Source organism: Coregonus clupeaformis, unplaced genomic scaffold, assembly GCF_020615455.1.
Source record: "Coregonus clupeaformis isolate EN_2021a unplaced genomic scaffold, ASM2061545v1 scaf0707, whole genome shotgun sequence".
NCBI classification, from domain to species: Eukaryota; Metazoa; Chordata; class Actinopteri; order Salmoniformes; family Salmonidae; genus Coregonus; species Coregonus clupeaformis.
The window spans coordinates 55,210-115,243 of NW_025534162.1; the positions used below are offsets into that span (position 1 = coordinate 55,210).

General features: G+C 43.3%; 3 protein-coding genes across 5 annotated transcripts in view; all 3 read left to right on the top strand.

Annotated features, from left to right (window-relative positions):
- Positions 1-9,504: 9,504 nt before the first annotated feature.
- Positions 9,505-14,299, top strand: LOC121558831 (persulfide dioxygenase ETHE1, mitochondrial). The gene is made up of 7 exons (XM_041872191.2): positions 9,505-10,062; positions 11,262-11,406; positions 11,621-11,769; positions 12,250-12,379; positions 12,959-13,048; positions 13,442-13,558; positions 13,893-14,299. Exons 1-7 carry the CDS (start codon positions 9,871-9,873, stop codon positions 13,937-13,939), a joined length of 870 nt encoding a protein of 289 aa, XP_041728125.2. The 5' UTR covers positions 9,505-9,870; the 3' UTR covers positions 13,940-14,299.
- A 1,441-nt stretch (positions 14,300-15,740) lies between these two features.
- On the top strand, positions 15,741-43,313 carry LOC121558827 (pleckstrin homology-like domain family B member 3). 2 transcript variants are annotated; one of them, XM_041872185.2, is made up of 15 exons: positions 15,748-16,464; positions 24,903-25,051; positions 25,308-25,418; positions 25,765-25,911; positions 26,216-26,344; positions 27,701-27,883; positions 29,104-29,214; positions 30,753-30,854; positions 30,989-31,076; positions 31,750-31,915; positions 32,278-32,365; positions 35,018-35,167; positions 37,219-37,426; positions 42,054-42,139; positions 42,380-43,313. In XM_041872185.2, the coding sequence occupies exons 2-15, from the start codon at positions 24,905-24,907 to the stop codon at positions 42,512-42,514; spliced, it is 1,851 nt and encodes a 616-aa protein (XP_041728119.2). In that variant the 5' UTR covers positions 15,748-16,464; positions 24,903-24,904; the 3' UTR covers positions 42,515-43,313. The 2 variants fall into 2 exon arrangements, with proteins under 2 accessions (XP_041728120.2, XP_041728119.2); XM_041872186.2 differs by lacking the exon at positions 29,104-29,214 and having other exon boundaries at positions 15,741-16,464.
- Positions 43,314-48,551: 5,238 nt separating this feature from the next.
- Positions 48,552-60,034, top strand: part of LOC121558838 (B-cell receptor CD22) — an 11,694-nt gene continuing 211 nt past the window's right edge. Inside the window, exons 1-12 of one of the 2 annotated variants that reach the window (XM_041872198.2) lie at positions 48,552-48,629; positions 51,191-51,332; positions 55,088-55,417; positions 55,701-56,012; positions 56,100-56,363; positions 56,497-56,760; positions 56,871-57,134; positions 57,270-57,554; positions 57,785-57,866; positions 59,246-59,264; positions 59,513-59,578; positions 59,690-60,034. The exon at positions 59,690-60,034 is cut by the window's right edge and continues 211 nt beyond it. In XM_041872198.2, coding sequence (XP_041728132.1) covers positions 51,281-51,332; positions 55,088-55,417; positions 55,701-56,012; positions 56,100-56,363; positions 56,497-56,760; positions 56,871-57,134; positions 57,270-57,554; positions 57,785-57,866; positions 59,246-59,264; positions 59,513-59,578; positions 59,690-59,746 — 1,995 coding nt within the window. In that variant the 5' untranslated portion in view covers positions 48,552-48,629; positions 51,191-51,280 and the 3' untranslated portion in view covers positions 59,747-60,034. The remainder of the gene's footprint in view (positions 48,630-51,190; positions 51,333-55,087; positions 55,418-55,700; positions 56,013-56,099; positions 56,364-56,496; positions 56,761-56,870; positions 57,135-57,269; positions 57,555-57,784; positions 57,867-59,245; positions 59,265-59,512; positions 59,579-59,689) is intronic. The other variant, XM_041872199.2, reaches the window with a different exon arrangement.

The window sequence follows — 60,034 nt, forward strand, 5'->3', positions numbered from 1 at the left end:
AATCTCCACCATCAAGCACGATTTTTCTCCAATAGCAGTCTTGTTGTGTCGTCCCAATGTAAACAAGCCTATAAGAGATGTATTATATTATGAACATGATGATGTTGGTGAAGATATGATGCCATAATAACATGGATGATATGATGCAATATGATGAGCGACTAATCAAGGTTTGTTCATAGAGTATATGTATATATTATTGCTTAGAGTTTGTTCATGTGAGCTCTGCTGTAAATAGCTGTATTACTATTATCGTACAGATAAATGTAATAAATTATATTCTACTCATGTTGTTGCTAGTCTATTTCAAGTTTGCTGTACTGCAGGGTTGGGGCCAATTCGAATTGAAGTCAGTCAATTCTGGAAGTAAAGATATTTTCCAATTGAATAATACTGTAGAAAAAAGTGCTATTTTCAATGACGGCTTAATCAGCTGAGAAGGAGAAGCTATTTCAAAAGTCTTCCCGTTTTGGGATTTTAAATTCAAATCACTTCCTGAATTGACTGACTTCAATTCAAATTGACCCCAACCCTGATGTACTGTACTGGTCAAACAATAGACAGAAATTGATTAATTGACTAATTTGTTTTCAAAACTGTTTAAATACATTTGCTCTCTACATTGATCTTTGGCTCTTCTCTCTCCGCTTCTTTAACCCCTCTAGTGGTGAAGCAGTGTGGCTGCTCCCCATGCTTGTCTGCCAACACCCAACACCCAACACCCAACACCCAACACCCAACACCTAACACCCAACACCCAACACCCAACACCCAACACCTAACACCTAACACCTAACACCTAACACCTAACACCTAACACCTAACACCTAACTGTCTGCTGCAGTAACGTGAGAGGCCAAACAAATGCTGCTGATGTGAAACCGAACACACACACACACACACAGGGTAAGTCATGGTTAGGTCACTATGACCGTGCGCTTGTGCGTGCCCCCCATTGATAACTGTCCCGTCGATAAACATACACAAACTGTCCCACACACCATTCTGTGTTATTGTCATACTGTATGCATACCAACCTAGTAGAATATTTAAAATGAGAAGCCCTTCAAATACGAATTGATTTATTTTATATTTAAAACATAAGTATGTTTGTTTTCATTCAGTATACTGTGTATGTGTCTGTGCACCTGTGTAACTGAGTACCTGTGAGTGTGAATGACTTGGAGGTACAGTATTCATTACCCTCTGTTGTTAAACTCTGACCCTGGCTCACAATATTCCATATGCATATTTCATGATCTCCGATGACAAGAGCACACATATATGTTACAGCCCAACTTTGTCCTGTCCTGATCGCACCTACCTACCCCCCTTCAGAGGAGAAGAGAAAGAACAAGGAGAGGTAAAATAGTGGAACTCATGAGAGGAGAAAGAGAGGGATGATGGGGGAGGGGGGGAGATAATGAAAAGATTAGGAAAGGAACTAGGTTGGGTACGGAAGGAGGAGTGCAGGTAGAAGAAGAGTTAAAAGAGGAGTCATCTGGTGAAAATAAACTGAAAAAGACCAAGGCTTGGATTGAAGATGCATTTGACAGAATTGTTGCCACTTTCGCAAGGATGTTTTTATTGTGACATTGGAATTCCAACTTTGAGTGAAGGAATAATAGATTCAGTTGAATAATCCCTGATGAAGTAGACACACAGCTCTCTATGGCTTACATTCAGGTAAGATCAATTTAGTATCTATCTACACTTGTTTTCTTAACAAAATGTCCTTGCCTAATCTACAATGGGTGGTATTCGATTGATTTCCCAGCAAGCTTCTCATTTTTATTCAAATTCCTTATAGCTCTATTTTAGCAATTATTACTTTTATTATTTTTTCTCTAACTCTCATGCACACAATTCTGTTGATTCAGAATCGACAGCACAAAACTTGTGGAGGACTTAATGTGTATACAGATATGTTAATAAATCCTGTGTGTGCTTGTTTGTTAGAACAGAGATTGTATGAAGATGTAAACATTCACACTTAAAACACATTGTACAGGTTCTTAAAAGCTTTTCTATATCTCTGCTAAAGGGCACCTGTGGTCCCTCGGGTACCAGTTAATCTGGGATAGGCCCAGAGCTCCCCTCTCTGGTCTGCTCTCCTGCCCAGCCTCAGACCCTCTCTGCTGGATCCCACCCAGGGCAGACTCCCCGTGGTCAGATCCATCCTCCACCACCTATCACACGCCTCCAACCCCTACAGCATCGGTCTACTATCACTCCCCTCGCTCAAACACTCCTCACACCACCCCCCCAGAACCTTCTATACCCAGACCTCACAAGTATAGATATGAAGGCCTCCATTTTCCTTCCACGTGCACAACGTCCACGCAATGAACCCCTCACCCCATCCCTCAGAACCTGCCCCTCGGTTTCCCTCCAAGTTGCCACTGGGGGTGTACCAGTGGGGGTATTCCAGTTATCATCCTCTACACTCTTTGCACTCATGGGAATTCCTACTTACCACTTGGGAATGGGCATACCACCACCACCACCCATTGCCCATCAGACAGACTCAACCCCAACAACTCTCCCCTCTGAGGTGAATCTAAAGGCCCAACAGCCCCGAACAGAAGCACGATTTGATCCCCTTACGTCCTCGTCTGAGTTACCCATGGAGGCCCAACCCCCAAAGGCAGTCCCCTCGCCCCCCCAACCCCCTGACATGGCCTGCTCAGAGGGCCCAAATTCAGAGACCTCCTTGCCCCTCCCTCCCTGTGATGGCCCTTTGGAGGTTCCACAGAGGAAGACATCTGAAGTGGATGAAGGATCTGTTGGGTTAACACTCCCCAAAGACTGCCCTGATGAAGAGCCAGGTAGGCTACTGTACAATATTGGAGAGAGAGACTTGAATACAGGGGTGTATTCATTACGGAAATGGTTTACTGTTTAAGAACCAAACGGAAGCAAACCGAGCAAAACAAGAGTTTCTATTGGACAAATTCAGGTAGGTCCCTCCCCGTTTTGTTCCGTTTGCTTCCATTTAATAAACATTTTGCAATGTTTTGCAACAGAATTGGAGTAATGAATATGCCCCAAGTCTTACTGGGCTTTTGGTTGATTAGATTGTGTTCATGTCAAGTTGTGATTTATCTATGCTTTGCTTCCATAGGCACTACCATTCCTGTAGTTTTTTCACTCAGTGACACTAATGCTAGCTGTAGCAGTGGCTCTAGTTAAGAAAACAACCCAAATGGAGGGCTGCTGACTGTGCTGGCACCTAAACAACTTTCACTGTAACTAGAATAATATATCTTTTTTTTATGTAGGTGAATGTACCCTTTAAGTGTCTGTCCTTGAGCACCACAGTCCTCCTGGCTGTACCATTAACCTTTCCGTGGTTGTATAATACACATTGTTGATTGCATAAATGTTCAAACCTATTCCTGGGCAGACATGTCAACCACACAGGGCCAGATATTATACGTCTCGAAACTTGATAATGTACATTTCTATGAAGGTTATACACGTACTTGTTAAAAGCACTTGAATGTTCAAGGTATCTGTAGAACGCAGCAGTTTATTCAAAACAATGGATATTTTATTCTGTTCCCCTCTTACTGTAGATCTTGAGCCCCCGCGGTGCACGTGCCCCTCACGTCTCACACTGCTGGCGACCTTCATCGCCGTCTTCATCATTCTTTTCATCTGCTTCGCCATTTTAGGTAACCTCACTGACAGTAGCGTGCTTAGCATTGTAGACCCGGGCTGTGTCTGAAAACGTTCCTAGCCTTTTTCACTCAACTCCTCTCAAAGCTCATTGGGGGAGGAGGTCCCTTGCATCCTCTCCTCCAATACGCTTTGAGGAAGCAAAGACAGAGGAAGCAAAGATTGTATGGCTAGTAACATTTTCAGACACAGCCCTGGTTACAATGTCATATCTTATTACATTTACAGTCATTTAGCAGACACTCTTATCCAGAGTGACTTACAGGTGCAATTAAGGTTACAGATTTTACAGGCACCATGAGGGCACATTGACATATTTTTCACCTAGTCAGCTCAGGGATTCAAATCAGCAACCTTTCAGTTACTGGTCCAGCGCTCTAAAACGCTATGCTACCTGCTGCCCAAGAAAAGACAAGACAAGATGCATTTGACAGTAAAAACAAAAATGCAAGCGTTCAACATTTTACCTCCTCGCTCACTCTCCTTTGATTCTTGTTTGTCTCCTCCTCAGTCAAGTTCCTGTGTTTCCCGTCCAACCTGACAGATATTGTGCAGCCATGTGGCATTAAAGGGAACTGCAGTGTCCCAATGCTAGTTCTGCTGCCCAAGCAACCCATCAACCAGACAGGAAACGTCAGTGTAGGTAATGCCATCCGATCCACTGATACATCAGAATTGTATAGGTCTTCTTGGTACATTCAAATGCACAAGCAATCTGTAGACAACTGACCAAATGACTGGCTACCACACAATGACAAGTAACTGATCCCACAAGTCATTATTGTACAAACTGAATAATGTCTTGCATAACCGAATAACGTGTTTAGGTAATGTCTGTGTTGACAGTGCATTTGTTGAAGCACCCCTCCCCCATCCCACTCTCCCTCAGGTTGCCCAGGTCCAGTTGGTACTGGTCGGAAGGCTTGGAGGATTGTCGGGGGGATGTTGGCAGAGGACAAGTGGGGCTGGCAGAGCAGTTTACACTGGAGAGGGAAACATGTGTGCGGGGGAGCCATCATCACCCCACGATGGATCATTACTGCAGCCCACTGCTTCATCCAGTAAGGGGCGGAGGGAGAGAGGGGGGAGGAGGGGCAAGGAGAGCGAGAGAATAAATGCTTTATTTTTTTTTACGGTATCCATATTCGGACAGCCTCAACAACTCCTTGTGACTCTGAGGCTGTCCTAATATGGAAACTGTAGTTATTACATTAGATAATATGTGCCTTCTATTTCCCTTCATTCTCCATACCCCAGGTACAACATGTTGCAGGAGTCAGAGTGGCAGGTGGTTGTGGACACGCTCAGTTTGACGGACACATCAGCGGGCCAACGCTACAGAGCACTACAGATCCTCTATCACCCAAGCTTCTCCATAAACAACAATGACTATGACCTGGGGCTATTGCGCACCGTGGCTGACATAAACATGGGAGGTGAGAGGAAGGAATGATGTTCAGGGGAGGTTATATGGCTATATGTATGGTTGCTCCTATTCTGATTTCACCTGTTCCTGTTTCGCATTTGTCATGTTCATGGTTTCTCTCAGGCATGAAATCTAACTGACAACTTAACACTATATCAACACAAAAAGTATCTCAGTTGGTAGAGCATGGTGTTTGCAACGCCAGGATGGCAGGTTAGATTTTTTATATTAAAAGTAGAATGTGAAAATACTACCTCACAGGACCGCATTTGATTTAACCAGTGATTCATTGGAGCTTATCGTCAGTCAGTATAGTCAATGCGCTGCACGAAACAGAAGAAAACTGTCAGAAACTGAGTGGAATGGGGAGGTACTATTTGAACTTGTCTAATAAGAAACTCTTGTTTTCGTTTTTCATTGCAGGTGATGTCCTAATGAACATGACCCTGGTGTTGTGTTATGTGTTGTTTTAGGTAGGGTTCGACCAGTGTGTATGCCGAGTCCTAGAGAGTCCTTCCTTCCTGGTGCCCCCTGTTGGGTCACTGGCTGGGGCGACACTAAAGAGTATTCCCACACCACTTTCTTATGATTTTCTCTTCAACTGATTGGATGATCACTCTAATTTATTCCGCCTTACTAGTCTTTATCCTCTCCACTTTTCCCATAATCACATCAAACTGCCTGACATTTGTTGCAGAATGAAGACAATGTTCCCTTCCATCCCATAATCTCATTCAATAACCTGACAATTGTCTCTTCATTCTCTTCACATTATAACACTCCTTCTATTTGTATAATCTCTCCTTCTCTCCTTCATCTCTCTCTATACCACTCCTATCTTCATCTGTCTTTACCCATCCTTTCTCTACTCCGCCTCTGTCTGTCGGTCTGTCTCTCTCTTTCGCCGTCTTTCTCTCTCTCAGGCTCTGTATCGTCTGAGCTGCGACAGGCTCAAGTCCAGGTGATAGCCCAGTCCACGTGTTCCCGCCCAAATGTCTACGGCTCCTACCTCACTCCCAGGATGCTTTGCGCTGGCACCATGGAGGGAGGGGTGGACTCATGCCAGGTACACACACACACGCACACCAAGAACTGCAAAACAAAATACTCCAAATACTGAGGAATCTGTTTATTCCAATGGAAAAGAAAGGACTCTCTGTTACTCCAGATGTTAACGGCTATACTTAGCTGGCCTATGCTCTCCACATATCAAAATGGTTCCCTGTCGAGTAAGTAGGTCTACTTAGCTTGCACCAAATAGGCCTATACCGTATATGGAATTACACACATCTTTCAAGAAAACTAACATCAACAGTGCATGCAGTGCACCAATATGCATAGACAAAATATAATATTGATTGATTGATTGATTCATGCATGTACACTGAGTGTACAAAACATTAGGAACACCTGCTCTTGCCATGACATAGACTGACCAGGTGAATCCAGATGAAAGCTATGATCCTGTATTGATGTCACTTGTTAAATCGACTTCAATCAGTGTATATGAAGGGGAGGAGACAGGTTAAAGAAGGATTTTTAAGCCTTGAGACAATTGAGACATTGATTGTGTATGTGTGACATTCAGAGGGTGAATGGGCAAGACAAAAGATTGAATTGCCTTTGAACAGGGTATGGTAGTAGGTGCCAGGCACACCGGTTTGAGTGTGAAGAACTGCACCGCTGCTGGGTTTTTCACACTCAACAGTTTCCCCTGTGTATCAAGAATGGTCCACCACCCAAAGGACATCCAGCCAACTTGACACAACTGTGGGAAGCATTGAAGTCAACATGGGCCAGCATCCCTGTGGAACGATTTCGACACCTTGTAGAGTCCATGCCCCGACGAATTGAGGCTGTTCTGAGGGCAAAGGCAGGGGGTGTATGCATGCATGCATTAATTCATATGTGGTCTTCTCTGGTTGTAAGGGAGACAGTGGAGGCCCGCTGGTGTGTGAGACAGGGGAGGGGGACTGGAGGCTGGCTGGGATAGTGAGCTGGGGAGATGGCTGTGGTCGGCCCAACAAACCAGGAGTCTACACCAGGGTCGCCCAGCTGCTCCCCTGGATCTACAAATACGTAGATGTACATACAGTGAGGGAAAAAAATATTTGATCCCCTGCTGATTTTGTAAGTTTGCCCACTGACAAAGACATGATCAGTCTATAATTTTAATGGTAGGTTTATTTGAACAGTAAAAGACAGAATAACAACAACAAAAATTCAGAAAATGTTATTAATTAATTTGCATTTTAATGAGGGAAATAAGTATTTGACCCCTCTACAAAACATGACTTAGTACTTGGTGGCAAAACCCTTGTTGGCAATCACAGAGGTCAGACGTTTTTTGTAGTTGGCCACCAGGTTTGCACACATCTCAGGAGGGATTTTGTTCCACTCCTCTTTGCAGATCTTCTCCAAGTCATTAAGGTTTCGAGGCTGACGTTTGGCAACTCAAACCTTCAGCTCCCTCCACAGATTTTCTATGGGATTAAGGTCTGGAGACTGGCTAAGCCACTCCAGGACCTTAATGTGCTTCTTCTTGAGCCACTCCTTTGTTGCCTTGGCCGTGTGTTTGGGGTCATTGTAATGCTGGAATACCCATCCACGACCCATTTTCAATGCCCTGGCTGAGGGAAGGAGGTTCTCACACAAGATTTGACGGTACATGGCCCAGTCCATCGTCCCTTTGATGCGGTGAAGTTGTCCTGTCCCCTTAGCAGAAAAACACCCCCAAAGCATAATGTTTCCACCTCCATGTTTGACGGTGGGGATGGTGTTCTTGGGGTCATAGGCAGCATTCCTCCTCCACCAAACACGGCGAGTTGAGTTGATGCCAAAGAGCTCGATTTTGGTCTCATCTGACCACAACACTTTCACCCAGTTCTCCTCTGAATCATTCAGATGTTCATTGGCAAACTTCAGACGGCCCTGTATATGTGCTTTCTTGAGCAGGGGGACCTTGCGGGCGCTGCAGGATTTCAGTCCTTCACGGCGTAGTGTGTTACCAATTGTTTTCTTGGTGACTATGGTCCCAGCTGCCTTGAGATCATTGACAAGATCCTCCCGTGTAGTTCTGGGCTGATTCTTCCATTTGTGAATAATCGCACCAACTGTTGTCACCTTCTCACCAAGCTGCTTGGCAATGGTCTTGTAGCCCATTCCATTCTTGTGTAGGACTACAATCTTATCCCTGACATCCTTGGAGAGCTCTTTGGTCATGGCCATAGTGGAGAGTTTGGAATCTGATCGATTGATTGCTTCTGTGGACAGGTGTCTTTTATACAGGTAACAAGCTGAGATTAGGAGCACTCCCTTTAAGAGTGTGCTCCTAATCTCAGCTCGTTACCTGTATAAAAGACACCTGGGAGCCAGAAATCTTTCTGATTGAGAGGGGGTCAAATACTTATTTCCCTCATTAAAATGTAAATCAATTTATAACATTTTTGACATGTGTTTTTCTGGATTTTTTGTTGTTATTCTGTCTCTCACTGTTCAAATAAACCTACCATTAAAATTATAGACTGATAATTTCTTTGTCAGTGGGCAAACGTACAAAATCAGCAGGGGATCAAATACTTTTTTCCCTCACTGTAGCTACAGTAGATGTACCAATCACACAGAACTGGGTCAGTGTTTCTCTGAATGTGCAAATGCACCACTCCATGTCATGATTTTGACTCTTTTACAGATGGACACATTTGAAGAATCTGGAACCCCAACAACAGTTAATTATACCTCTGACAGCTAGATTTTATTAGCAGCAATATGACTACTTACATTTCTGCTAAATATTAAAGTATTATGCATTTTTGCTTGGCATTCAATTTTTGTATTACATTTCATTTTCCTGACAATAATTTTATTGAAAGCACATTCTCATTCAAACCATTATATATGGTTAATTATCCATACTAATGCATGGATTGTTGGATTCAACTGGGACTGGATTTGTTTCCTATCTGGAGTTGCTGACAATAGTCACGTAGGGCAAAAAGCAGTGCCAAGTATCTTGTTATATAATCACACCTATGTGCATGGTCATGGTGACACACCTAACTCTGACTAACCCTGACCCTCTATTTCTGTGTATGTGTGCGTGGACGTGTTTAACTATACTTGTGGGGACCAGAAGTCCCCACAAGAATAGTAAATGAACAAAAATTTGACCAACTGGGGACATTTTGTTGGTCCCCACAAGGGGTTTATGCTATTTCTAGGGGATTTAGGGTTAAGGTTAGAACTAGTGTTAGGGTTAGAATTAGGTTTAGGAGCTAGGGTTTGTTTTAGGGTTAGGGTTAGGAGCTAGGTTTAGGGTTAGGGTTAAGGTTAGGTTTTTGGGTTAAGGTTAGGGAAAATAGGATTTTGAATGGGACTGAATTAAATATCCCCACAAGGTTAGCTGCGCAAGACTGTGTTCATGTATCGGTGCGTGCGTTGAAGTGTTGACAGCTTGCACATGTCCACTGCTCTTGTGTTTAGTGCTTGGAGGATCGCCAGGAGTAGTCTCCCTTATCAGATTTTTTGAACTTCCTGGATACACTAGACTACATGCACAATTTATTGCACATTAAGTAATATAGCTACAACATTTGTGGCTACCATGCTAATGAGGTGTAGGCTATAGCTAAATATACTGCAACGGACTGCTACAACGGATTGGGACACAACAAACTCGTCTGCTCAGTTTTGGGATTTTTACCCCTGCCCGTCACCCAGTAGGAAGCCGAAAGCATAGTGTCAGTTAAATAACTGGAGAAAAAATGTGTTCAGTTGTAAACCGACTGAAACCTGCTCTGGCCTACACGCTGTGCCTCCAAACAACCCGGCACTCGCGTAAAGTTCCAGCCCACATCGGCCCGGGTGTACGCACCAGCAAGCAGCCTTTGGAATCGGTCATCATACGACCTTACTGCTCCAGGATGGAGTTGGGAAAAGGACCTTTCTTCAGGCAGGTGAGTTAGCCACTGCAATAATTGATAATTTTTTTTGCTTTGGGCAAAAGTGGGCTCCGGACTTTTTGGAAGCACAGTGAAAATAGGAATAATCTTTTTTTCAGTGCATGTAAACAAGTATTTTGCAATTGGTCAACATGATAATTCATTAAAATGAGTATTTGTTCACAAAATTAGGGGGAACGTATTTTCCAGGCGTCCTTAGTTGTTTCATTGTTTTCAAACCAAATTGTTTGCGCAACAATGTAGCAAGCTAGCGGAGCTGTAGCAGAAGAGGGGGCGTGTTAAAACCGCCACTCGCACAGAGGGCAATGTTTACACACTTTCTGACAAAAAATCACCTAGATTTGTGATAACTCAAATCTCAACAAACTATAATAAACTAAACTAAACTAGATAACTAGGTGAAACCAAGAAAAACATCGTGTAACTAGTTACATTTTAATAACACAAGCACGCCATCTTCATGCTTGGGTGACACTTGATATTCTGGATTTCCCCAGATTGTCTATGCGATTGAAATGTGGGTCAAAAGGGAAATAAAAGTAATATCTGAGTTTTTTCGGGGTCGAATGACACTGTCTACCGCTGTTTTAGCTAACTTAGCTAGCTACCGGTGTCGCCCCCGCCTGCAGTGTACCAGAGTCCAAGCTAACTACGGTAGCTAGTGCACAGTGTCTTTAACTCCCGCTTGCCGAACACCTGCCCTCGCCGTCGTTAGCAGAACTGCGGGAAAACAGTGCCCGACAGGCGGGGGCGAAGTACACGGTCTACCGTTGTCCTAGCTAGCTACCGTTCCATTGTTGCCCCCGCCTCTTCTTCTGTGGGATTTTATAGACGATTGGCATCCAGCGTTATGGTGCATTACTGCCACCTACTGTACTGGAGCACCTCCGCCTCTCGCCTGTGAAAGGGAGTCCTAGCTTAAAAATTGACCAATAGAAAAGTATAAAGGGAGGTAACTGCAGATGCAGGAATGTCTCGAATTTCGGGCCGCAATTGCACCCTTCTCAAAGTATGAAAATCCACCTTGACTGTGACACTTTATCACTATAAAAGACTACACACCCATATATTATCATCCATAACTAATACACAGGCAGGATGTGTGTTATATAATAGCATACTGTACTTCCCCCTCACCTTTTATAACCTATGGTTACTAACTCACCTGTCCTTGCTTGTTCCAACCTATACAGCTGTTTGAGTCAGTGAGCAGCACCTACACCTATCTACTGGCTGATACAGAGAGCATGGAGGCGGTCCTCATTGATCCAGTACTGGAGACAGTGGACAGGGATCTGAAACTCATAGAGGAACTGGGTTTCAACCTGAAAGTGGCAGGTAACTTGGATGTCTCTAAAACATGGACACACACACAAGCATGCGCTCGCTAGCACGAGCATGTCCACCACACATAGACATGCACTGACTCACTCACCCACCCACTCACACACACACTAATCCTACATCCATTTTGGTCTACTTGTTTATTGTGTCTTTGTTTATTGTAAGATGACATACGACGCACACTGTGCCCTGTTTTTTCCCCCATTAGTGAACACTCACTGCCATGCAGACCACATCACAGGCACGGGACTGCTGAAGAACAGGCAGTTTGGGATGAAGAGTGCCATCTCCAAGCACAGTGGGGCCAGTGCAGACATCCTGCTATCAGAGGGAGACAAGATCAGCTTTGGCAAACATGTGAGGAATGCCCATGTGGCTCGGTTGGTAGAGCATGGCGCTTGCAACGCCAGGGTTGTGGGTTGGATTCCCACGGGTGACCAGTACAAAAATGTATGCACTCACTACTGTCATTCGCTCTGGATAAGAGCGTCTGCTAAATGACAAATGTAAAAATGTAAATGTGAAGACAGACCTACCTACAGCCAAATAGCTATAGAGAATATAGTCTGGGCCGACCCCAATTCGTGGTCACCCAACATCCCTGGTCCGGGAGAGTCATAGGTTTACAGGATTTTGTTTCAACTGAGTACGAGTGCTGGGCTGAAACAAAAGCCTACACATCATGTACTGTTGCTCTCCAGGACCAGGTTGTTGACCACTGCTCTAAATGCTGCTGCTGTATTCACCTTCTTCATCTCTCCTTTACACTCCCTTTCTCTCTTTACTTCCCCTCACTTGTTTTCTGTAATCCCTCTTCCTGCCTCTCTCGTCCCTCAGTATCTGACGGTGAGGGAGACTCCAGGACACACAGACGGCTGTGTGACGTTGGTGACCGGGGACCAGAGCATGGCTTTCACTGGGGACACACTGCTAATCAGGGGCTGTGGAAGGACAGACTTCCAGCAGGGTAACGTTAACCTTTTCCACACTACTAAGCTAAACCAAGCAGAGCCAAGCCCAAATGTACTGTAATGCACTGGCCTGGTTGGGCATCCACCAGGCTGAATCCATGCTGGACAGGACAATGTGAAAATAAAGTATCTAAGCCAACACAGTACTATAGTGTGACAGGCATATTCTCTCAGATTTTTGGCCTCTGTAGTGATATATCTAGCCATGGAGATATTATCAGGTTATATCACACACTTTCATCCCTATACACTAATGTTTCCCAATTCTTTGGTCAGGACTGATTTTAAACAATGCATGAAAAGTTTGTGGATCATTGCCTCACCTACACTTGTTGCATTGTTTTTGTAGTTATGCTTAGTGGACAAAAGGAGGCACTATTGTAGCCTGATCACAAACAGTCACTGTATCGTAGCCTGGGTTATGTTCAATAGGCCATGCAACAAATGTTTTGGAACGTAAAAACGTAAATGAGTGTTTCTTATCGGACAAGTCCAGGTAGTCCCTCCTTGTTTCAGTCTGTTTGTTTGTGGTCCAATGGAAACAACCCTGATCTGTTTGTTTCTACACTAACCAGGCTGCTCTAGGAGGCTCTATGAATCAGTCTACCAGAAGATCTTCACATTACCTCCTCAGTGCCTCGTCTTTCCTGCACATGACTACAAAGGTTGCCAAGACATCCTCTTTATGCAATAATGTGTTTGTATTCCACTGTATTGTGTATATCTTTGTATATCCCCTGACCCCTTTCCTTGCAAGCTTTCCTTTTTTAGATGTATGCTCTTGGGGATAGCCTCACCAACTATTTCGTACAAGCATACCCAGAAGGCTTGTATACTCTCACAATGCTATAACTATCCTTTCTATAGACTTTACGAAGTTAACTTGTCCAGTGTACTGTACCACCACTCTTCACCATTTGTCTACTTTCATTTTCAACTCGGGGTTCTCTTCTGAGTCATTCCTAAGCCAGATCAGACTGTGTGTTCTACAGTTGAGTGTAGTCATTGAATCATCATTGTGTTGTATTGCTAACAGGTCTGTTAACCTTGTGCTGCAGGTCAGACAGCCTCCACAGTGGGTGAGGAGAGGAGGTTTAACCCCCGCCTAACCAAGAGCTTGGAGGAGTTTGTGGACATCATGACCAACCTGAACCTCCCCAATCCTGCTAAGATAGGTATCTCAGACAGTCCACCCTCTGCAGCGATTCTATTACAATAGAAACTGTTGTTGTGTATGATATAATACTATTCTATTACAATAGGGCCTATTATTATCTAGATGATATGTAACTATTCTATTACAATAAAGTTATTATCAGTGGTCTTTCACCTCACTTAAACCTTATCACGGGAATGAGCATGACAAAGCTATCCGTGACGAGATTGCAATATGTTACATATACTGTACTCTTTCTAACTGTCCTTTGCGCATCGATTTGATTACTTGTTAGCTGTTCTTAACTCACTGATAGAAACAAGGTGTTGATTTGTTATTTCTCTCTCTGCCAGATATTGCCGTGCCTGCAAACCTGGTGTGTGGACTCCATGAGGTTTGAATGTCAAATCAATTTTAGGATTTCACTTTAAGCACTATTGGGAGGAAGAGGGAAATTATTTTCACCCAGCCACAACTTAATGTTTTAAATGCAATATTTTGTATCTAATAAGTAACCAAAACTAAAGCTTGTCAAAAATTAAGAACATACATTTCTCCATGTTTGCCTATGTAAAAAGCAGTGGTCATGATTTGGTGGGTGTACAGATACTGAAATTGTATAGTAAAAGATGCATTAAGATACATGATCATAAAACATTGCCATGTACATTGTAACCTTTATAATACAATCTCCTGGAAAAATTTGAACATTAATAAGATGACCTAGTTTTATATTAAATCAAGATTGTTCAAATGTAAATGTCTGAATTAACTCTTTCTTTGACTACACCTGTATAAATTGCAGAGTTGCAGTGTAACTCATAGAAAAGTGCTGTGATAGAAGGTTCCATTCATGGTTTAGTATTCATGAATGCTGGACTGACACAATTGAGCTCTTCCACATGGCCTTTCCAGCATCCCCTAGCCAAGGCAACACACACACACACACACACACACATACTGTACACACACACAGTACTCTGACTGTTGCCAGCCAGGGCCTTTTTGCATACCAGGAAAACCTAACTCCTCTATTTGCATTTGAAATCACTGTGGGCCAAGTTTCCATTGCGAGAGTCCAAAACTCATCATGGCTGTGCCTTTGTGTGCTTGTTTCTCTGTCTTCTATCTACCGCTTTATTTATCCGGTATCATCCTGTTATTTTCTCACCCTCTTTATTTAGTACCATATTGTAATGTCCTGAAAACATCAACATAATCGGCTTAGCCTTAGGATTCCTCTTAGATGTGTAGCTAGCATAGTAGCCTACTACATTTGTTTTTGTCCCACAGCCCATTGACTCTAGTCTCTACCTGGTAGACAGGTTTGGGGAGATAGGAGTGTCTGGCTCTGACTCAACCATGTCTCTTTCTCTCTGAAACTGCCTGATCATTTCATAATAATGGTGTACTGTGAGCTCATACTTCTCAGATACATCTCAAAGGTACTGTACCCTTCCTTCTGTATCTAAATATTTGAGTATAGTTACCTGAGCAGGTCATGCCTTTGATGCTGTGACAAAAGTGACAGCTTGGTTTTGACTGCATTGAAAGACACCCGACACACCATGTGTGAAATGACTGAACTTTTAGGTTTCTACTGTAACCTTCGGATGGAAATCGAGAAGATGCATTCAAAGTGAAAGAAGAAAGAAATAGAAGTCTGAAGAAAAGATTGCATTGTGTTGTTGTCACATACGAGTTCACACCACTTCATCTGCCAGCTGTCCCTGTCACCAGTAGAGACAAACAGAACATCCACATTAGGCAACTCTTCTCTCACCTACTTACTGACAGACACACCTGCATTCATTGTTTTGAAATGCACAGGGTGTAACCAGTGTTGCCATCACGCCTAAGGTATGTTTTAATTGTTTTATTTAAAACATATTTGTATTTTTAAAGCAAAAACATAGATAGACAAAAACAATAGGCAACTTAACATGTTGTTGTGGCACAGTGTTTTGCCTGTGAAAAAAGGCCCCATTCTTTGACATTGTTGTGCTTTTTTACAAGTCACCAGCTGTTCTTTCACCCAGTCTGTACCCTGCCCCTTCCATCTGCTCTCTCTTTTACCCCTTTCACTCTTTCTTTGCCCACTCACGCTCTGCTACCTAACCTGACTCCATGCATTCTCACTCACCCTGTCCACATGCCCTTGTTTAGGGGAGACTGAGGGAATAATCTATGATTACGATATCAGCTCATTGAGACAGAACTGTTAAGGGGGCAGGGGCCGATAAAGACCATTGGATATAGTAAAGAGAGTGGAGAGATTTACGTGGCAGCTAATGACGCTTTCCAAGGGCCCTTGGCATTGACAGCGACACAAGACCCGCGAGGTGTGTTGGCAGGGTGCCAAGCCAAACTGCTTTTGCGTTAGCCTATAGCGAGCCAATAACGAGGGCATTACAATGACAAAGCCATGTCGTCGTGGGAAATCCCAGAATAGAGTTCTCATTTCGGTGCGGAGCCCCCTCAGAAATAGACCACAGAAACTGTATAGTCAGTTAGTGACGCGCTCTCGAGTTCACACAGTTGCGTTTTCACACGAACTTTGTGTGGGTCAGTGTGCCCGCCTCTAACATGCATTCCATTTCACCTGTTGACGCCGACAGCACACTGCGATCTGTCATTTTCACTGGGAGTTATTTGAAAGGATTGAATCAAACCAGAGACAAGAGAGAGAGGAGAATATAGACATCAAAGCTCTTCAGACGGGATACGACAGCAAACAGAACCTCTGAAAGTTCTCTGGATATAGTTTGTATGATTGAAAGCGAAAGCGTGCGCCGGTCCAAACCCATCACTTCTTTATTTAGTCACTCTGTTTTTATGAGCGTCTATTTTCTTCAAATTCAGGAACAACACTACACATTTCCCCCCAACAAGAACGCTTTTGAAGAGAGGACGGCATATTCTCAGGTAAGGCATGAGTTCTTTGTTTCTGTTCTGTGTCGCTGTCGTTTGATACATTGTATCTGGTGAATGATCGCGATTTGATAATAAGACTAGGATTATTTTTATTACACAGTAGCTACCTACAGTGTCTACTTAAAGTGGTCGTCTGTTTATTAATGGTCTTCATTGGTGTCATGGGAAGGGATGATGTCGAATTGAACTTGACCGAGCATGTAAATAAATGGAACACAATCTCTATTATTATATTTACAGAATGCCAGTAGACTACTGTAGCCTACTTTCTAAACTATTTATATAAATAAACTATAGGTCTATGCCATTCATAAAAATGGACTATATTAAATAATACATCTATCATTAGGCTATTAGTTCACACTAAGCCAAAGAGCCTACTTAAAAAACTATTCATGCAAATTGTGTACATGCCATAACTTAAATAACAACTTTTTTGGGGGGGGGTTTAGTAGTTTTTAAATGTCGGAATGCTTTGTTGTATGATGATGAACATCCAGATACTCAAGATTCTATGACTACATGCTCAACATTCTATTTGATTACCCAATATTTGGGACTTTTTGCATGAGTGCATAAGTAGCTAGATGGGCTAAAATTGTCCTCAGGCCTGTAGCTTTTCAATGTGTAATTTTCACATTGAAACAATGAGGACCATATCTGGTTCAAATCCAAATATGTTATTTCTTAATGTCCCAAACCTCCTGTCCCAGGGCAGTGTTCTCCTCAGTTTATGTAAACTCACATTTGTTTACCAGACTCTTCTGATATCTGTTGTTTATCACTTCCATCAGCACATAGTGTAAACAAAGGAGAGGGGGAGTATAGGATGATGCTGATGGAGGTGGAGAGAAAAGATTGCATGGGAAGGGTAGCCGTCAGGGGAGTCCAGAGCACATATCTCTCTCCTGTGTTCAATCTCTCCTTCTTTCTTTTTCTCTCACGCCCCTTTTTTTGGCTGCACTTGTACAGCTCTATATCTGAGACCTAGCCTGTCATTAATGGGTCGTGATTTCGCTGACCTCAGAACGGAGAGATTTGCTCAGCCCACTGGAATCTCTGCTAATGTTGTTCAACTAGCAAATATTCAAAGTCTGTGTAATTAGTGGTGTCTTCGGACCATTCCAGTCAGTTACGTTTGCGTGAATTATTCTATTAATGCAGTGGTATCATAGTGTGATAATCTACTTTATTGGAGAAACAATTAGGCTTATAGGGTAACTTACTTGGTAATTAACTTACAGGAAATACAACTAATCATCTTCCCTAACAATCAATGATCCTAGCTTGTATTTTAATCTTCAACCTTTTGGTCCCCTAAAAACAACAACAAATGTATTCCCCAACAGTAACTAGTTGGCTCAGCTACAGTATCATTCTAGGAGTCTAACAATAGGCCTATCCTCCCTCACACCTAGATGACAGTCAGTCATGATATCTCACCTCTCATCTGACAGACAGACGCCACACAGAGCTGTCCAGCCTTGGTTGTATTCATTAGTTACCAAATGGAAAAAAACTGACTGAAATGGGGAGGACTTATCCAATAAGAAACGCTCATGTTTGTTTTTAAAACGTGTTTGGGTGCCTTAATGAATACGACCCTGGTTCCTCTCACATGCTCTTCCTGCTCAGGCCCCAGTGTGGTGATGACAGTTTCCTCTCTCAGCCCGTAGCCCTCCATAGGCTATGGTGGTATACAGGGGGACTATCTCAGTGGGCTCTGTCATAGCTCTGAGGTCATACAGCTGAGGCTGGTCACCAGGCATTCCTGGGAACCTGATGTGTCAGGACACAGTGTGGTGATGACAGCTTCTTGATAGACCACCGTAGCCCTCCATATGCCACCATAGCCTTGCTATGTGGGCTCTGAGGTCACACAGCTGATACTGGTATGGTCACTACCCACTGGGCATACACTGGTTGAATCAACGTTGTTTCCACATTTAATTGAAATTACGTTCAACCAACGTGGAATAGATGTTGAATTGATGTCTGTGCCCAGTGGGTAGGGTCCAAAAGGGCACCATATTCCCTATATGATACACTACTTTTGACCAGGTCAAAGGTGACCATAGGGAATAGGATGTCATTTCTGACATGCCTATTATATAGTGCACTACTTTTGACCTGGGCCATGATCGAAAGTAGTACACAATATAGGAAATAGGGTGCCATTTTGGACACAGCCTGGGTATTCCGGGGCACCTGATCTGTCAGATGTCACAATGTGCTTGTGGCTAACAGGTCAGGTGGGAGTTGGATAGGTCAGTTGTAATCCTCTGGAGAGTACTAGAGAGCTGAGCGATACAGTAACTGTATTCTATGGAAATGTCCTTTATTGTTACAGTTGACCGCTATTGACATTGTGTGCAAGCCCATTGTGAGGCTGGCAGACGGGACAGACTAGTGGGTTTGAATGGAGCACAAACTCATCCTAATCAGGATGTTGATTACATACTTCTCCCTCAATATGCAGAATGGCATACATGGATGACAGTAAGTTTCCTTTTTTAAGTCTTCAGGACTCAACGAAGAGAGACACTTTAGCTAGTTGAACTGCTAGTGGGTTATGTATGTGACATTGTAACACCTGATGCCTTTTCTGAGGATAGTGCAGCAAAGGGCTCACCAATGCAGAAAAGACAGGTGTTTTTATGTTTCTCAGGTGAGAGCAGCTCTTGCTCAATATCAGCCAGACAAAGGTTAAAGGTACAGTCCATACATTTGATTTTCATCCCAAAATGCTCTGGAGGACTGATGGGGGTTTTGTTTGCTAGTGTACCCTTCTTAAAAAACAAAGAATAAGACAAATATGACCAAACGTACAAAGAATATACTTCTTGGTGTAAATGTTTGTGTTTATACTTGGTCTGGCCACCAGGGACAGAGCTAGTGTGGACTGTCCCTTTGATTGAATGGCAGGACCAGGTCAACCCCTAGATGGGCAGTTGTGTTGTGTGTATAACATGTTTCCCTGGTGTCCTTGCATTGAGCACATAGTGAAAACAAACCCTCTGCATTCAGGCACGCATACGGCATGCCAAAGTTAAGTATTTTGTTACATATGTTTGACGCGCAAAATAGCCTAGCTCTTGTCAGTTGTTTTGATTGTAAATGTACATATGGTTTTGAATAGGCTACAAAGTGCTTATCCTGCTATTTCTTTGTAATTTCTCCATAAAATTCAATTGGGGAACTCTGGTCACAGTCAGTGTGACTCTGTGAGAGACCGGCACATGCCCCTTTGCCCTTCCAGTCTTAAAAGTGGCCGGTTGTTTTGGGTAAAACATTTTTTGTCGCTGTTGTTCTGAACCCACTGCCTGCAAGTCGTCGTTAAATTCGCGTTAAATATGTGTCATTTAATTAGCCACTAAGATGTTGCCATCTATTGCTTTTATGTAACTAAATCATCCAAGTCATAATTGCCCTTTTTTTAGTTTGTGCACCAGCCCCCGAAAAGGTTTGTGCACGGCCCTGGTGAGAGATTATGTTATTGTAGCAGTACTGCTGTATTCTGCTGTCACTGAGTTTGACAAATGATCCACAATGTTCCATGAACATTCCAACAACATTCCAACACAAGACAATTATCTTGGATATTATGGTACCAAAATGGCCACCATCAAATGATCAAACAGAGTTTGTTGAACTGTATATCTATGACTGTGGCTGCAGCCTGTCCTCTTCAGATAGATAAGGCTGATAGGCCAACCCAGTAAGGGGGTTGATGATGATTCCATCAGCTGAAGTTTAACTGGATCCAAACCTGACCTCAAGTGGTCAAAGGAGATAGAGGAAGAACATTGGCTCGTACACACACACACACACACACACACACACACACACACACACACACACACACACACCAATCAGTATCCTATGGCTGCTAGCAATAATTGCCCCTCAGGGATGAATAAAGTAGATTGTATTTAATTGAATCACAGTCCTGTAATCCTGTCAACACAGGTGGGTAAAGAGTGAACAGACTTCCACTTCTTTAGATATGGATGCATATTACTAACTGCAATGAATGAACTCCAATTCTGTACTTTCTCTTTCTCTCAATTTTTCTGTGTGTTGGTAGTAAGGATTGTGGAATCTAAATATTGTGGAATCTAAATATTGTGGAATCCTTGCTTCTGTTCATGTACGATCGATAACTGTTGAGAGAGCGTGTTTTTTTAAATTTATTTTTATTTCACCTTTATTTAACCAGGTAAGCCAGTTGAGAACAAGTTCTCATTTACAACTGCGACCTGGCCAAGATAAAGCAAAGCAGTGCGATAAAAACAACAACACAGAGTTACATATGGGGTAAAAAAAGTCAAAAAAATACAACAGAAAATATATATACAGTGTGTGCAAATGTAGCAAGTTATGGAGGTAAGGCAATAAATAGGCTATAGTGCAAAATAATTACAATTAGTATTAACACTGGAATGCTAGATGTGCAAGAGATTATGTGCAAATAGAGATACTGGGGTGCAAAAGAGCAAAATAAATAACAATATAGGGATGAGGTAGTTGGGTGGGCTAATTTCAGATGGGCTGTGTACAGGTGCAGTGATCGGTAAGGTGCTCTGACAACTGATGCTTAAAGTTAGTGAGGGAGATAAGAGTCTCCAGCTTCAGAGATTTTTGCAACTCGTTCCAGTCATTGGCAGCAGAGAACTGGAAGGAATGGCGGCCAAAGGAGGTGTTGGCTTTGGGAATGACCAGTGAGATATACCTGCTGGAGCGCAGACTACGGGTGGGTGCTGCTATGGTGACCAATGAGCTAAGATAAGGCGGGGATTTGCCTAGCAGTGATTTATAGATGGCCTGGAGCCAGTGGGTTTGACGACGAACATTTAGTGAGGACCAGCCAACAAGAGCGTACAGGTCACAGTGGTGGGTAGTGTATGGGGCTTTGGAGACAAAACGGATGGCACTGTGATAGACTACATCCAATTTGCTGAGTAGAGTATTGGAGGCTATTTTGTAAATGACATCGCCGAAGTCAAGGATCGGTAGGATAGTCCGTTTTACGAGGGCATGTTTGGCAGCATGAGTGAAGGAGGCTTTGTTGCGAAATAGGACGCCGATTCTAGATTTAACTTTGGATTGGAGATGCTTAATGTGAGTCTGGAAGGAGAGTTTACAGTCTAACCAGACACCTAGGTATTTGTAGTTGTCCACATACTCTAGGTCAGACCCGTCGAGAGTGGTGATTCTAGTCGGGTGGGCGGGTGCCAGCAGCGTTCGATTGAAGAGCATGCATTTAGTTTTACTAGTGTTTAAGAGCAGTTGGAGGCTACTGAAGGAGTGTTGTATGGCATTGAAGCTCGTTTGGAGGTTTGTTAACACAGTGTCCAATGAAGGGCCAGATGTATACAAAATGGTGTCGTCTGCGTAGAGGTGGATCTGAGAGTCACCAGCAGCAAGAGCGACATCATTGATATACACGGAGAAAAGAGTCGGCCCAAGAATTGAACCCTGTGGCACCCCCATAGACACTGCCATAGGTCCAGACAACAGGCCCTCCGATTTGACACACTGAACTCTATCTGAGAAGTAGTTGGTGAACCAGGCGAGGCAGTCATTTGAGAAACCAAGGCTATTTAGTCTGCCAATAAGAATGCGGTGGTTGACAGAGTCGAAAGCCTTGGCCAGGTCGATGAAGACGGCTGCACAGTACTGTCTATTATCAATCGCGGTTATAATATCGTTTAGGACCTTCAGCGTGGCTGAAGTGCACCCATTGTTCTTGTGTGTGTATAATGAATGTGTGTGTACTAGGGGTATGACACTTCAACTGTTGCTGATTATTGCTGAGTCGAGGGGAAAGATTAGCACTGCAGTGTGAGAGGGTGAGTGTGTCTTCTGGCCTCGGACTTGAGAGTTATGCATTGTGTCACCTCCGGATAGGACAGTAGTTGGATAACTCACACTAGAGCTGGGTCGATAAACTGAAAATGATCGACACGACCATACCGACCATGCTGATATTGTTCATTACGTTAAGTAGCCTATACTAGAGAAATTTGAAGTTTTGAAATTAAATACGCTTTGTTAATATGGGTGATTGTTAATGGGACAAGTGATGGCTACAACAATGAAACTAGTAGTAGTAGTTTAAAGGGTAATAAAACAAAACGTGGTGCACATTAATGTTAGAAACGTATCGTTCTATTTATCATTATCGCATCAATTCAAGTAATTTAGCGCAGCTGGATCGCCCAGCTCTAACTAACACACCCACACACTCCTTGGGACTGCCTCTGTTTATTCCTCTCGATTATCTCTCCTGCCACTCCTCTGCAATCAAGACCTATTAGCAGCACATTAGAAAAAAAATATCAGCTTAATCTTCCTCTCTATAATACCTTATCCCTTTCCTCTTAATTCTGTCCCTTTTCTACTCACTTTCTTTTCTATAGTGAGTCTCTTTGTGTTCCCTCCCTCTCTTTTCTCTGTATTCTCTCCCTCTCTTTTCTCTGTATTCTCTCCCTCTCTTTTCTCTGTATTCTTGTCCATGGCCCTGGTCAAAAGTAGGCAATAGAGTGCAATTACAGACTCAACCCTGATGTGTTTGTTTAGCCTATGTTTGTTGCTTTTGAATAACATCTGTGTTGACATGAAAGAATGGACTTTACTCCTGTATGGCTCTTTCTCCAACGCTGCAGTCTCTTACTGTTGATAGTGTATCTCAACTGGATAATGCAAACGTCCATTTGGGTCATATGGATCTGAGTCAGTCTTAGTTTAAACAAAGCTCTCTCACCAGCATTCACTCAAATGTTGCCCTCTTGCCAAAGCATGACCTCCATATGGTGCCATTACATTTAATATCTACATTTATGGTACGTAAGTAATAATAACTAATAACCTCACCAATTTGGCATACGGTATTACTAGGTCAAATATTTATGTGTAATTATGGGTATTGATGAATGGTAGCCATCCTCTTCAACATGCATGCATCCATGCTCACACAAACACGTGTGCACGCACGCACACAATTAAAAACACACATAATTAAAAACACAGTATATACATAGTTGATGCATGCAGCCATGCACTATTCTTCAATAAACAACATAGTATTGTATGTCTGTGTACAGCTCTGTGAAGTTGTATACCACAGACCCAGAATGTTTTCCATCTCCTCACTGGAAATATGACTCTGGCCTCTGACATTTTAGAACCCACTTCCTCCCCCCACTTGTCTCCTCTCCTCCTCCACTCTCTGTCCCTCTCTCTCTCTCCCCTCCTCTGTCTGTCTCTGTGCCAGTGTGCCAGTCTGTGTTTGGAAGCCCTCGCTCATATCAGATTTGTATATTTATCTCCATGCCTCCACTCCGCCAGGCCCCATCGCCTAATAAGGCCTGTTTAGGGGGAGAGAGAGAGAGAGAGAGAGAGAGAGAGGAGGAGCGAGAAAGGGAGAGAGAATGAGAGGGTGGGAAAGGTTTGGACAATGCGATTCCAGACTATTTTCCCACGTGTGTGTGTGTGTACTCGGTTGCTGCCTGTGAGTGTGTGCACTCGGTTTGCTCGGTCGGTACATTATATTTGCTGCTATTTTACTACTGATTACACTCGTATGAGCAAGTAACATAAAGACATTAAATAAGAATTCTCCATCCCAGACCTCACCAGTGATGCATATTGTTCATAATGTGGCTTTGTGTTGTGTGGGAGCAGTGTATAGTACTATGTACAGTGAGTATAGTACTTCAAAGGTGAATCCCCTTGATTCAATGTATATCTGTGTATGGTTATTGTAAGACCATATCATTGCACTGACTCAAATTTGTGTGCCATGCTTCCCCACAATGCACTTCAAAAGCTGGGAGGTGAATAGGCATTGTTTCCTGTACAGTACCCTCTGTACATACAGAAAAAGCCTTGTGCTAACAGTCCCTGTCCTGAAATACAAGCCCAAACCACCTTCCCACATCCTGCGTTCTCTCCTCTCTTTCACTATCGCTTTTTCCTGGGTGTTTTCTCCAACAACTGTAACAACTTTTCTGGAAGTCAGGGGGATATTTTGCTTTCAAGTGCTTAGTGCTGCTGACACACTGGTGTACTTCTCATAGTGTGGTATCCCTTCTGTGAACTGTCACCTGGTTCCTTTAGCTCTTAACCATGCAGTGTATTGAATTACCACTATATTCAGGGTCCTTGCTATCCGGAATCCTTGGGACGTCCCAACTCTGACGTTACCCCATTGAAGTTGACATTTAAAATTGGCATGGTAAGGGTTAGGTTTAGGTAAGGGTTATTGTTAAGGTTAGGGTAAGGGTTCTGGTCAAGGTTAGGGTTTATGGTAGGGACGTCCCAAGGATCCCGGATAACACTAACCCTATTCAGTCTAGTCATGTTAATGAAGGCCCCCTATACGGTATCTCTCAACATCCCTCCTCCTGTCCCCTTCTATCCTACAGAAATGCCCCTTCACAATATGGACACCCCGAGGAGCCGATGGGAGCATGGCTTGCGGCCGCCGTGGGTCACCCGATTGGCTGGAGGGCAAAGCCCCGCCTCTTCGGGGACGGAGTCGGACACAGAGAGCAGCAGCACAGAGAGTGAGAGGGTAAGGAGGAGTGGGTCTCACTTTGACTTGCGTCAGGTGGTTGGTTGTTTTATACTGGTAATGTGGTCAGAGTCAGATGCTGCTATCCAAAGCGACTCAACATATACATCAGTGTATGTGTCCAACGCTGGAATTGAACCGATAACTTTGGTGCCGCAGTCATCGCACTCTAACCAACTGAGCCAACGGAATGACTTTTAGATCCAGGTTGAATCTCTTTTAAATCGTCTGTGTGCGTTTCTTCTCCACCCCTCAGTCTCCAGCCAAACGTTTAGAGGCGGGGTCAGCGAGGATCCTACCGTTGCCCTCCATGCTGCAACAGCGAATCACAGAGATCGACCAGCAGAGGGAGGAGCTAAAGATAGAGGCGAGACACTGATGGATTCATGAATGAACTCAAGGGCCTGATTGTGTCTTATATCAAACAATTTTTATGAAGTGTGGTGGCTTGTTCAGTAAATGTGTCTGATTATCACAGCAAACCAAGTCTTCAAAGGCACATTCTGCATCCTTCATTGTGGGACTAACCTCTCTCTCTCTCTCTCTCTCTCTCTCTCTCTCTCTCTCTCTCTCTCTCTCTCTCTCTCTCTCTCTCTCTCTCTCTCTCTCTCTCTCTCTCTCTCTCTCTCTCTCTCTCTCTCTCTCTCTCTCTCTCTCTCTCTCTCTCTCTCTCTCTCTCTCTCTCTCTCTCTCTATCCTGTCTGCCACTCCAGCTGCAGCTGGAGATAGCCCTGTTGGAGGGGGAGCTGCAGGAGGAGCGGAAGGAGCTGCACAGACACACGCTGTATCTACAGACACTGCAGGAGGAGGAGGAGGAGGGCAGGCACAAGGAGACACACAGACAGACAGACAGACAGAAGGTCAGTAGCACTGTACTCACAAGGAGCATAAGGAGCCAGACAGACAGACGGTTAGCGGTACACAGACAGAGCTCCATTCTCTACCATCCAAAGCATACTGTCTTCAGGCTCGAGAGTGATATGGCCTGAACGTGAGTAGCTATGGTAGTGAGGTAGATACTGAGTTGCTCCATGTGACACTTTACACTATAGGCCTAAGCTATGTAATATTGCAATGATCTTACAAACAGATGGATCTTTATATAAAGAGATGACTGTTTCCTCTCTCATCCCTCATCCTCCTCTTTTCTCTCTCTCTCTGTAGGAGCGAGCCAGTCTGGAGGTGGAGAGGGCCCGGGTTGAGGAGCTCAGGAGGAGGTTGGAGAAGAAGGAGACACTGATCCCCAGTCAGCCAGAGGGCCAGAGAGAGCAGCTACTGATCCAACTACAACAGGTTATTTACTGATCCAGGAACAGTGCACTGACTGGGGTGGTATTCATTAAGACACGCAATGTTTTAAAACATTTTGCAAAACAAAAAGAAAATGAGCGCTTCTTAAGTCCAGGTTGTCCCTACCTGTTTCAATCCGTTTTCTTCCGTTTGGTACCTTATGAATAGTACCCAGCTAACTGATATTATGCCTTGCCACTAGACTGCGTGTAAAAGAGAATGCACTGCCTGTTTGTCTGTCTAGATGTAGTGGCGGTCGTTCACAGGTAGCAGCCTGGCAGAGTGGCATCACCTGCCCTGAGACCTGAAGTGAAGTCAACTTTGTGCAGTGGAGAGCTAGCTTTTGGTCTAGCCTCATATACAGTTCAATTCAGGTGCTGGTGACAGCATGGTCTCACACTGCCTCTGGTTGGTACCCATTTAACATCATGTGTTCTAATTCTAATCTCTCTGGTCATGGTTATGAAGGATTGCATGAGAACTCAAGGGGAAAGAAGAGGAAAGAGTGCATGAGGACATGAAGACAGAGATACAGTATAACAAACAACATCACCATAGAACATAACATTCACAACGCACTGCCTTGGGACATGACAGCTAGCTAAGCTTGCCTCAGGGGCACAAAGACATAGTTCAGTGCTATTTGTGTTAAGTTACTGTGTGTTCTTTCTTGTCGGCGGTACTAGTTATCTTTGTAGTACTGATTCTACCCGATATGTCAAAGTGTCAGAGAGGTATCTGAGACAGACAGGCAGGCAGACAGAGGGTTCATTGTGCATTTTGGCAGTGACACTGTCATGACGTGTCATTCTGATGACAGAGGATGTGTCCCACATGGCACCCTATTTCCTATATAGTGCACTTCTTTTAACAAGAGCCTTATGGGCCCTTGTCAAAAGTAGTGTACTATATAGAGAATATGATGGCCTTTGGGACACAAGCTAGAGACCTAGGACTTGGTTTATGGTCTGTGTTTAATGAATGGTCTTGAATGAAGTGGTCGGACCAGTTGTTTTTTGTTTTAGCGTTCTGAGCCACAGGCTCTTTCTGTACTAATCGACAGCTTTCTTCCATTTTCTGTTTGTTCCTCTCCTTCTGCATCTTTCTTTCATCACTTTCTCTCTCTGCATCCCTCATCACGCTCTCTTTTTCCCTCTCTCACTCTGTTCCATCTCTCTTTCCCTCCATCTCTCTCTCTCCCTCCATCCCTCTCTCTTTCTCTCTCTCTGTTCATCTCTCTCCCTCTGTCCCGCTCTCTTTCTCTCTCTCTCTCTGTTAATCTCTCTCTCTCTCTGTTAATCTCTCTTTCTCTCTCTCTGTTCATCTCTCTCTTCCTCCACCCCTCTCTCTCTCCTCCAGGAGAAAGAGATGGTGGATGCAGCCGGCCGGGTGTTCGAGGACTGGGAATTCCGTGTCCTGGAGAGCGAGGCCGGAATAGAGGAGGAGGAGAGCGAAGGAAAGATAGAAGAGAAGGAGAGAGGGAACGAGGAAGATAAGGAGAAGGAAATCTCATGCCAAAAGCATGCTGTCAACTCAGCGCAGGTAAGCCAGTGTCGACAGATAAGAAGACAACAACATTTCAGAGAATCTCACAGCTCCAAGCTGGTTCTGCTAGTTTGGTTAGAAGCTTATCCCCTGTCATGTGATATAAGTCACTGTTTACACTTCCTGAGTGATGCTGGACTAACCACCATTCAGGTTTCCCTTGAGTATTCTCTCCTTAGATCTCATTCAGGGTAGAATTCATTAAGGCACAATGTAGCAAAATTTCTCCCCACTCTGTTCCCCCAACGGTATAGTCACTCTCTGTTTGGTAACGGCTCCTTACAAGTAACCCCCCTCCCCCATCCTCCTCCTCTCAAACGGTGACATGAGCGTGAACTCTCCCTTCTCCTCACACTCTACGGCATCACCCTCCACTGTCACGTGACTGCCCAAACAAGTTAGGTAATTGCATCAGAGGCCGCTGTCGGAGGGAGGGAGGGAGCAAAGAGAGAGAGAAAGTGGAGAAAGATGTATAGATGAAGGGAGAGCTGGTCAATTGAGGAAATGGAGGAGGAAAGGAGAGGGACTAAAAGTAGAGAATGGAGAGAGAAGGTAAAAGAGGTATGGTGAGAGTGGGGGGGGGGGGAGAGGTTGAAGGATTGTAGCGTGAGGGAGAGAGAAGAAAGAAAGAGGATAAACTTAGGATATCATGTGATGAGGTGGGAGAATAGAGAGAGAGAGAGATGAAACAAGTGATAGTGACGGAAAGAGGGGAGGAGAGTGAGTGAGAGAGAGTTGATTCAGCTGCACTGTGGCCTTGCTTGGGTTGACAGCTTATCCTATACCCATCTCTCTCTCTCTCTCTCTCTCTCTCTCTCTCTCTCTCTCTCTCTCTCTCTTTCTCTATCCCCTCCTCTCTGACATATTTACTGTGCTGAGCTGACATCTCTAATTCTTTCTTCCCTGTCATCTCTCACTCCTCTCCTCTGTCATATTCATCCTTCATCTCCTCTCATAACTCAAATGGATGTTGGAAGGTGTGCCATTGAACATACCTAGAGTAACTAACTATTGACATAAGACATGAGACATAAGAGATAAGATAATGTGCATATTTAAAACAACAACTCTATAATAATAACAACAACATTATCTGTCTAACATGCCACTGAACATACAGTACATGAATTACAGGAGACAGAATGATGCGATGTTTAATATTAAGTGCCTGACATTTCATTTGTTAGATTTTTTTCTTTATTCATTGATTTCTTCAGGAGCGAATCGAGCAGCTTGAGAAGCAGTTGAAGGAGATGGAGACAGAGAAGGATAGAGAGATGAATGCCTTCAGGAAGGAGAGGAGAGAATTGCTTCACACCAGTCAAAGGGTAATAAGGGATCAGAGACTTATGATCAGCAAATGTCAGAACTTTAACTTTATTTATTAATTATTTATCAGGGAAATTATTATTATGTCTTATATTCCCCAGTGGCTCAATTATGATAAAAAATGATACATTAAATTAAGTGTCTGAAGTCCCCGCTTGTGCCATCAAACCCCTGCAACTTATCCAGAACACTGCAGCCCGCCTAGTTTTGAACCTTCCCCAGTTCTCTCATGTCACCCTACTGATCTACTGATAGCTACGTTATTGAGGAAAAATGTACTTTCTATGTCTGGGATATGTGGTTGTCCCACCTAGCTATCTTAAGATGAATGCACAAACTGTGTCTGCTAAATGACTAAAATATCATATATAAATGAAGTGCTTGGAAGCTAGATAAGAATGTCCATTGTTCCAGTGTTTTTATTCAATATTCATAAAGGTTGTCTGAAGCGCCAAAGTGTGTGATTTGTCAACTCCCTGCTTGGACAGTGATATGGTTTGTTATTGGACCAATGACATGCCTTTGATTATAATTATGACAGGGCAAGTTGAAAAGGGGGAGGAGACTAGTTAGAGACAGGGAAAGAGCACAACTGAACATAGAGCGAGAGAGAGAGAAAGAGGCATGACTGAAGAAAGAGAGGGAGGGAGGGAAGAAACAGAGGGAAGGGAAAAGCAGAACAGGGGAGGGTGACTATGAGGGAGAGAGAGAGGGAGTGAGAGAAATAAGCTGAGAGAATTTAAAAGAGACGCAACAACACCGGTAAGCTGAGAGACACCACAAATCAAATCTGCATGCATCAAGTGTGTTTAGATTGGGTTAATCAGAGACAGCATTTAATACAGGCTAAGTGTGTCAGTTAATACTAGGACGAGAGAGGGAGCGAGGGAGTGGCAGATAGGGGGAGAAAGGAAGGACAGACTGTGTGTTTCTGTATGACTGTGTGTGAATGCAATATGACTTTGAATGACATGCTAGTGTACTCATATGGGTAGTAGTCATAAATAAGAAGAGATGGAAGTGTTTTTGGCAGAGGGAAATTGATTTCATTGCTCATCCAGCCACGAGAGAGAGAGAGAGACTAAAAGAGAGAGAGACTAAGAGAGAGAGAGAGACTGAGACGGGTTAACAGAGAATGCATGCCGCTTCTGAATTGCTCATGTGTCTGAGTCAGGGAGAAGGGGAGGGAGTGAGGGAGGGAAAGAGAGATATAGTGAGAGGGAGATAATGTTTAACTCATTAGGGTGGTTCCTGAGAGCTAGCTTGTGTTTTCCATTCTCAGTGACGTGTATGAATGTATTTTACAACTTGTTACACTCCCACTATGTAATTTCATTATGTGTTATGGCTAAATGTTGACACAAACAACTTAGTGTGTCGTGTGGTCATCCAAGTCTTATGACTTACGGTCTGTCCTACCTAACTGATATGTCGAGGTCATTATAACAACATTCACTTGTCTCTTTTTCACTCTCCTCTTCACGGCTGAGTTTGTCATAACAGGTCATATAATGGTCATACTCCCATCTCTTATCAGGTCTTGAAAGAGAAGAAGCCGCTCACTGATTGGTCCAACATCCCCAGCTCGGTCCCTTGCATGATGTCACTCTCGCCGCTGACCATTCACAAGTCACCTCAGGTATATTGCCGTGTCAATGATCATGTTTGCCAGTTGTATGTGACACATACATAGACACTGATTTGATTCACTTGTTGTTTTTCTCCCAGTAATGTACAGAAACACAAACTCACAGTGTTATTCCCTAACTTCAGGAACAAGCCAAAGAATCCGTCAGTTTGCCCCGGAGACGGAGTTCGCACCGCAACAACAAGCTCGCCGATAGGCCGGTCTCGGCGCAAGGTGAGCTATGATTGGTGTTTAATTATGAATTCCTTTGTGTTTTTCATTTGCTTTACCTCAAATCATTTTTACATGGAAAAATATTTGCTTTCTCTTTCTCTATTTCTCTTTCTCTTTCTCTTTCATCTGCTCCTCTGTCTTTGTCTGTCTTTGTTTAGTTCCACCCCATCTCTCTCTTTCTCTGCTTCTCTCTCTCTCTCTCTCTCTCTCTCTCTCTCTGCGTCTCTCTCTCTCTGCTTCTCTCTCTTTCTCCATCTCTTTCTCTCTGCCTTTTCAGTTAGTTCTAAGGCATGTCAGTAGCAGATGTAGCTGTGTGTTATTACCATGTCATGAGCAGGATATAGCTGTGTGAACTGGATGAGCCAGTGGGGCTACTAGTCTATGGCTGTTCTTTAGAAATTCTGTTCAGTTTGTTTGCTCCGCTGCTGCCTAAATCCCATTTCCAGGATCTCTCTCTAACCCACTGTGTGTGTGTGTGTGTGTGTGTGTGTGTGTGTGTGTGTGTGTGTGTGTGTGCTGTCATCCATTCGCTCTCTCCATTCTCTCCTCCTTTCTCATGCTCTCCTTGCCCTGTCTCTTATATAATATAATAAGTGTGTGCTGTTTTTGTGTCCCTTCCTCTCTCTCTCTGTCTCTCTGCCTCTCTGTCTCGCCCTCTCTCTCTCTTTCACAGGGCTGGTGAGAATGGTACCTGACAGTCCGAGCCCAGAGCGCTTCACTTCCCCCCTCCCCTCCCACCGGCACAGCAACGGGCACAGCAACGGGCACAGACCTGGGCCCAGCAATGGCAGTGGTCTCCTGACGCCCTGTAACAGTGCTAGTAACTCCCGTGCTGCCAGGTCAGTGGAGGGGAAAAAACTTCTAAAGTCACAAAGTTTGTTAAAGGAACATGTTAGTGCGACTGTATTGTAAGTGAATAAGAGGAGGTATCTGATTGGCTGTCAGGAGGAGAGGGAAGGGATGAGTTGTCTGTGGAAGATTGATTGGGTGATTGGGTCAGAGTGGAGATGTAGTTGAAGTGAGGTGGCGTGTGATAAACTGGTCAGGTGAGTTTGCTAGGTGTGTGTGAGTGAAAGATACATGCAGCTCGGTCTGTGTGTGCATGTGTCTGTATGTTTGTACGTCTGTGTCTCATGTCTGACGACAATAATGTGAGAGGTGGACTCTGCTGACATGTATGTATTTTTCCTTCTCTCTCCAGCCCGAGTCTGGGACTGGTAAATCTGGTGGAGATTGAGAGGAGACTGAGGGAGGCCAAGGCAGAGAGAGAGAGGCTTCTCAAAGAGAGGGTGAGTCACCACCACTAACATCCCTAATCACTTCAGACACAGCATTAGACATGCCGGGTCATATTCATTAGGGCACACCGTAACAAAGCGGTTAAAGACGTTTGTTTATTATTGGATGGTTAATTCAGGTAGTCCCTCCCTGTTTCAGTCAGTTTTCTTCTGTTTGTTGCTTAATGAACACAACCCTGTTGTGTGACCACTGACTGATTACCATAGAGAATTAACATGACCACCAGAAGAAAACAGACTGTGAAATGGAAAAACCCTTAATAGAAAACGAACAAAACTGAACTATGTCATCACTACTGTGTGTCTCCAACACCAAGGAAATACACTCCCCTGTGTATTTATTTGGACAGTGAAGCTAAAACTTGTTTTATATGATGTGTCAAGCACAGAATTTCACCTTTTATTTTAGGGTATTTTCATACATATCTGTTTTATGTTTAGAAATGAATGCACTTTATGTGTCTAGTGCCCCCATTTTGAAAGTGTCATAAGTATTTGGACAAATTCACTTATAGTGTATTAAATGTAGTCAAAAGTTTAGTATTTGGTCCCATATTCCTAGCACACAATGACTACATCAAGCTTGTGACTCTTGTTGGATGCATTTGCAGGTTGTTTTGGTTGTGTTTTAGATTATGTTGTGCCCAATAGAAATTAATGGTAAATAATATATTGTGTCATTTTGGAGTCACTTTTATTGTAAATAAGAATAGAATATGTTTCTGAGCACTTCTACATTAATGTGGATGCTACCATGATTACGGATAATCATGAATGAATCGGGAATAATGATGAATGAGAAAGCTACAGATGCACAAAGATCATGCCCCCAAAACATGCTAACCTTTTTAAGTGAATTTGTCCAAATACTTATGACACCTTCAAATGGGGGGAGAGATGCATAAAGTGCTTCATTTCTAAACGGTAAAACAGATACAGTGAGGGAAAAAAGGATTTGATCCCCTGCTGATTTTGTACGTTTGCCCACTGACAAAGAAATGATCAGTCTATAATTTTAATGGTAGGTTTATTTGAACAGAGAGAGACAGAATAACAACAACAAAATCCAGAAAGACGCATGTCAAAAATGTTATAAATTGATTTGCATTTTAATGAGGGAAATAAGTATTTGACCACCTCTCAATCAGAAAGATTTCTGGCTCCCAGGTGTCTTTTATACAGGTAACGAGCTGAGATTAGGAGCACACTCTTAAAGGGAGTGCTCCTAATCTCAGCTTGTTACATGTATAAAAGACACCTGTCCACAGAAGCAATCAATCAATCAGATTCCAAACTCTCCACCATGGCCAAGACCAAAGAGCTCTCCAAGGATGTCAGGGACAAGATTGTAGACCTACACAAGGCTGGGATGGGCTACAAGACCATCGCCAAGAAGCTTGGTGAGAAGGTGACAACAGTTGGTGCGATTATTCGCAAATGGAAGAAACACAAAAGAACTGTCAATCTCCCTCGGCCTGGGGCTCCATGCAAGATCTCACCTCGTGGAGTTGCAATGATCATGAGAATGGTGAGGAATCAGCCCAGAACTACACGGGAGGATCTTGTCTATGATCTCAAGGCAGGTGGACCATAGTCACCAAGAAAACAATTGGTAACACACTACGCCGTAAAGTACTGAAATCCTGCAGCGCCCGCAAGGTCCCCCTGCTCAAGAAAGCACATATACAGGGCCGTCTGAAGTTTGCCAATGAACATCTGAATGATTCAGAGGAGAACTGGGTGAAAGTGTTGTGGTCAGATGAGACCAAAATGGAGCTCTTTGGCATCAACTCAACTCGCCGTGTTTGGAGGAGGAGGAATGCTGCCTATGACCCCAAGAACCCCATCCCCACTGTCAAACATGGAGGTGGAAGCATTATCCTTTGGGGGTGTTTTTCTGCTAAGGGGACAGGACAACTTCACCGCATCAAAGGGACGATGGACGGGGCCATGTACCGTCAAATCTTGGGTGAGAACCTCCTTCCCTCAGCCAGGGCATTGAAAATGGGTCGTGGATAGGTATTCCAGCATGACAATGACCCAAAACACACGGCCAAGGCAACAAAGGAGTGGCTCAAGAAGAAGCACATTAAGGTCCTGGAGTGGCCTAGCCAGTCTCCAGACCGTAATCCCATAGAATATCTGTGGCGGGAGCTGAAGGTTCGAGTTGCCAAACGTCAGCCTCGAAACCTTAATGACTTGGAGAAGATCTGCAAAGAGGAGTGGAACAAAATCCCTCCTGAGATGTGTGCAAACCTGGCGGCCAACTACAAGAAACGTCTGACCTCTGTGATTGCCAAAAAGGGTTTTTCCACCAAGTACTAAGTCATGTTTTGCAGAGGGGTCAAATACTTATTTCCCTCATTAAAATGCAAATCAATTTATAAGTAGTAGTAAAGAGCCAAATTAAGTTTTAGCTTCACTATCCAAATAAATACGTAGGGGAGTGTATATGCCCCAGCCTAGATAATGTACTTAATATTAATCCCCCTGTATGCCTCTTTCTAAAAAAGAAAAACAAATTGAAGAAGGTCTTCGAAGGGAGGCACCTTCTCCTCCAATATGATTCATAAGGACGCGAGGAGATAGGATGCAAGGAAGCACGGAAAGGATAATTGAGATAGAGCCTGTGTGTTGATCCAGGAGGAAAGGAGGCAGGTGGTGGTGGAGGACAGGAGGCAGAGAGGGCTGGAGGGCAGAGGAGCAGCAGAACCAGTAGAGTCCCAGACCAGGCCAGACCCTGGCCCAGAGGAGCAGGCCAAAACCACCAGTCCAGTCCCCAGCTCCCCTGAGGTACGTCTGTCTGTCTGCTCTGGCTGGCTGGTTGTCAACTCTGTCTGTCTGGCTGCTCTGTCTGTCTGTCTGTCTGTCTGTCTATCTGGCTGGCTGGCTGCTCTGTCTGTCTGTATTGTCTGCCTGTCTGTCTGTGTTCTCTATAGCACTATACATCCTCTGTAGCTCAATTGGTAGAGCATGGCGCTTGTAACGCCAGGGTAGTGGGTTCGATCCCCGGGACCTCCCATACGTAAAAATGTATGCACACATGACTGTAAGTCGCTTTGGATAAAAGCGTCTGCTAAATGGCATATTATACACTGCTCAAAAAAATAAAGGGAACACTTAAACAACACATCCTAGATCTGAATGAATGAAATAATCTTATTAAATACTTTTTTCTTTACATAGTTGAATGTGCTGACAACAAAATCACACAAAAATTATCAATGGAAATCAAATTTATCAACCCATGGAGGTCTGGATTTGGAGTCACCCTCAAAATTAAAGTGGAAAACCACACTACAGGCTGATCCAACTTTGATGTAATGTCCTTAAAACAAGTCAAAATGAGGCTCAGTAGTGTGTGTGGCCTCCACGTGCCTGTATGACCTCCCTACAACGCCTGGGCATGCTCCTGATGAGGTGGCGGATGGTCTCCTGAGGGATCTCCTCCCAGACCTGGACTAAAGCATCCGCCAACTCCTGGACAGTCTGTGGTGCAACGTGGCGTTGGTGGATGGAGCGAGACATGATGTCCCAGATGTGCTCAATTGGATTCAGGTCTGGGGAACGGGCGGGCCAGTCCATAGCATCAATGCCTTACTCTTGCAGGAACTGCTGACACACTCCAGCCACATGAGGTCTAGCATTGTCTTGCATTAGGAGGAACCCAGGGCCAACCGCACCAGCATATGGTCTCACAAGGGGTCTGAGGATCTCATCTCGGTACCTAATGGCAGTCAGGCTACCTCTGGCGAGCACATGGAGGGCTGTGCGGCCCCCCAAAGAAATGCCACCCCACACCATGGCTGACCCACCGCCAAACCGGTCATGCTGGAGGATTTTGCAGGCAGCAGAACGTTCTCCACGGTGTCTCCAGTCTCTGTCACGTCTGTCACATGTGCTCAGTGTGAACCTGCTTTCATCTGTGAAGAGCACAGGGCGCCAGTGGCGAATTTGCCAATCTTGGTGTTCTCTGGCAAATGCCAAACGTCCTGCACGGTGTTGGGCTGTAAGCACAACCCCCACCTGTGGACGTTGGGCCCTCATACCACCCTCATGGAGTCTGTTTCTGACCGTTTGAGCAGACACATGCACATTTATGGCCTGCTGGAGGTCATTTTGCAGGGCTCTGGCAGTGCTCCTCCTGCTCCTCCTTGCACAAAGGCGGAGGTAGCGGTCCTGCTGCTGGGTTGTTGCCCTCCTACGGCCTCCTCCACGTCTCCTGATATACTGGCCTGTCTCCTGGTAGCGCCTCCATGATCTGGACACTACGCTGACAGACACAGCAAACCTTCTTGCCACAGCTCGCATTGATGTGCCATCCTGGATGAGCTGCACTACCTGAGCCACTTGTGTGGGTTGTAGACTCCGTCTCATGCTACCACTAGAGTGAAAGCACCGCCAGCATTCAAAAGTGACCAAAACATCAGCCAGGAAGCATAGGAACTGAGAAGTGGTCTGTGGTCACCACCTGCAGAACCACTTCTTTATTGGGGGTGTCTTGCTAATTGCCTATAATTTCCACCTGTTGTCTATTCCATTTGCACAACAGCATGTGAAATGTATTGTCAATCAGTGTTGCTTCCTAAGTGGACAGTTTGATTTCACAGAAGTGTGATTGACTTGGAGTTACATTGTGTTGTTTAAGTGTTTCCTTTATTTTTTTGAGCAGTGTATATTATATTACATCCTTTCTCCAACCTCTCCTTTCTCCCTGCTTATTGCTCTCTCAATCTGTCTTTCTTTCTTTCTGTCTGTCTCCTCACTTACCTTGTAACGTTGATCTGTTTTATTTTGCATATTTATAGTGAAATTAAAAACATTATACTCATTCTTCTTCTCAGCGCTCTCTACCTCTCTTCCTCTCTGCGAACTTTGACCTGCGGGCCCACGTGGAGTCGCTGGGTCATGGGGTGGCGAGGTGCATGGGCCTGCGTATGTCCCCACGCCGCTGTGCCGGTTTCTTGACCAAGCGAGGGGGGCGGGTCAAGACCTGGAGGAGGAGGTGGTTCCTCTTCGATATGGACCACAGGCGGCTAGCCTACTACACAGGTGAGGGGGCTGAGAGAGAGACTGTGTGTGCTGTGTTGGGTGTTGGAGTATGTGTGTATAAGCCTTAATGCTAGGGCTGTTGCGATGACCTTATTACCGCCACACCAGCAGTCATAAGTCATGACCGCAGTAAAATTCCAACTGACCGTTGAGTCACGGTAATCTCCTGTTATGCGCTCTGGACATGCTTTGGTAGTACCCAACTTGCTAACGACCATCAGGTCCTAATGGCCTGGTACTCAGGGCTCTATTGTCCCTCTAACCACTCGGACATCAATGCAAATGCAATCGAAAATCACATCAAACACTTATCATCAAAACAGTATAATGTTTTAAAACTCACCTCACTGTGATGATCAATTTGAAGAAAGAAGTTCAACAGCAGGTTGAAACTGAGTGGAAAACATGGTCATTGTAGAAGTTGTTTCAAAGCCTAAACACAACGAAATGGACAGTCTTCTAAGGTGATAATTAATTAAAAACACCCACAGGCATATTATAGCTTATGCATACACAGGCTTATTGGCCCAAGCCCGAAAACAAAAACATAATTAAAATTATGATTGTGCAGTTATACAATACTTACCGCATATTATGCATGGCAGAAAAACATAAAACAAAACTGATTTAAGATGTCTTTGGTGCATAATTGGTCGAGCCTATACTCCAAAATTAAACAAATTTGAGTAATTGCCTTTGAGTGTGGATTGTATTAGTATGCGTACTGGATGGACTGGTTATCTAATGCTATGCTCCAAAATTTATATCCACGAGTCTGGAAGAGAACGGATAGCCCTAGTCGATGCAGTTGGTTCATTGATTGTGCAGGACGATTTTGAATAGCCTAATTAATTGGGTGACACATTACCTTTAGCTATACAGAATATTTCACCACCATGCATTTCCATCTCCTCCTCTCGCTCCTTTATTCCTTTCTCGAGCAGGCAGACGGGCTGTCAACAGTTTAATGAAATATGTTTCTTTGCGAACACGTTACTATCCATGTTCCCGAAAATATTTCACTTAGTTTTCCAAATTAAGCAATGTGGTTAGCTGCAGTAACAGGGTTGGAGAGCCCATGGCATACAGAGTTTTGGTGGAATATCACCTGTTGTGCAGCGAGAGCATGCTCCTGAACAGTTCTTGATGCTTGGAGTGAAATAAGTGTTCTTCTATTTATTTATCAGCTGCTCATATTATGCACATGCTCCACTATATAACCAAAGTAGCTTACCTGTCATCATTGAAAAACGGACCGGTGGGAAAGCATGCGGCCTCCATTCGCTATTCGAGTGCATACAGATGAAGTATTTTTTTCCCTGCCCCTGTTCAATGCCCATTTGATAATGGGCCATTCTAAATCAAAACTAATTTAACATATTAGTAAAGACAAGATTAAATTGAGAATAGTCTGATGGGTGAAAATGTAATCATTTGATGAGAGAACAGCTGTGCAGCCTGAGGCAAGGAACAGAATCGCAAGCTTTTTTTGATACTTTCTCAAATCATCAAAAGCCTATAGTCGCATCATGCAGGGACGCAACTTTGGTTTTAGAAGTGGGGGGGACATAATTGATTTTAATTATAATACTTTTTTCAGTCAGATAAACACTCCAAACAGCCTACCCGACCGCTCGGAGGCGTCCGCATGGTGCTAAAGCACACAGTTGCCTCGTTTTGTATCACATTCCAATGATACAACTGTGGGGGACAAAAATGCAATTTCAGAATGTGGGGGGGGCATGCCCCCCCCCCCCGTCCCCAGTGAAAGTTGCGCCCCTGGCATGCAGCCCATATATGTTTTGATTTCTAAGGTTTGTATCATTCACAACCTATGTTGCCAAATAACTCTAAATCTAGCATATAGGACCTGTTTCAAGTGATCACTTTTACGCTCAACATAGCCACTTCATATGCGCACTCGCTCCGGAATGGGGAAAAATATCCTTTCTATTTTATATTCTTCTTGCTATAAAATCATATAATATAAAATAATGGCATGGGACTTAGAAGCATATCTAGTCAGCTAAATGAACAAGCCTACAGCCTATGGCCCTCAAACTAAACTGGACCTCAAAGCCAGTTCCATTGCATTTCTTTCATTGTTCCCCTCTAATTAGGGACTGATTTAGACCTGGGACACCAGGTGTGTGCAATGAATTATCAGGTAGAACAGAAAACCAGCAGGCTCTGGACCTCGTAGGGTAACAGTTGAGTACCCCTGGCCTATGGCATTGAGCATAACCAGATAACTGTCACGCCCTGGCTCTGGGGACTCTAATATGTTGAGCCAGGGTGTGTAAAGTCTATGTGTGTTGTTCTAGGTTTCACATTCTGGTATTGTGGTTCTATGTTGGCCAGTGTGGTTCTCAATCAGAGGCAACGTGATTCAGCTGTTGCTTGTTGTCTCTGATTGAGAGCCATACTTTAGCAGCCTGTTTCCCCACAGAGTTTGTGGGATCTTGTTTCTAGTCTGTTGTGTTAGACCGTGAACTGTCACGTTTTCGTTTTGTTGGTTTTGATCGTGTCTCTAATAAAGAGTATGTTTGCCTGCAATGCTGCGCCTTGGTCCTCATCTCTGTTCGACGATCGTGACAATAACATACAGTGGCTTGCGAAAGTATTCACCCCCCTTGGCATTTTTCCTATTTTGTTGCCTTACAACCTGGAATTAAATTAGATTTTTTGGGGGGTTTGTATAATTTGATTTTGAAGATGCAAAATATTTTATATTGTGAAACAAACAAGAAATAAGACAAAAAAACAGAAAATCCCCGCCAAAGTCAATACTTATAGAGCCACCTTTTGCAGCAATTACAGCTGCAAGTCTCTTGGGGTATGTCTCTATAAGCTTGGCACATCTAGCCACTGGGATTTCTGCCCATTCTTCAAGGCAAAACTGCTCCAGCTCCTTCAAGTTGGATGGGTTCCGCTGGTGAACAGCAATCTTTAAGTCATACCACAGATTCTCAATTGGATTGAGGTCTGGACTTTGACTAGGCCATTCCAAGACATTTAAATGATTCCCATTAAACCACTCAAGTGTTGCTTTAGCATTATGCTTAGGGTCATTGTCCTGCTGGAAGGTGAACCTCCATCCCAGTCTCAAATCTCTGGAAGACTGAAACAGGTTTCCCTCAAGAATGTCCCCGTATTTAGCGCCATCCATCATTCCTTCAATTCTGACCAGTTTCCCAGTCCCTGTCGATGAAAAACATCCCCACAGCATGATGCTGCCACCACCATGCTTCACTGTGGGGATGGTGTTCTCGGGGTGATGAGAGGTGTTGGGTTTGCACCAGACATAGTGTTTTCCTTGATGGCCATAAAGCTCCATTTTATTCTCATCTGACCAGAGTACCTTCTTCCATATGTTAGGGGAGTCTCCCACATGCCTTTTGGCGAACACCAAACGTGTTTGCTTATTTTTTTCTTTAAGCAATGGCTTTTTTCTGGCCACTCTTCCGTAAAGCCCAGCTCCGTGGAGTGTACGGCTTAAAGTGGTCCTATGTACAGATACTCCAATCTCCGCTGTGGAGCTTTGCAGCTCCTTCAGGGTTATCTTTGGTCTCTTTGCCTCTCTGATTAATGCCCTCCTTGCCTGGTCTGTGAATTTTGGTGGGTGGCCCTCTCTTTGTTTGTTGTGGTGCCATATTCTTTCCATTTTTTTATAATGGATTTAATGGTGCTCCGTGTGATTTTCAAAGTTTCGGATATTTTTTAATAACCCAACCATGATCTGTACTTCTCCACAACTTTGTCCCTGACCTGTTTGGAGAGCTCCTTGGTCTTCATGGTGCCACTTGCTTGGTGGTGCCCCTTGCTTAGTGGTGTTGCAGACTCTGGGGCCTTTCTGAACAGGTGTGTATATACTGAGGTCATGTGACACTTAGATTGCACACAGGTGGACTTCATTTAACTAATTATGTGACTTCTGAAGGTAAGTGGTTGCACCAGATCTTATTTAGGGGCTTCATAGCAAAGGGGGTGAATACATATGCACGCACCACTTTTCTGTAATTTATATTTTCGAATTTTTTGGAACAAGTTATTTTTTTCACTTCACCAATTTTGACTATTTTGTGTATGTCCATTACATAAAATCCAAATATAAAAATCAATTTAAATTACAGGTTGTAATGCAACAAAATAGGAAAAACGCCAAGGGGGATGAATACTTTTGCAAGGCACCGTACAGTAGGCCAACTCATATTCTGTTCTTCTGAAATACATTTTCTTCATATCATAATGTTTCTTTAGACCTGCCTAAAATAAATAATGGATTTATTGTGATGGTATATATTCAATTGATTTATTATACTTTTAAAAAATGTAGATGTTGCAAATGCGCACATCAGTGGCTTGTATGTAGCTTGTTTGCGTGGAGGCCTGGAGATACTAAATGTGTTTGTTAATTGCTGGTCAATTAATGTGAGACTGGTAGTTTTTTGCATGAAAATAACCGGCTGACAAAATTTCATGACCGCCACAGCCCTACTAAATGCCTTTGCGATTTGTGTCTGTCTCTCTCTCTCTCTCTCTCTCTCTCTCTCTCTCTCTCTCTCTCTCTCTCTCTCTCTCTTTCTTGCTCTCGTTCTCTCTCTAATTGACTGTTGTTTACTTTCAGACTGTGATGAGAGGAAGCTAAAGGGGGTGATCTACTTCCAGGCTATAGAGGAAGTCTACTATGACCACCTGCGCACAGCCACTTCAGTGAGTCCTCATATACAGTATCTTATCACCATAGAGAGGGAACAATGTGCCCATGATATCACCACAACTGTTAAAGAGATGATCCATTCATGCATTCAATGCTTGAGTATCCCATCTCTCTCTCTCTCTCTCTCTCTCTCTCTCTCTCTCTCTCTCTCTCTCTCTCTCTCTCTCTCTCTCTCTCTCTCTCTCTCTCTCTCTCTCTCTCTCTCTCTCTCTCTCTCTCTCTCTCTCTCTCAGTCTCCGCGGCCCAGCCTTACGTTCTGTGTGAAGACGTACGAGCGTCTCTTCTTCCTGGTGGCACCCAGCGCCGAGGCCATGAGGATCTGGATGGACGTCATCGTCACGGCAACAGACGAGCACAGCCGCTACTGAAGTTGACTTTACAGGAAGGGGTTCCTGTGTCTGACCTACCCCTGGGGCTGAACCTCCATTCACCTGGCTGACCTGGCAAAGCTGGCTACAGTTTCAGCAGTTTACATTATGTGGGGGAAAACTGCAATCTTCAACCTCCACCCTCCAATGCGTGTAAAACCCAGCTAGGCAGCCATTTTGATGCCTGAACTTTACCTCATATGAGTGGTTGAGGTGAAGGTGAGGAGTGATGAGCAGAACATAATGTTCAGGAAAGCTCTCCCTGAAGGAACTGACAATTGATTCAGGATAGTTTCTTAGGAGCTTTGATGGGACTGAGTGGCAGTCTGTTACAGGTTCTGTGTGGAACAAGAGACGTTTAGAGGATGGCGGAGGGACAAGGCCATGGGAATATAAAGACTTGGACGTGAAAGCTGGAGCAACCATTGAACATCTTAGAGTCAGTGCCAACCATGATTTACTGACAGACAAACCTTTGATGTATTTTTATTAGACTCAAATCAGGATTTACTGGTTGGTGTCTCTCTAGCAGCTGTGTTTGAGCTCCCTCTTGTGGCCAGAATGAAGTATTGAAGTACCACAGCTTCATTGAAATATACAGGTAACTGCCAAAATAAAGGAAACACCAACATAAAGTGTCTTAATAGGGCGTTGGGCCACCATGAGCAAGAACAGCTTCAATGCACCTTGGCATGGATTCTGCAAGTGTCTGGAATTCTATTGGGGGGATGCGACACCATTCTTCCATAAGAAATTCCATAATTTTGTATTTTGTTGATGGTGGAAAACGCTGTCTCAGGCGGCGCTCCAGAATCTCTCATAAGTGTTCAATTGGCTTGAGATCTGGTGACTGAGTCGGCCATGGCATATGGCTTTACATCATGTTAATTTTCATCAAACCATTCAGTGACCACTCGTGCCCTGTGGATGGGTGCATTGTCATCCTATGGGGACATAGCCATGGTAGCCAAAATAATGCCCAGAATAATGGCCTGCCCAGCATTTTTATACATGACCCTAAGCATGATGGGATGTTAATTGTTAATTAACTCAGGAACCACACGTGTGGAAGCACCTGCTTTCAATTTACTTTGTATCCCTCATTAACTCAAGTGTTTCCATTATTTTGGCAGTAACCTGTACATATATGTCTATATTCAATATATGTATATTTTTCATCCGTCAAAAGGGCTGTTCAGAGTCAATAAAAACACTGACCGAACATTCAGTTCTCAAAATGGATGTTTAATTTTTTTATACACTGGTCACGTTGCGTGCGTGAGCGTTGCAAAATAAATTTAAACACGTTATTCAATCATCCACACTGCTCGTGCGCATCAACGAGTGTCTGCGATGCCAAATGCTGAAATAGAAGTTGGGAGTATAGCGTTAGTCAGAACCCACGCTGTTCTCAGGGCAGGTCTGCTGGTTTTGACTAGCAAACGTGACTTTTCTTTTTCGCAGCAGGTTAGGAGAACTTACGCAACAGGTTAGGAACATTTACGTGGCAGGTTAAGAAAATTAGGTTAAGGTTAGTGTTATTTTTGTATGATCCGGGTCAAAATTCAACAAAGAACCAGCTTTTTCAGCTGCATGATCAGGTAAAATAATAACCAAATGTTCATCTCCCAGTGTAAACTGCTAGCAACAGCTATCTACACTCTTAGAGAAAAGGTGCTATCTAGAACCTTAAAGGGTTCTTCGGCTGTCCCCATAGGAGAACCATTTGAAGAACCCTTTTTGGTTGCAGGTAGAACCCATTTGGTTCCAGCTAGAACCCTTTTAGGTTCCATGTAGAACCCTTTCTACAGAGGGTTCAACATGGAACCCAAAAGGGTTCTACCTGGAACCAAAAATGGTTCTCCTATGGGGACAGCCGAAGAACCCTTTTGGAACCCTTTTTTCTAGGAGTAGAGCTAAGTGTCCGTGAAAGTTTCATGTGTGTTTCGACCTGTCCCCAAATTAATATACAGTGGGGGAAAAAAGTATTTAGTCAGCCACCAATTGTGCAAGTTCTCCCACTTAAAAAGATGAGAGAGGCCTGTAATTTTCATCATAGGTACTCGTCAACTATGACAGACAAATTGAGAAAAGAAATTCCAGAAAATCACATTGTAGGATTTTTAATGAATTTATTTGCAAATGATGGTGGAAAATAAGTATTTGGTCACCTACAAACAAGCAAGATTTCTGGCTCTCACAGACCTGTAACTTCTTCTTTAAGAGGCTCCTCTGTCCTCCACTCGTTACCTGTATTAATGGCACCTGTTTGAACTTGTTATCAGTATAAAAGACAACTGTCCACAACCTCAAACAGTCACACTCCAAACTCCACTATGGCCAAGACCAAAGAGCTGTCAAAGGACACCAGAAACAAAATTGTAGACCTGCACCAGGCTGGGAAGACTGAATCTGCAATAGGTAAGCAGCTTGGTTTGAAGAAAACAACTGTGGGAGCAATTATTAGGAAATGGAAGACATACAAGACCACTGATAATCTACCTCGATGTGGGGCTCCACGCAAGATCTCACCCCGTGGGGTCAAAATGATCACAAGAACGGTGAGCAAAAATCCCAGAACCACATGGGGGGACCTAGTGAATGACCTGCAGAGAGCCGGGACCAAAATAACAAAGCCTACCATCAGTAACACACTACACCGCCAGGGACTGAAATCCTGCAGTGCCAGACGTGTCCCCCTGCTTAAGCCAGTACATGTCCAGGCCCGTCTGAAGTTTGCTAGAGTGCATTTGGATGATCCAGAAGAGGATTGGGAGAATGTTATATGGTCAGATGAAACCAAAATATAACTTTTTGGTAAAAACTCAACTCAGTCGTGTTTGGAGGACAAAGAATGCTGAGTTGCATCCAAAGAGCACCATACCTACTGTGAAGCATGGGGGTGGAAACATCATGCTTTGGGGCTGTTTTCCTGCAAAGGGACCAGGGACGACTGATCCGTGTAAAGGAAAGAATGAATGGGGCCATGTATCGTGAGATTTTGAGTGAAAACCTCCTTCCATCAGCAAGGGCATTGAAGATGAAACGTGGCTGGGTCTTTCAGCATGACAATGATCCCAAACACACCGCCCGGGCAACGAAGGAGTGGCTTCGTAAGAAGCATTTCAAGGTCCTGGAGTGGCCTAGCCAGTCTCCAGATCTCAACCCCATAGAAAATCTTTGGAGGGAGTTGAAAGTCCGTGTTGCCCAGCGACAGCCCCAAAACATCACTGCTCTAGAGGAGATCTGCATGGAGGAATGGGCCAAAATACCAGCAACAGTGTGTGAAAACCTTGTGAAGACTTACAGAAAACGTTTGACCTGTGTCATTGCCAACAAAGGGTATATAACAAAGTATTGAGAAACTTTTGTTATTGACCAAATACTTATTTTCCACCATAATTTGGAAATAAATTCATGAAAAATCCTACAATGTGATTTTCTGGATTTTTTTTTCTCATTTTGTCTGTCATAGTTGACGTGTACCTATGATGAAAATTACAGGCCTCTCTCATCTTTTTAAGTGGGAGAACTTGCACAATTGGTGGCTGACTAAATACTTTTTTCCCCCACTGTAGCTGGTTCACAGTTAGTTTTGGCATTTTAAGCTGTGTGTCATGATCTCTGGTGGGGATAGACAAAATCAACATGCACAGGATGATGCACGCGGGCGCACCCACAGGGCCGGTGTAGCCATGGTTTCAGGGTGCAATGGTGGCACCCAATGAATTTACTCTCTTCAAACATTGTCTACATTTTTACAGACCACCCCAAGAACTCCTCAGTGTCAGTCAGTCCCTCTGGTCTAGTGGTCGAGGGCAGCTCTGTGTGGTCAAATATGAGTTTCAATATTTCATATACTAGCAGACTATCCAGAGGACTGAAGGTATGTCGGTAGCACTTTATCTTACTGTACAGAAATTACTTTGCAATTACCTAGAAATGACAAGGTAATAATTGTTTGTACATGTTTTAATGACAGTAATAGATAACTTATTGTAATTACCTAGAAATAACCCTTTTAATATTGTTAAATAATCTTCTTGTTCTTGATTTCATTGTGCTGTTGCTGTTAAATATTGTATTATGTGAGGCACTTATTGCCAACAAAGGGCCAGGCAGCAGATGTCACATACGCCACACTACAGATCTCCAATGTGACCTCTACTTATGAGGTCATACAGGTGAGAGAACTCTTCAGGCTATTATTTATGATGATTGGCATACATAAAATCATGATAGTTTTCACACTTTTGGAAATGTGTATATAAGAAGCATTTATTTGACCACATATAACGTGTGTGTTTGTGTGTGTAAGTGTGTGCGCTCGTGCGTTCGTGTGTGTGTCAGAGGAAACGTGGCAGCAGAGGAGCACAGAGAGAGCCCAGTGGCAGTGATATGTGAACGCTGCAGAGGGGAGAGAGACAGTAACACCATGATCGTAGCTCTGGATTCAGGGCTTTTGCTGCTGTACCTGAGAAAGTGCATACAGCAAGGATCAGTGATCTCTTTTGGCCCCCCAAAGTTTAAAAATATACTTTTTTTGGTTTAAGAAAAATACTGTAAATGCACCAGGAATTCCGCTAGAAATTATTTTAATTTAGGAAATCTGTTCCCAAGTATTCCTACAAATAAAAAGAGAGACGTGATCAATGTTATCAAGGTAGGAAATTATCATGATATTTTCAAATAAAATCTATTTTGGGGCTTACTTGTGGTCAATTTGCAGTGTACAAATGATTGTAATTGTGTCCCGGCACCCCTGACCATCCGCTCTGACAAAAATTGGCATGTGGCTGAATGTAGTTGCCTACACCTGGCATACAGGGTCTGTGGTAGATCTCACCAGAACTTTGTTCTCAGGTAGTTTATTGAGTAGTAGCAATGGAGAGCAACAATTTATGCAACATGAATTTGTCAAACGCGTAATCTCCATCAGCCACCGATTTCTTGCATAGTTATTGCCCCATTATCATGGAACGTGTTGTAAAAAGACTTGACCATTTCATTACAATTGTGGATTTAAATCCCTGACCCCCGTCCTGTGTCTGCCTGACCTATCTGTGGACTGTTACAGGTTCTGCGTGGAACAAGATCATTTTAGAGGACGAAGGAGGGACAGCCTTGGGAATATGACAATGTGGACCTGTAAGCTGGAGCAACCATTGGACAGCTTCGAGTCACTGCCAACCATGACACAGTATACTGACAGACAAACCTTAATTTGTTTATTTGTCTCAAATCACTAAAAACCCTGACCGTGCATTCAGCTTACAAAATGTATTGTTGTTTGTTTGACAATATCAACACAGGAATACTAAATGCTTCTACATATAAATATGAATGATTCTTATTATTATTATTATCACTATTAAAGGTTATTCATACACTTTTGTTTACTCTTTTTGTGAAAACAACCTTCCCTACTGATTTACATTGCTTCAATGTCTACTTTAAAACGGCCACTTTTTAATTATGCTTTTATTTGTATTCTTTTAACTTTTCTTTCTTGCAAGACAGCTATTGAGCAATGCAAACTGGCACCCATAATTGTAGATAAATATTTCAGATCTAATAATTCTAGTATTGACCATTTCACATTTATAGGAATTGAATGGGAACAATGTTCCTTTAACCCCAACTGTTGTAACATGAAGAGGGCAGCTGGTATATTTGGGGCGGCAGGTAGCCTCGAGGTTAGAGCATTGGGCCAGTAACTGAACAGTTGCTGGTTCGAGTACCAGCGCCGTCAAGGTAAGAAATATGTCGCTGTGCCTTTGTGCAAGGCACTTAGCCCTAATTGCTCCAGGGGCGCTGTACAATGGTGACCCCTCCTCTGCATGTGTCTCAGGGGGAGTTGGGATATGCAAGAAAACGCATTTCCATTACACACTTGTGTGTAACAGGACAAATATAAGGACCCTCCATATTATTATTTGTTGAAATATAACTATATCAAAATGTATCTCAGTTTCCAAATTAAGAAGAAGATATTGTTGCATTTAGTTCCTCATCTGTTTCGGGAAGGGTGTGTGTATCAAAGGAAGTGGTGCACTGCAGTTACAACAGCCACTGGAGTGGCAGCAAGAGGCCAGAAAGCACTGCTGCTCATCTGGTAAGAGTTGAACAATAATTAAAAAAATTCTAAATGTTTTTACTTATTTTAACTTATCTTTAACTATTGTAGTATTTCACTAGCCTCTGTTAATAATGTGACGTTATGTGATGTTATATTTTATAAACTGGGTGGTTCGAGTCCTGAATGTTTATTGGCTGAAAGACGTGGTATATCAGATTGTATACCATGGGTACTATTTACTGGTCTAATTACGTTAGCTGAACCGTCCCGTATACGGGTACCTAAGACGTTGTATTTCATGTAAATCTTTTTTTAAATTATTGTTATATATATGTATACTACCATTCAAACGTTTGGGGTCACTTAGAAATGTCCTTGTTTTCCAAAGAAAAGCATTTTTTTTGTCCATTAAAATAACATCAAATTAATCAGAAATACAGTGTAGACATTGTTAATGTTGTAAATGGCTATTGTAGCTGGAAACGGCTGATTTTTAATGGAATATCTACATAGGCGTACAGAGGCCCATTATCAGCAACCGTCAGTCCTGTGTTCCAATGGCACGTTGTGTTTGCAAATCCAAGTTTATCCTTTTTTTTAAAGGCTAATTGATCATTAGAAAACCCTTTTGCAATTATGTTAGCATAGCTGAAAACTGTTGTGCTGATTAAAGAAGCAATACAACTGGCCTTCTTGAGACTAGTTGAGTATCTGGAGCATCAGCAATTGTGGGTTTGATTACAGGATCAAAATGGCCAGAAAAAAAGAACTTTCTTCTGAAACTCGTCAGTCTATTCTTGTTCTGAGAAATGAAGGCTATTCCATGCTAGAAATTGCCAAGAAACTGAAGATCCCGTACAACGCTGTGTACTACTCCCTTCACAGAACAACGCAAAATGTCTCTAACCAGAATAGAAAGAGGAGTGGGAGGCCCCGGTGCACAACTGAGCAAGAGGACAAATACATTAGTGTCTAGTTTGAGAAACAGACGCCTCACAGGTCCTCAACTGGCAGCTTCATGAAATAGTACCCGCAAAACACCAGTCTCAACGTCAACAGTGAAGAGGCGACTCCGGGATGCTGACCTTCTAAGCAGAGTTGCAAAGAAAAAGCCATATCTCAGACTGCCCATCTTAATCTTTTCTTTATATTGGCCAGTCTGAGATATGGCTTTTTCTTTGCAACTCTGCCTAGAAGGTCAGCATCTTACTGTACAGAAAGTACTTTGCAATTACCTAGAAATGACATGGTAATAATTGTTTGTACATGTTGTAATGACAGTAATAGGTAACTTATTATAATTACTTAGAAATAACCATGTTAATATTGTTAAATAATCTTCTTGTTCTTGATTTCATTGTGCTGTTGCTGTTAAATATTGTATTATGTGAGGCACTTATTGCCAACAAAGGGCCAGGCAGCATATGACACATACGCCACACTACAGATCTCCAATGTGACCTCTACTTATGAGGTCATACAGGTGAGAGCACTCTTTAGGCTATTATTTCCACCCATCTGGAATGCACCGTTTCTGTTTCAATGACTCAATATTATGAACTAAAACGGATGACGGTAACCAAGGCTGGGAATGTCATTATAATCAAACTAGCAAGGGCAATGATCACAAGTCAGTCATAATGTGGCTAATACGCTAGCGCATGTGTCAAACATAAGGCCCGCGGGCTGAATAGGACACACAAGCAAGTATAAATGAGTCAACAGTTTAGTCATCTACTTTATGAAATTACAGCCTTTTGTGTGGGTTGGGACAAGCATGCATTGGCAGGCAAGCTGCAGAAGGACGAGCAGGCTACTACTCTCCATCGTTTACAGTGCAATTTTGAAGTCCAACTAGCTGAAAAAGTTTGAGAGGGTTTATCTAATGTTCCCTTGTTAGATTTGAGATAATCTCGCTCTGGTTAGCATTAGTTGTTGATCTTGTTGTTGTTAATGTGCATAAGCAACTGAGGGAGAGAGAGCCTCCCTTTTCATGGTTGTTTGATCAATAGGACTGTGAAGTTCTCAAATGTAAGAGGAATCCTGTGGTATTTACATATTTACAGAAATCCATTCAGGTGTATTTTGTGGCTTTTGGCGAATGCGTTCTAATGATCTAAAGTTGTGTTGTGCTGTTGCTACTCTCTGTAAACACACAGTCCAGTTCAAAGTGAATGATGGCAGGCCTGTGTGGCAAATGGCTTATTTGCATATAGGCTTACTGTAGCTCTGATTGACTATGGCACACCGGTCTGTGTAGACTGGTCCCAGAGAAGACAGATGTTTTTATTCGGTTTTATTTACTGCAATGTCTATTAATTGTCCAAACGTGCTGACGCTTTCCACTCTATATTGCTATAGAATTTTCAATAATTCCTTACTATACGTCATTCCCAAACATTCTATCGATTTATGAAAATGTGCTCCCGTGTCAGAAAAATAAAAAGGTAATAAGATTTAATGTTGCTAAAACACAGTCAGTTCCACTTTAATAATTAATAATATGATTATTAGATCATATACTATTTAAAGGATCTCTGTGGTATAGATGTTATACTATAATAAGTGTAGAAATGTAATTTCTCAAATTTCTTCAGGTTTCCTGAACATTGCGCAGTTCTGCCATCTTTCCTGTTTCACTTCATCCGGGGATTTCCATCAGAGCTGTCAGTCACTTTCAGCGTGTCATGAGTGGTGCAGGTGCAGGGTCGTTGGTTCTCATTGGCTGTCTGCTGAGAGGTTTGTGAGGTTTTGGGTTAATTTTTACTTTCAGGTTTGACTTATTTGTAACCTTAGATAAAATGTGCTATTTTTTAACCCTTAACTGTCTTTTCAATGCCATATTAGAATGGCAGTTTGCATAGCATCATTACTAATCTCAAAAATATTACAGAAATTACGTCTGCTTCACTGGCTTTTATAGGTAGGTAAGCATTGTTAAATGAGGACTGATGTCATTATGGTAATGTTGTATGTCCAATTACATTGAAATGAATGCATTTTCAGGTGGTGTATAGTGCTATGTCCCTCAAAATTCTTAAATTTCAAATGATCCAGGTTCTTCCACCATGTTTTCCACATGTTCAGACTATATTTTGAGATAATAGACAAAGTGCAGTTTTGTATTACTATTATAGGCATAATTTTATAGGCGAACTTAAGTCTGAATATTGATAAATTGATAGTGCTTAGCGATTAGTGCTTTTTTAGGTCAGTTCGGTTTCGGTTCGATTTCGGTTTCCATTCTTTTTTTTCTTTTTTTACATTAAATGCATTCTGAAATAATGACATTACAAAGATTTTTGATGGTAATTCCAAAGCCAAAAATAGTGAACATTCAATTGCCAAAACATAGGAAATATTCCATTGTCTCTGTCAGGTCCACATTGGGTAGACATCAATAGAAAAATAGGAAATTACTATAAAATAATACAATATTTAAGTTGTGTATTTTACATAGTTTTTATTTGATGACTATTATTTTGTAATTCCCCAAAAGTCATAATCTAATCTCTGCTCTGGCAGTAACAGTCAGCCAGCCAGTTATCTGTGCTCCCCATACTGTACTGTCTTTAGTCATCCTATTTAGTTAGCCTGCCTAAGAACTCTCTGTCCCTCATCGTTGTGTTGTTGGTGTCACACCCTGGCTCGGGGGACTCTTAAATGTTGAGCCAGGGTGTGGAGTTTCTGTTACATTTTCTATGTTTTCGTTCTAGATCGTTTAGATCTATGTTGGCCAGGGTGGTTCCCAATCAGAGGCAGCTGTAGCTCGTTGTCTCTGATTGGGGACCATACTTAGGCAGCCTGTTTTCACTAGTTTATTGTGGGATCTTGTTCCGTTTGGTTTGGTGTGTATAACCTAGGACTTCACGTATCGTTTGGTTTGTTGTTTTGTTTCGTGTGCAGTACGGTAAATAAAATGTACGCTTATCACGTTGCGCCTTGGTCCGAGTCTTCCTGTAACGATCGTGACAGAAGATCCCACCAAAGGAGGACCAAGCAGCGTGCCCAGGAGGAGAGTATGGCGATGTCGCAGGTGGGCCAATGGTGGTCTTGGGAGGACATATTCGCGGGCAGAGGGCCATGGGCAAAAGTAAATGCCCAGGCAGGAGAGGAGAAACGGCGCCAACCGTGCCGATGACGGACACGCGAGAGGCAACCCCAAGAAATGTGCTGCTGGAGGCAGCTACAGGGCGCATCGGCGGAGCGCGTCGCCAGCCCGGTCCGGCCTGTTCCTGCTCCCCCGCACCAAGCCTGTGGTGCTCGTCGCCAGCCCGGTCCGGCCTGTTCCTGCTCCCCGCACCAAGCCAGTGGTGCGCGTCGCCAGCCCGGTCCGGCCCGTTCCTGCTCCCCGCACCAAGACAGTGGTGCGCGTCGCCAGCCCGGTCCGGCCTGTTCCTGTCCCTCGCACCAAGCCTGTGGTGCGCGTCGCCAGCCCGGTCCGGCCTGTTCCTGTCCCTTGCACCAAGCCTGTGGTGCGCGTCACCAGCCCGGTCCGGCCCGTTCCTGCTCCCCGCACCAAGCCAGTGGTGCGCGTCGCCAGCCCGGTCCGGCCCGTTCCTGCTCCCCGCACCAAGCCAGTGGTGCGCGTCGTCAGCCCGGTCCGGCCCGTTTCTGCTCCCCGCACCAAGCCAGTGGTGCGCGTCGTCAGCCCGGTCCGGCCCGTTCCTGCTCCCCGCACCAAGACAGTGGTGCGCGTCGTCAGTCCGGCACGGTCCGTGCCTGTTCCACCGGTGCCTGGTCCGGTACCAGTCAGCTGCTCCACACCGGAGCCAGAGCAATCCGCTCCACCGGTGTCCAGTCCAGCTCCGGCCAGCGGGACCAGACCAGGGGCGCTACGGGGGGGTAGAGAGAGAGTGGTGGTCACGCCCGGAGCCGGATCCGCCTCCGAGGCGGAATGCCCACCCGGCCCCTACCCCGTTGTGTTGGTGTGGCACGGTCGCAGTCCGCGCCTTTGGGGGGGGGGGGGTACTGTCACGCCCTGGCTCGGGGGACTCTTAAATGTTGAGCCAGGGTGTGGAGTTTCTGTTACATTTTCTATGTTTTCGTTCTAGATCGTTTAGATCTATGTTGGCCAGGGTGGTTCCCAATCAGAGGCAGCTGTAGCTCGTTGTCTCTGATTGGGGCCATACTTAGGCAGCCTGTTTTCACTAGTTTATTGTGGGATCTTGTTCTGTTTGGTTTGGTGTGTATAACCTAGGACTTCACGTATCGTTTGGTTTGTTGTTTTGTTTCGTGTGCAGTACGGTAAATAAAATGTACGCTTATCACGTTGCGCCTTGGTCCGAGTCTTCCTGTAACGATCGTGACAGTTGGGGGTCTGTGTGTATCTACCTAACCTAGCATGCGTAAGGTGTATCTGTCCAAAGATCTGCAAATAATAACGAGATGATCATGTCTCCGCCCTAACAATGGGAGTCGATGTTCCGAAGGCGAGAAGGCAGGCATCAAATGTAGGTCCAAAATTAAACAATAGAAAAGCATTGGGATTATTTTGGACAGATTTTGTCGAGAGTGAAACATCTCGTTTCACTTCTTCCTCTCTGTCAAGACGGGAAAAAAACTGGCACCATGAATTATGGTCATTGTAGTTAATTACCACGTTTCTGAGCTGAACTATGTTGAATATTTGTTTAATGAAAACTACTACTACCTTCAGCCCAGCGTCCCACATACTTCTATAATTGATTTATCTTGTGAACGATCTGATTTCTCTCCAGAGAAACGGTGGGTTGGCCTAAAAAAAAACGAACTAAAGGAATTCAAGTAATTGAACCGAAGTCGGTCAATTAGTTGTTTAATAACCGGAATAAAAACGAAATGTGGGTTAATTGCTCAGCACTATTAATTGACCCCATGGATCATGAAATGTGGTTTAAACAATTTATGTTTCCTAATATAGTGTGTCGTCAACAATTCAATCATATTTTTTCACCAAAATAAGTATTTTTAATACAAATGTATGTATCCTATTCTTAGTCCACCATACTTTTTACTGACATCAAGCCTGGTTGAGTACATGTTTTCAAAAGTATTGCTTTTATGCCTTTTGACATTTTAACTATTTATTTTAATATTCCTACTCTTCAAGGTCTCTACTAACAGGAATGGTGAAATATGAATCCCTCAACTAACTGAATTTGTACCTTTTTATGCCATATCTTTGGTGACTGATTTTGAGTTTCTTACGGTCGTCTGAATGGGCAAAGTTAGAGTGCCACAACACTGAACTGCATTAACCCAGAAGGATATCAATTATGTTTATTGATGCATAATAAAGTATGTTAATTTAGTTGACCAATCAAGTTCAAATTAAGATTTTTTTCATATCCACTTCTAAAATCCATTGCCAAAACATGCTCTACCAGCCGGTTCAGAATAGGGTTAAAGAGTTTTCTATATGGCTTAATGTGTTACTGTATCCTAGATACAAGCCATAGCCATTGTGTTTATGCTATTCATTCTCAGTCTAAACATTCTGTTGTGTATTTCAGGTGCTCTGTGCCAAAATGGGAAAGTCTTGATTCCCAGCGGTATTAAGGCTCTGAGTGGATCTTGTGTGCTAATTCCATGTAGATTTACATTGGAGTCTAAATATGAGTCATCCCTCACTCGTCCATGTAAAGGAACATGGAACAGAGTAATCGTGAAACCAGTGTTAATGGCACCCACAAGAGATGACTTGCTGGAGAAGAACTGCACCACTATCTTGAACCTTCCTTACCCTTATCCCCGTTCCTACCTATCCCAATCTTTCTTCAACCTTGAATGTGACAAAAGTCTTCCATTTAAGTTTCCTGAAAGCATCAATATTGATGTTAAAGGTACATTATTACTATTTACAACAGTTCTGTGTTTTTATTTCTGGTGGTTGAGGTTAGTTACTGTGTTCACATGTTTATGCAGGTGGTTAATTAGGTGGAGAAAGAGTGTCTAATTTCTTGTCACTAAATTCAGGAATACTACTTTAGCAAAAATGACACATCCTACTGAATGTTCATGCATTAGAATAAGCCATTTATTTGTGCCATGTCAGTTACAGTATTAAATTGATGTAGCCTATGTCTGCTTGTGTTATAAACTATATTACATTTTTATCTCCTGAAGACTCTCCTCCCCAACCCACTCTAACCCCAGTTACAGTGATTGTGAAAGAGGGGGAATCAGTGATTTTGATCTGCTCTGCTGCAAGCCCCTGTCCCTTTCTCCCTCCAACTCTGACATGGACCCCCAGACTGGGTGACAGTGTGAAGAAACAAAACAAAAGAAGGCACCAAACTGAAGTCACGGAATCTACTCTGACCTTCACTGCATCATACCTTCATCATGGACAGACAATGTCCTGCACTGCTCTCTACAAACGACAAGATGGCAACAGTGATGTATCATCTGAGAAAAGCCTCACAATCACTGTTCTATGTATGTTCAATTGTTCTTCTGGTTATAATGGAATAAGTTAGGCCAGTTTGTGTTGATAGTAAATCATTATGTTTTTATTTCCCCCAGACCCTCCCAGGAACACCTCAGTGTCAGTCCGTCCCTCTGGTTCAGTGGTAGAGGGCAGCTCTGTGACTCTGACCTGCATCAGCAATGCCAATCCAGGAGTATTGACCTACAACTGGTTTAGAGTTGATGGAAAACAGTTCACATCAGCGGGGTCTAGAAGAGTTGTAACTATCCAGGTGTCTGCAGACAACAGCCAGTTCTACTGTGAGGCCAGCAATTATCTTGGGTTGCAGAAGTCTACTGTCATTCAACTAGGTGTGCCATGTAAGTATAAAAAAACAAAAAACTATATTGTAGCATGAACCAGATTGACCCACTGCTAGCAATGGGTCAGGGTGAAATGGAGGCCCCACAAATAAATAATTAAATAAAAAACATTTAATCTAACTTTTTACAGACCCTCCCAGGAACACATTAGCATCAGTCAGTCCCTCTAGTTCAGTGGTAGAGGGCAGCTCTGTGAGTCTGACCTGCAGCAGCAATGCCAACCCAGCAGTGGGGCGCTACAACTGGTACAGAGTCAATGGAGAACAGGTCACAACAGTGGGGGCTAGAAGAATGCTATCTGTCCAGGTACCAGCAGATGACAGTTATTTCTACTGTGAAGCCAGCAATGATCATGGAACAGAGAACTCATCTGTCATTCAACTAGATGGGATGTGTATGTACAAAATGAAACCAAATATGATACATATTTTAAACTATAGCCAGCATCATAACACACACTAAATTGATTCTTGACATACAATATCGGTTGTTTCTTTCCCCCAGACCCTCCCAAGAAGACATTCGCGTCAGTCAGTCCCTCTGGTTCAATGGTAGAGGGCAGCTCTGTGACTCTGACCTGCAGAAGCAATGCCAATCCAGCAGTGAAGAGCTACACCTGGTACAGAGTTAATGAAGATCAGGTGGCACCAGTGAAGTCTACAAGAGTGCTAACTGTCCAGGTGTCGCCAGACAACACCCAGTTCTACTGTGAGGCCAGAAATGACCTTGGATTGCAGAAGTCTGCTGTCTTTCAGCTAGGTGTGGCATGTAAGTATAAAATAAAAACAACTACATGTATTCTAGCATGAACCAGATGCATCCACTGCTAGCAATGGGTCAGGGTGAAATGGTGGCACCCAATAAGTTCACTCTTTTTTAAACATTGTCTTTTACTTTTTATAGATAAACCCAGGAACACCTCAGTATCAGTCAGTCCCTCTGGTCTAGTCGTAGAGGGAAGCTCATTGACTCTGACCTGCAGCAGCAATGCCAACCCAGCAGTGAAGACCTACAACTGGTACAGAGTCAATGAGAGCAAGATGGTCCCGATGGAGTCTAGATCTCAGTCTCTGGTTCTGCAGGATATCAGTGAGAGTGGACTGTTCTGTTGTGAAGCACAGAATAGCTATGGCAAAGAAATGGCCAACATCTTTGTGTATCTGCACCACTTCCCCTCCACACCTACAGGTAGGCCTAGTGCTGTAACAATTAGAATATACTAGATTAAACAGATTGTTGTGTATAATTAAATTATTTAATTAATTAAAATGAAATCAATTACATTTTAAGCAATTTTACAATTTAATGATTATTCTATTACCTGTATAAATCCGTTATAAAGACATTTGGTAAACATACAGAAAGTATAGAGACTGTGGATTTGGAAACTAACAAAGTAACTTGTCTTGTAACTCAAGTATCAGTTCCATCCATAATCTGTGGAGTGGTCATTGTCCTGTGGATTCTAACAGTCATCTTCGGAGTCTATAGATATATCAGGTAAAATGGACTTACTGTAATTGCTAAGCAAGTAAAATCTTGTATTTCATTATTTCATGGACATTTTTCAGAAATAGTAATATATATAATCTTGGTTAACCCAGAACTAAAATCTAGCGTAATTTGGTCATTGGTAGTCTGTCATCGAGAGATTAATATATCCATATGGTAATATACAGTGCATTCGGAAAGTGTTCAGACCCCTTGACTTTTTCCACATTTTGTTACATTACAGCCTTATTCTAAAATTGATTAAATTGTTTCCCCCCCTCATCAATCTACACACAATACCCCATAATGACAAAGCAAAAACTGTTTTTTATAAACGTTAGGAAATGTATAAAAATATAAAATCTGAAATATCACATTTACATAAGTATTCAGACCCTTTACTCAGTGCTTTGTTGAAGCACCTTTGGCAGCGATTACAGCCTTGAGTCTTCTTGGGTATGACGTCTTGGCTGTGTGCTTAGGGTTGTTGTCCTGTTGGAAGGTGAACCTTCACCCCAGTCTGAGGTCCTGAGCGCTCTGGAGCAGGTTTTCATCAAGAATCTCTCTGTACTTTGCTCCGTTCATCTTTGCCTTGATCCTGACTAGTCTCCCAGTCCCTGCCACTGAAAAACATCCCCACAGCATGATGCTGCCACCACCATGCTTCACCGTAGGGATGGTGCCAGGTTTTCTCCAGACGTGACGCTTGGCATTCAGGCAAAAGAGTTCAATCTTGGTTTCATCAGACCAGAGAATCTTGTTTCTCATGGTCTGAGAGTCTTTAGGTGCCTTTTGGCAAACTCCTAGCGGGCTGTCATGTGCCATTTACTGAGTAGTGGCTTCTGTCTGGCCACTCTACCATAAAGGCCTGATTGGTGGAGTGCTGCAGAGATGGTTGTCCTTCTGGAAGGTTCTACCATCTCCACAGAGGAACTCTGTAGCTCTGTCAGAGTGACCATCAGGTTCTTGGTCACCTCCCTGACCAAGGCCCTTCTCTCCCGATTGCTCAGTTTGGCCAGCGGCCAGCTCTAGGAAGAGTCTTAGTGGTTCCAAACTTCTTCCATTTAAGAATGATGGAGGCCACCGTGTTCTTGGGGACCTTCAATGCAGAAACATCTCAAGGATGATCAGTGGAAACAGGATATGGACCTGAGCTCAATTTCGAGTCATATAGCAAAGGGTCTGAATACTTATGTAAATAAGGTATTTCTGTTTTTTGTTTTTAATAAATGTGCAAACATTTCCACAAACCTCTTTTCGCTTTGTCATTATGGGGTATTGTGTGTAGATAACTGGGTCTGAATACTTTCTGAAGGCACTGTATATGGTAATATATCAATTTCAATATTTCCATTCTAATCTTTGTCGTCATCTCTATTCACTATCAGATTATCCAGAGGACTGAAGGTATGTCGGTAGCACTTTATCTTACAGTACAGAAATTTCTTTGGAATTACCTAGAAAATACATAGTAATACATAGTAATACTTGGTCATTTCTTTTGTTTTGAAGATAGTAACAGGTAACTTATTGTAATTACCTAGAAATAACATGTTAATAGTGTTTATGTTTTCTATGTATTGTGCTTTTGCTATTAAATACTGTATTATGTATGAGGCACTTATTGTGTGACATGTCCCCGTGTCTGCCAACAGTCAGTAGATGTCACATACGCCACACTAGAGATCTCCAACGTGACCTCTACTTATGAAGTCATCCAGGTGAGAGCACTCTTTAGGCTAGTATTAGTCATTTGCACACTAAAAAAATCACTGTAGTTCTAACCCTTTTGGAAATGTGTATATAAGTTTGTGTGTTTGTGTGTGTGTCAGAGGAAAGAGCATGGTAGCAGAGGAGCACAGAGGGAGACCAGTGGCAGTGATATGTGAACGCTGCAGAGGGGAGAGAGACAGTAACACCATGACTGTAGATCTGGATTCATGGTTTCAGCTCTACCTGAGGGAAGTGAATATAGGGACTGTGGTAATATACCTCATCAGAACCTTTTTCATCTATCAGACAAATGTAAATAACAAACATAAATCAAGCTTTTCACTTTGTCATCTCCAAATATTTTAGTTTAACCATCCATTTCCACCCTTTATGTTTATTTCAGTTCATCTGTATTTCAGGTTTTATTGCACATTTTTATATTCATTCTATAATTATATCATATG

Coding starts and splice junctions, on each gene's coding strand:
- LOC121558831 (XM_041872191.2), top strand. CDS start 9,871: ATGTGTTCAGTTGTAAACCGACTGAAACCTGCTCTGGCCTACACGCTG. Junction 12,380..12,958: donor AAGGACAGACTTCCAGCAGG/GTAACGTTAACC, acceptor TACACTAACCAG/GCTGCTCTAGGAGGCTCTAT. Junction 13,049..13,441: donor TCCTGCACATGACTACAAAG/GTTGCCAAGACA, acceptor CTTGTGCTGCAG/GTCAGACAGCCTCCACAGTG.
- LOC121558827 (XM_041872185.2), top strand. CDS start 24,905: ATGCCCCTTCACAATATGGACACCCCGAGGAGCCGATGGGAGCATGGC. Junction 32,366..35,017: donor AGAGGCTTCTCAAAGAGAGG/GTGAGTCACCAC, acceptor GTGTTGATCCAG/GAGGAAAGGAGGCAGGTGGT. Junction 37,427..42,053: donor GCGGCTAGCCTACTACACAG/GTGAGGGGGCTG, acceptor GTTTACTTTCAG/ACTGTGATGAGAGGAAGCTA.